Here is a 72,089-nt window from a genome sequence, read left to right on the forward strand (position 1 = left end):
TTTATTGGTTTGCGCAAAAGTTGTCACATCTACAAACTAAGGTACGTTTTCTGGAATTTACGCAGCTTTTAGTTTACGACTGTCTATCTCATTTCTTGAGGTGCTAAAATGACAGGGCAGTACAAAACCCCCCCAAATGACCCCATTTTGGAAAGTAGACCCCCTAAGGAAATTGATAAGAGGCATGTTGAGCCCATTGAATATTTTATTTTTTTGCCTCAAGCGATTGAATAATGACAAAAAAAAAATTTTTTTTTTTTTTTTACACAAAGTTGTCACTAAATGATATATTGCTCACACATGCTATGGGCGTATGTGAAATGACACCCCAAAATAAATTCTGCTGCTTCTCCTGAGTACGGGGATACCACATATGTGGGACTTTTTGGGAGCCTAGCCGCGTACAGGGCCCCGAAAACCAAGCACCGCCTTCAGGCTTTCTAAGGGCGTAAATTTTTGATTTCACGCCTCACTACCTATTACAGTTTTGAAGGCCATAAAATGCCAAGATGGCACAAAACCCCCACAAATGACCCCATTTTAGAAAGTAGACACCCCAAGCTATTTGCTGAGAGGCATGTTGAGTCCATGGAATATTTTATATTTTGCCACAAGTTGCGGGAAAATTACAAACTTTTTTTTTTTTTTTTTTTTTTTCACAAAGTTGTCACTAAATGATATATTGCTCATGCATGCCATGGGCATATGTGAAATGACACCCCAAAATAAATTCTGCTGCTTCTCCTGAGTACGGGGATACCACATATGTGGGACTTTTTGGGAGCCTAGCCGCGTACGGGGCCCCGAAAACCAAGCACCGCCTTCAGGCTTTCTAAGGGCGTAATTTTTTGAGTTCACTTCTCACTACCTATTACAGTTTTGAAGGCCATAAAATGCCAAGATGGCACAAAACCCCCACAAATGACCCCATTTTAGAAAGTAGACACCCCAAGCTATTTGCTGAGAGGCATGTTGAGTCCATGGAATATTTTATATTTTGCCACAAGTTGCGGGAAAATTACAAACTTTTTTTTTTTTTCACAAAGTTGTCACTAAATGATATATTGCTCACGCATGCCATGGGCATATGTGAAATGACACCCCAAAATAAATTCTGCTGCTTCTCCTGAGTACGGGGATACCACATATGTGGGACTTTTTGGGAGCCTAGCCGCGTACGGGGCCCCAAAAACCAAGCACCGCCTTCAGGCTTTCTAAGGGCGTTACAGTTTTGAAGGCCATAAAATGCCAAGATGGCACAAACCCCCCCCCCCCAAATGACCCCATTTTAGAAAGTAGACACCCCTAAATTTAGGGGTACACTAGTGAGACTAGGTAATAAATGGCGGGTGCCCTGAAACTATAAAAAAATAACTAACCAACCAGCGTCACCTGTAACAGTTATATGGTGATCACTGGTGAAAGGGTTAACTAGGGGGCAATCAGGGGGCTTTATGCGGTAGTATATGGGGGTCCCTGGCGCTATAAAAAGCTGCGGCGAACCTAAATACCTACCTGCCTAACTAGCGTCACCTGTGACACTAATACAGCGATCAGAAAAACGATCGCTTATTAGGCTGGGTTCACACTGGAGCGATGCGGGAACGCCACGAATGCGCGGCGGGTTCCCGCATCGCATGCCTCCCGGCGGCAGTTCACACTGCCCTATGCGAACTGCTGGGAGTGTCAGTGAAATGTTAATGACACCCCCAGATCAGTTCGCATATCGCAGTGCGATCTGCAAACTTGGATCGCATGGTGTGAACACCCATGCGATCCGATTCTGCTGCGGACCAAAAAAAGGGTCCCGTGCGAGTTTGCGGCGGGTGCGGCGGGTGCGACACGAATTCAGCCATACTATCTGTATAGCTGAACTCGAATCGCACAGAGATCGGATGTGATTTGCACTGCAGTGCGGTGCGAATCACATCCGTTCTCATAAACCGCTGCAATGTGAACCCAGCCTTAGTGACACTGGCGACGGGGGGTGATCACGGGGTTAAACCTTTATTGGGGGGGTTAGGGGGGTACCTTAGAACTAAAGGGGGCTAACCCTAACTGCCCTAACAGTTATTAGTCACAAATGACACCTGCCGGGTGATCAGGGGGTTAAACCTTTATTAGGTAATAAATGGCGGGTGCCCTGAAACTATAAAAAAATAACTAACCAACCAGCGTCACCTGTAACAGTTATATGGTGATCACTGGTGAAAGGGTTAACTAGGGGGCAATCAGGGGGCTTTATGCGGTAGTATATGGGGGTCCCTAGCGCTATAAAAAGCTGCGGCGAACCTAAATACCTACCTGCCTAACTAGCGTCACCTGTGACACTAATACGGCGATCAGAAAAATGATCGCTTATTAGGCTGGGTTCACACTGGAGCGATGCGGAAACGCCGCGAATCCGCGGCGGGTTCCCGCATCGCATGCCTCCCGGCGGCAGTTCACACTGCCCTATGCGAACTGCTGGGAGTGTCAGTGAAATGTTACTGACACCCCCAGATCAGTTCGCATATCGCAGTGCGATCTGCAAACTCGGATCGCATGGTGTGAACACCCATGCGATCCGATTCTGCTACGGGCCAAAAAAAGGGTCCCGTGCGAATTTGCGGCGGGTGCGGCGGGTGTGGCGGGTGCGGCGGGTGCGGCGAATGGCTGAACTCGAATCGCACAGAGATCGGATGTGATTTGCACTGCAGTGCGGTGCGAATCACATTCGTTCTCATAAACCGCTGCAATGTGAACCCAGCCTTAGTGACACTGGCGACGGGGGGTGATCACGGGGTTAAACCTTTATTGGGGGGGTTAGGGGGGTACATTAGAACTAAAGGGGGCTAACCCTAACTGCCCTAACAGTTATTACAGTCACAAATGACACCAATGCAAAAAAAAAAAAAAAAAAATGACATTGGTGTCACTGTGACTGGGGGGCAGGGGTAATTGGGGGGGTGATCGGGGGGTAAAGGGGGGGTGTGAGTGTGCCTGGCATGTTCTACTGTGTGTGGGATGTGTTGGTGCAACTCACTGATCCGCTCTCCTCCGTGTCGGAACGAAAAATACCGACACGGAGGAGAGAATACATCACTTCCTCTCCTGTGTTTACATTACAGGAGAGGAAGTGATGTCACCGGGGATTTCCATTCGTCGGGAGCGATCGCGAGGGGGTGGCCATGAATGAATGGCCGTCCCCTCGTCCGGGATCGCTCCCGAACGAAAACCGACCGCCGCAGGCACCGGGCGGGGGCCCGATCGGGCCCCCGACCCGCGGGAGGCAAAGCACGTACATGTACGTGCTTATGCCTGCCCGTGCCATTCTGATGACGTACATCGGCGTGAGGCGGTCGGCAAGTGGTTAAAAAGAACCTGTTATTACTTTTCAGAAGAGCAACTTCACTTTCACTTGTTTGGATACTTTGTGTTACACCTATGCTATATTACCGTATTCACTGGAATTTTAGATTTCATCATAAATTTATGCAGATCACTTCCCACTTTTAATTTTGACTGTCCTCTCATCCTGGACCACAAACCTTCCTCACTGTGCGCACCTGCTATTGCTGTTAAAGTGACTGACGTACAGCTACAGCAATGTGCTCAGCCGTGCCAACCTGCCGCAGTATAATGACGACGACTGGTTGGCAAGCAGTTAATGATGGATATAAATGCGGTTGCATTGTTTTCAATGGAGCCGTTCACACAGGTGTGTAAGTAGGAACTGCGTTCAGACGTAGAATCCAAAAATCTGCATCTTAGGCCTCATTCACATGGCCGTAAAATATTACTGATGTTATTACCTGTGTTTTCTAGGAGAAAAGTTCCTATGTTATAATCAGTAAAATACTTGTGTATAGATGCGTGTAAAGTGAAAAAAAGCATATGTGCGCATAGCTTATTTTTATTATTACAAAGGATTTATATAGCGCCAACAGTTTGTGCAGCTCTTTACAACATGAGGGCAAACAGTACAGTTGCAATACAATTCAATACAGGATAAGGTGTCCAGATTTTTAAAATGAAATCCGGGGACATTAAAAAAAAAAAAAAATTATTGGCAAATGGTAAACTATTTTATACGCATATTTTCCTCAAATTACCGGTATATATGCAGTCAGAAGTGTAGCGTGGCTTGTCAGCGCCCGGAACAAGACAAGAAATGTGCACCCCTGGCAGACTTTTAGCACTCCCTGAGTCCCTTCCACTAGTACAGTAGTACTGACCAACTTGATTCCTACACTGACCTACCTGCCCACTAAACTAACCTACCTGGTTTCCTACCTTGACCACTACACTGACCTACCTTATCCCTACATTGACCTACCTGATTCCTACACTGACCACTACACTAACCTACCTGATTCCTACACTATCCTCTACACTAACCTACCTGATTCCTAGACTGACCTACTCAATTCCTATACTGACTACTACACTGACCTACCTGAGTTTTATACTGACCACTACACTGATCTACCTGATTCCTGCACTACTCACACCCCCACCCTACATGAACAGCATATATTGGTTGATTTTGCTCACCTCTCCATGGCTTCCATGATGATCTATCAGAGCAGGGCTCTCCCTAGCACCAGGTACTGTTCCCAACACCCAGCTGCTCCTCAGTAAGGATGAGCTCAGGCGTGTTCGCATGGAACACGTGCAGAGCCCGCCAGGAAAGTGGTGCAGCGCTGCGCTAATCACAGGCAGTGAGACATTGCCCGATCTCTGCAGCAATGTCTCACTGCCTGTGATTAGCGCAGCGCTGCACCGAATTCCTGGTGGGCTCTGCACGTGGGGTGTGCGAACACGCCTGAGCTCATCCCTACTCCTCAGTATCCCCTTCCAAGAGCTTCTCCAGTAGCCACTGTATGCTCTGCACTGCCGCTCCCCTCCTCTGTTCTCACACACACACGGGCCGTCCTCACCAGAGGGATCATGGGGGACAGGCCATACTACAGGAGTCCCTGGGCAGGGGGGGCAACACAGCACACTTGGGGGGGCACAGTAATGATTGTGCTCCCTGCCAAATGTTTCACCCAGGGCAAGAGTAACAGATGCCCCTCCCTCCATACCACTGCAATCCGGGGACAAATCTGGGGAGAGATTGGCTCCGGGGGCAGTGTCCTCAATCCGGGGACTGTCCCTGGAAACTGGGGATGTCTGGTCACCCTAATACATGAGGAATCAGAGGGCCCTACTCGTTAGAGTTTACAATCTAAATTTGTATAATTATTTATTCCTCCCCTTTGTTTAGACAAACACGTATACATGTGTTTATCCATGTAAACACGTAAAGCACATGTTCTTAGATGCAGATTTTTGGATTCTGAAAGCAGCTCACCTGTGTGAATGGCTTCATTGAAAACAATGCAGCTGGGTTCAGATCTGTAATTAAAAAATGCTTGGCTGTGTGAATGAAGTCTCAGCCCAGGTTCATACTGTAGCGAACACAGAAATTGCATGTGATTCGCACCTGCACTGCTGTGCCGATCACATGCCATATCTGTGCAATGCAAGTTCAGCCATACAGTTTGTACGGCTGAACTTGTATTGGATTCACAATAAGGTGCAGGGACTTTTTTTCCCGCACTGGAATCGGATCACATGGGTGTTCTCACCTATGCGATCTGATTACTGTCCGAATCCACAGTTCGCACTATGATTTGTGAAGCAATCGGGGGTGTCATTAACATATTGACACCCGCAGAGGGCAGTGTGAGCTGCCTGCGGGAGAGATGTGATGCGGAAACTGTCGCTGGAACGGCACTGGTTACCGCATCGATACAGTGTGAACCTAGCCTAAAGGCTCATGCACACGATATCAGAAGTACAATTTTGTCCATCGAACAATCTGTCATTAAACAGAACGTTAGTATGGTGCTTTTGACAGCCGATTACGAGTTTTTGGATGACAACTGTATGCGCAGGCTATAACATTTTTTAGCATGCGTGAACACGACAAATACATACAAAACTATTCAACACATGACATCACTTCTGAAGTTGAATTCTGTCATACGAGAATTTTCGTATGGTGAGTAACCTGTTTTGACATGAGACAAAAAAACGGATGAAAATTCGTCCAATAATCTGATCGTGTAATAAGGCTGCCCATACATTATACAATTTTCTTGTATAATTTTCTTTCTGATTTACCCAAACCATATAATATGAGGTCAAACCTAAACACTTTCAATTTGGATGCAATCAGGCAGACCCTTGCACTACATGGCTGAAGGTAAATCTAAGATCCGTTTCACCTTGAGGCAGTTTTCAGGTGTTTTAGCGCTAGAAATAGCCTCTATATAATGCCTGGAAACCACAACCCATTCATTTCAGTGTGCCTTTTCACACTGGGGCGGTGCGCTTGTGGGAAGTTAGGAAAAGTCCTTCAAGCAGCATCATTGGGGCACCCTGCCCCACTGAAATGAATGGGTAGCGGTTCCAAAGTGTTGCAACATGGGCTTTTTAACCCCTTCTTCGGCCGCTAGGGGTGTTAAATACCCCCCTAACGGCCGAAAAGCGCCACTAAAACTAGCGACGGTTTAGCGCTAACGTGGCTCAGTGTGAAGGGTATGGCCGGCTTAAACGCTTCCGGACCGCTTCACACAGATATACTGCGGCAGAAGGCTAGGCAGAATCACGTACCTCTATGTTGCCCTTTAACCACTTAAGGACCAGGCCTCTTTTTCAGACTCAGTGTTTACAAGTTTAAAACAGTTTTTTTTGCTAGAAAATTACTTAGAACTCCCAAACATTATATATTGTTTTTTTCCTAACACACTAGAAAATAAAATGGCAGTCATTGCAATACTTTTTTTCACACCGTATTTGTGCAGAGGTCTTAAAAGCACACTTTTTTGGGGAAAAAATCACTTTTTTGAATAAAAAATAAGACATAGTAAAATTAGCCCAATTTTTTTTTACATTGTGAAAGATAATGTTACGCCGAGTAAATTGATACCCAACATGTCACACTTCAAAATTGCGCCCGCTCGTGGAATGGCGTCAAACTTTTACCCTCAAAAATCTCCATAAGTGACATTTAAAATAATTCTACAGGTTGCATGTTTTCATATGCGGGAGTTACTCACGTATGCGTTCGCTTCTGCGTGTGAGTTTGCCCGGGCGAGGTGTTTTAAAAAAACATTTTTTTTTTTACTTGATTTTATTTATTTTTACACTGTTATAAAAAAAAAATGTGTCACTTTTATTCCTATTACAAGGAATGTAAACATCCCTTGTAATAGAAAAAAGCATGACGGGTCCTCTTAAATATGAGATCTGGGGTCAAAAAGTCCTCAGATCTCATATTTGGACTAAAATGCAATAAAAAATAAAAATAAAAATGTTGTTTGAAAAAATGACATTGAAAAAATGTTCCTTTAAGAGGTATGGGTGGAAGTGACGTTTTGACGTCGCTTCTGCCCTCCTATGGTATAAAGACGAGTGGGGGCCATCTTAGCCTCTCTCGTCTCTATACCCAGCAGTGTGAAGGACCTGATCGCCTCCGCCGCTAACCGATGGCTCGGGAGAGCGACGGGAAGGGGGTGGCGCCTCTCCCGCCGATAACGGTGATCTTGCGGCGAACCCGCCGCGGAGAACACCATTATCGTAAACACGACCGCCTCCTGTAAAGTTGGATATCTCGGTTGTGGCATTACTAGTAAAAAAAAATATTATATTAGTAAAAATGCCATAAATCTATCCCCTATTTTGAAGACGCTATAACTTTTGCGCAAACCAATAAATAAGCGCTTATTGCGATTTTTATTGATTTTTTTACCAAAAATATGTAGAAGAATATGTATCGGCCTAAACTGAGGAAAATTTTTTTTTTTTTTCCGCTCCCAATTACAGAGAGCTGATCAGTGTTGGGAGATATTTATTATAGCAAAAAGTAAAAAAAAAAAAAGTATTTTTTTTTCAAAATTGGCGCTATTTTTTGGTTTATAGTGCAAAAAATAAAAACCACAGAGGTGATAAAATACCACCAAAAGAAAGCTCTATTTGTGGGGAAAAAAAAGGACGTCAATTTTGTTTGGGAGCCACGTCACGCGACCACGGAATTGTCAGTTAAAGTGACGCAGTTCTGAATAGCAAAAAAGTGCTGTGGTCTTTGGCCAGCCAAATGGACCGGGGCTTAAGTGGTTCAGGATGGGTTCACACTTGTGTGGTCACACAAATCACATATGATTCACACCGCATTGCTGTGCAGATCACATGCAATGTCTGTGTGTAGGGATGAGCTCCAGCGTGTTCACACACTCCACGTGCAGAGCCTGCCAGGAAGTCAGCGTGGCGCTGCGCTAATCACAGGCAGTGCGACATTTCCCAATCTCTGCAGCCACACATCGGGAAAATGTCTCGCTGCCTATGATTAGTGAAGTGCTGCGCCGACTTCCTGGTGGGCTCTGCATGTGGAGTGTGCGAACACACCTGAGCTCATCCTTATCTGTGTGATGTGAATTTAGCCATACAAACTGCATGGTCGAAATCGCATCACATTCGCACCAAAATGGTGAAGGACCCTTTTTTTTGGGTGTGCACTGGAATCGGAGCGCATGGATGTTCACACCCATGCGCTCCGATTCCTGCACCATTTTACAGGTCGCCCCGCGAACCGATCTGCGGGGTGTCATTAACTTTATATTGACACCTGCAGTGGATCGCAGATGTCGGTGTGAACTGCCGGCGATGGGGGAACCCGCCTAAAGCTGGGTTCACACTTATGCGAATTGGATTTGGGGTTTTTCCGCATCCAATTCGCATGACAGGAGCCTGTGACCAGCTTTCAAAGGAAGCCGGTTCACACGTCTCCGGGGAAGCCAAGGTCCGACATGGAAAAGGGTCCTGTGCGCCTTTGGCTCCGCTTCAGGGGCAAAAACGCATGCATATGAATTTGAAAGCACATAAATTAAGTCCAGACGAATAAACGATCATTATTTCCATATATATTTTCCGTATATGCATCTGTAAAGCCTTACGCAGGAACTTTTCTCCTAGAAAACGTGTACGATTTTTACAGCGGTGTGAACGAGGCCTAGAAAAGTGTACGCGGGTCTTGCGCAGAGCCTGCTTTGATGTTGGCACAGATGGCATGTGCACAGATCGTTATGGAACCATGCGGTCAACGTTCATGTGGCGATTATTCTTTGCGAGGAAGGGAAGTGTATTTGCTGATCTGGTTAAAGCCTGGAAGATTGCTCAGGAAACAAATGTGTCAGAGGTGGACAAGCCTGGCTTTGCAGCATTATCAAAGTACTGCATTCTATTCATATGCAAAAAGGGCAGAGTTCAATCCACAAGCTTCTCCCCCCCCCCCCGGCGCTGAAAGAGTTAGCAAACATGAAGGAAGTATCTGTGGCAGCATTTCCGAATGGGGAGGGGCTGTGCTCCTCCATGCTGAGGGCTCTTGTTTAGCACAGCATTCCCCACATGCCCGCATCATGGAGTGGGGGAAGCCACAAGGCTCGGCTCCCTCTAGCGGTGACAGCGGGGAAGCTCGGCTGGAAGGAGCCAGACTGGATACACTGCATCCGGCTGCTTCTATTAACACTTGGCGGTGGGGAGGCGGGGGGAGGGGAGCAGATTAAACTTCACCCCATTTCCGGTGTGTTGTGTCCTTTGTTTTCGCTGTGTGCTGCTGAGGAGCTGACTGAAATACACACAGCCCTGCCAGCACTGTTCACCACATTGGTGTCTATCAGAGATCAGTCACTGCTCACTAAAAGTTACACATGTGAAGAAACCAACAACTCTTATGAACAGAGAGATATGCAATGATAGAAATAATAAATGGCGGGGATTTAACCCCTTTTTTGATCCCTTTCACACTGGGGCTAAAGCGCTGCTCGTTATAGCGGCGCTTTTTGGTCGCTAGCGGGGTGCTTTTAACCCCAAAGAAGGGGTTAAAAGCGCACGTGTTGTGCTTCTGAAGCGCTTTTCAGAGGCTTTGGAAGCGCTGCCCATTTATTTCAATGGGCACAGTGTTTTGCGAGCACTAAATACAGCGCTCCCAAACCGCCCCAAAGATGCTGCTTGCGGGACTTTTCCAAGCTCGCCGCCCCAGTGTGAAAAGTCACACTGAAATGAATTGGAGGCAGTTTTCAGTCGCTTTACAGACGCTAAAATGCCTGAAAAGTGCCTCAGTGTGAAAGGGGTCTTAGGTTACATTCAGGCTGGCCCAGGCGCACGGTAAAACACAGCTGTCAGCGTGAACTGTGTTTTCAGCACATCGCACTGCTTGTGCTTTTCTGTTTTTTCTTTGAACTTTATATGAAGTGCCACAAAATACCACTTCATTCGCAGCAATAAGGATGAGCTGAGGCGTGTTGGAAAACCGCACGTGCAGAGCCCACCAGGAAGTCGGCACTGCACAGCGATAATCGCAGGTAGTGACATGTTTCCCGATCTCTGGAGGATCGGGGACAATGTCTCACTGCTTGTGATTAGCGCACCACAATGCCAACTTCCTGGCAGGCTCTGCACGTGGGGCTTGCCAGCACGCATCAGCTCATTTTTACTCAGCAGCGCACTGCATTGTGCTGCAGCGCGGCAACATGTGGTGCCAACTGGTGCGCTGACAGGCTGCGTTTTTTTCATGCATTTTGTGCTGCAAACGGCACAGTGAAAAACAATTGAACTGTGTTTATCCAGCGCAGAAAGACGCAGGTCACCGCACATAGTGTGAAGAAGCCTTCCAGAAAGATATTCTGAAATGGACTGTCATGATTGGTTTATATATTTTTTTAATGTTTTTTTTTACTTTTTCCCTAAGACCCCTTTTACACTGAGGCAGTTTTCAGGCGTTTTAGTGCTAGAATTTGCTCCTGTAAAGCGCATTCTTTTCACACCCGGGCGGTGCACTTGCGGGACGTTAGGAAAAGTCCTGCAATATCTTTGGGGCGGGTTGGGAGTGCTGTATACACTGTCCTCAAAACGACCTGTCCATTGAAATGAATGGGTAGCACTTCCAAAGTGCCTAAAAAGTGATTTGGAAGTGCCATAACACAGGCGTTTTTAACCCCTTATTTGGGGTTAAAAGCACCCCGCTAACAGCCGAAGATTTCAGATTGGAGTGCGACTTTTGGTTTGACTTGGATCTGACTCTCCAGTCAAGGGATCTAAGTTGCATCAAAAGTCGCACCAAAGTAGTGAATGCACCTTTTCTAATCTCTGCAGCTTTAAGTTGCACCGATCTGAACGCGTGCCATTATTGAAAAGAATGGCTGTGACTTGTCATGTCCAAAGTCGCATGTGAATCCATTCATTCGTCCATTCAATCCATTCTAATAGCATGAAATCAGATAGACCCTTAAGCTGGCCATACATGGGTTGGTTTTTTCATTCAGCCAGCAGGTCTGAAGGAAAAAAAACAGAAGTGATTCCCTCATCCACACAATGGAGGTGGATGGAGGAATCCATCCAATGAGGAGCCTCCTCTGCTGTCAGAATACACAGATCAGCAGTGCAGTCGCTGATCAAGCAACTTTTATCTGACAGGCCGGATGAACAGAAGAGGATCAGTAGATTGACTTTGTTCAAATCCAGTGGCCACATGCTGATTGAACCCTGCTGAAGCGGCCACATTTCCATCCATCCCCAGCTTACCATAGATGGATCAGATCTCATCTGCTTTAGCATGGACTGGCTGAGATTCAATCCATCTATGGGCAGGCCGAATGTTCCCAAGTTGATACAACCAGCATGTTTGATTTTTTATTTCCAGCAGCTATAGCCGCTAGCAGTAATCGCTGTATTCTCCCTGATCCCCCACAACAGCTCCGTGGGTGGGATTCTTGGGGAAATCGCATAATCTTTGGCCTGTTTATGGCCCCCTTTACTCTACATAGCTGGTAGATCCACAATCGGATTGTATAGTGTATGGTAAACCTTAGGAGCATTCTGGTACAATCTTGCATAATGCATTTAGCAATTACACAGTAAATAGAAAACAAATCCAATGTATCCGTTATTAGAAGATCTGACAGTACAGCTTCCCAAAGATGTCACAATGGGAATTGCTGTGAAATCAGGCCACGTTTTGTTTTCCTTTCGGTGTCTGCATTCATAAACTGGAAGTACATGGAATAAATAAATAAACAACAAGCTGTCAGCCTGCATCCCTCTCGGCTTCCTCGGCTGAGTCTCATTCTGGGATCACCTGTAGCAGAATAACTAAAAGAAAACATGTCGCCATGTGCGATTCTTTTCATTAGTCCATACTTCAGCCTGACAAACACTTTGTTTCCTGTGTATTCCTCTGAATAGGAGGCCACAAATAAAGTCATCTGCTGATGAACGAAATAGAATGTATTCAGGAATGTGTTTTCCTCTTAGGGTTGCCCCTTTTTCTTCAAGCCAAACCTGAACACTTTAGCGACGCACAGTCATTTTTGTTTTGTTTTAGTATACACTATAGCAGTGGTCTGCAAACTGCGGCTCGGGGGCCACATGTGGCCATTTGCTTGCTTATATCCGGCCCTTGCGACACTATTCCTTCAACTGACATCATGAGGCACCATTCCTCCCACTGATACCATCAATGGCGCACTATTCCTCCCACTGAAACCATCTATGGGGCACGGTTCCTCCTATTATGACCAAAGATGGGACCTCATTCCTCCCACTGACACCATCTATGCGGCGCAGTTCCTCTTACTATGACCAAAGATTGGGCCTCATTCCTCCCACTGACACCATCTATGGGGCTCGGTTCCTCCTACTATGACCAAAGATGGGGCCTCATTCCTTCCACTGACACCATCTATGGCGCACGGTTCCTCCTACTATGACCAAAGATGGGGCCTCATTCCTCCCACTGAAACCATCTATGGGGCTCGGTTCCTCCTACTATGACCAAAGATGGGGCCTCATTCCTCCCACTGACACCATCTATGGGGCTCGGTTCCTCCTACTATGACCAAATAGGGGGCATCATTCCTCCCACTGAAACCATCTATGGGGCTCGGTTCCTCCTACTATGACCAAAGATGGGGCCTCATTCCTCCCACTGAAACCATCTATGGGGCTCGGTTCCTCCTACTATGACCAAAGATGGGGCCTCATTCCTCCCACTGACACCATCTATGGGGCTCGGTTCCTCCTACTATGACCAAAGAGGGGGCCTCATTCCTCCCACTGAAACCATCTATGGGGCTCGGTTCCTCCTACTATGACCAAAGATGGGGCCTCATTCCTCCCACTGAAACCATCTATGGGGCTCGGTTCCTCCTACTATGACCAAAGATGGGGCCTCATTCCTCCCACTGAAACCATCTATGGGGCTCGGTTCCTCCTACTATGACCAAAGATGGGGCCTCATTCCTTCCACTGACACCATCTATGGCGCACTATTCCTCCTGGTAAAACCAATAACGGGACAGTGTTTACTCCCACTGATGCCAGGACATTTTCTACTCACACTGGCCACAGCCCGACCCCCCTGAAGCCTGAAGGACAGTAAACTGGTCCTTTGTTTAAAACGTTTGGAGACCTCTGCACTATAGGATTGTAACAGCCCTTTGGCAGCTTTGGGCACTCCAAGAAGAATAGTAATGTGGCGCACATAGTGCCCCCTCACCCTCCAGTCAAGCCTTGTTCTGAGCCACATTCCTGTCTGAATAATGTGTCCGGGTTTAAGGTGGACTGAAACCCAGACACATGATTCAAAATCTGAACTGTGTGGGGGAATCTCGGACAGGTGGCAACCCTACTTCCTTTGGAAGCAAATACAACAGAAAAATCGAATTTCACCTTTTGGTGGTGAGAAAGGTAGGCTTCAGCCAGCGAATGCACATATGTGTCCACGGTGGCATGAGGCTTGTGTGCTGAGAGTGCGCTTCCAGACAGGCTCCCGATCATGTGATCACTGTGAGAGCCAATCAGTGTGGTCACATGATACGGAAGCCACGCTGCCTCCTGGTGGCCCTTTCAGTGTTCTTTAATGCATGGGCCAGCCATGCATGAATGGAAATGTATCTGGTTCTACAGGGACTGGTGGAATTTGGATCCATGTATGGGCACCCTGTACAGAAGTCGATCTATCGACTGACTACTGCACAACCACCTTGTCAGATAAATGCCACTCCATCAGCGCACATACCTCCCAACATTTTGAGATATGAATGAGGGACACCTACTTGCAAATGTATGTAGGCATAGGACACACACCCTTAAAGGAGAATTACCCCCCCAAAAAAGGTTCATTAAATCCACAAGGGCTTTTTTTTGCCACTCCTATTTTTTTATACTGGTTTTTAACATTTACAAATGCAGCCATTTACAATTTAGGTTTAGCACTGGGAAACACTTTTTGAAAGAAAAAAAGTGCATTTTATATACAATTATATGGATCAGACCAAAATGAGGGACAAATAAGGGGGGAAGAGGGACAGAGGGACATATCAGGGACAGTCCCTCAAAATCAGGGACAGTTGGGAGCTATGAGCACAGCCGTCTATAGCCTGCAGTGCTGATCAGTGTGTTCTCATGGGAGGGAAGTCTCCCCATTGTCAGAACACAATAGCTCAGCAGGGGTGAATCCCCCATCATGAATGACGCATTGCTTAATCTTCTTAATCTCTTGATTGGACATTAAACCTATCCATAATATGATTGCACATAAAATCGTTACATGTATTGCCAAATGCATCGCACAATCTTTTTTGATCTTCTTAACGATAAAATGATTGTATATAAATTCATTCTGTGTATGGCCACCATGTCTGACGCATCAAAGGATTTTTTTTTTTTTTTTATCTATCATCTCCTCATAGGTTTAATGACCAATCGATAATTATATATATAAAATCGTTATATGTATTACCACCATGTATGATGCATTGACTAATCATTTTGATCTTCCTATCGATAAAATTATTGTATATAAATTCATTATGGTATGGTCACCATGTGTGACACATCAAAAGATTATTTTTTACATTTCCTAATTAGATAGTAATCCTATTGATACTATGATTGTATATAAAATAATTACATGTATGGCCACTATGTATGACGCATCAATCTTTTTGCTCTTCTGATGGGATATCAAATGATAAAACGATAGTATATTCTGCGTATGGCCACCATGAAACAATTATTTTTGATCTCCTGATTGTACATTAAAGCTATCGATCATACGATTGCATATACATGGTTGTATGTATGGCCACCATGAAAGGATTATTTTTGATCCCCTGATTGGACAATAAACCAATCAATAATATGATAAATGATATATAAAATTGTTACATGTATGACCACCATGTATGACACATCTTTTTGATCTTCCAATTGATAAAATGATTATATTATTGATGATTGGATAATTGTTTTTAAAATCATTCTGTATATGACCACCGAGTATCGAACAATCTTTTTGATCTTTTGATGGGATATTAAATGATAAAATGATCGTATATAAAATCATTCTGTGTATGACCACCATTAAACAATTATTATTGATCTCCTAAATGGACATTCAACCTATCAATAATATTATATAATATTGTATATAAAATAATTACATGTATGACACATTTTTTTAATCTTCTGGTGGGATAATAAATGATAAAAATGATCATATATAAAATTATTCTGTTAGATTGCAAGCTCTTCTGAGCAGGGCCCTCTTAATCCTCTTGTATTTTATTGTATTACTGTATTGTCTCCCTTTTATATTGTAAAGCGCTGCTTAATCTGTTTGTGCTATATAAATCCTGTATAATAATAATAATATGACTACTATGTATGACGCATCGAAAAATCATTTTTGATCTTTTGATGAGATATTAAAATGATCATATACATAATTCTTTATATGAGCACTATTTATGACACATCAAACTATCTTTTTGATCTTCTGATGGGATACTAAATGATAAAATGATCATATATATATATATATATATATTCTGTGTATGACCACCATTAAAACATTTTTATTGATCTCCTGATTGGACATTTAAACCTATCGATAATTTGTATATAAAATAATTACACGTATGGCTCATCTTTTTGATCGTCTGATGGGATATAAAATGATCATATATAATTATTCTGTATATGAGCACTGTTTATGACACATTGAACATTCTTTTTGATCTTCTGATGGGATATGAAATAATAAAAATGATAGTATATAAAATGATTCCATTGGATTGCAAGCTCTTCTGAGCAGGGCCCTCTTAATCCGCTTGTATTTTATTGCATTACTGTATTGTCTTTCTTTTATATTGTAAAGCGCTGCTTAATCTGTTTGCTCTATATAAATCCTGTATTATAATAATAATATGACTACCATGTATGACGCATCGAAAAATCTTTTTTGACCTTTTGATGGGATATTAAATGATAAAATGATCGTGTATATATAATCATTGTGTATATGAGCACTATTTATGACACATCGAATAATCTTTTTGATCTTCTAATGGGATTCTAAATGATAAAATGATTTATTTATATATATATATATATATATATATATATATATATATATATATATATATCTGTGTGTATTTTTTTAAATTATTATACAGGATTTATATAGCGCTGACAGTTTACGTAGTGCTTTACAACATTAGGATGTGTGTGTGTATGTGTATATATATATATATATATATATATATATAAATATTCTGTATATGACCAGTATGACACATCGAACAATCTTTTTGATCTTCTGATGGGATACTAAATGATAAAATGATCGTATATATAATCATTCTGTATATGAGCACTATTTATGACACATTGAATAATCTTTTTGATATTCTGATGGGATTCTAAATGATAAAATAAATAAATAAATAAATATATATATATATATATATATATATATATATATATATATATATATATATATATATATATATATATATATTTATTTATATGTATATATTATACAGGATTTATATAGCGCCCACAGTTTACGCAGCGCTTTACATTAGGATGTATATATATATATATATATATATATATATATATATATATATATATATATATATATATATATATTCTGTATATGACCAGTAGACACATTGTACAGTCTTTTTGATCTTTTGATGGGATACTAAATGATAAAATGATCATATATATATATATATATATATATATATATATAAAATCATTCTGTATATGAGCACTATTTATGACACATCGAACAATCTTTTTGATTTTCTGATGAGATAATAAATGATAAAATAATAATATATAAAAACCATTCTGTGTATGACCACCATTAAAACATTTTTATTGATTTCCTGATTGGACATTTAAACCTATCGATAATTTGTATATAAAATAATTACATGTATGGCACATCTTTTTGATCTTCTGATGGGATATAAAATGATAAAATATATAATCATTGTGTATATGAGCACTGTTTATGACACATTGAACAATCTTTTCTATCTTCTGGTGGGATACTAAATGATAAAATGATTTTATTTATATATATATATCTATATATATATATATATATATATATATATATATATATATAATCATTGTGTATATGAGCACTATTTCAGACACAACACTCTTTTTGCTCTTCTGTATATGAAATGATTGGAGATGGATGATAGGACTGTAGTTGTGTGTGTGATGAGTTTTGTGAATGAATGTTGAGTTGTGATGACATATGTCATGTTAGGGGGGTGGTGTCCCCCTGGATAGGACAATGATGTGAGTACCCAGTGATGTCTCTCCTCCCTCTCCCTCTCTGTGTGTCTCTCCTCCCCACCCACTGATCGTGCAGTACAGGCAGAGTACTCGCAGTGATCAGAGGCCATTGCCCTGTGAGATCCCTCCTGTGGCTCAGAGCTGGGAGTGAAGTGAATGTAGTCCCGCAGAGCCAATGAGCACGGACCGGATGCGATATATCCTCTGGGACAACAACTGCTCTGTTCCTCCTCACTTCCACATGACGCCATTTACTGCCGTACAGCCCCGATCATCACACTGCAACCCGCAGCCCTGTCACCCCGGCCTCGCTCCGCTCATACTACTACCACTCCCAGCCTCCTACTACTCCTCCTAACTTTCCATCGCATTTGGATGTACGATTCCATCGCCGGATCTGGACCGGACTGGACCAGGACGGAGCCTGCAAACTTTCCGGAGACACGAGTCCTTACGGTGAGTGCGGAGCAGGAGGCCCTCCATCGGGGGCATGTATGTGCACACACGGGGGATCCTCCTGAGAGCCGGATCGGACACCATGGGACCTACCTCAATATCACAGCCCTATTCAATTGTTAGCGAGTCCACATCATGTGCAAAATCCGGGACTGCACACACCATGGGACTTTGTAGGGACCTACCTCATCACATTGCACCCCCTGATTAAAGCCCACATCATGTGCAAAACACAAGATTCCAAACACTGCCACTTTAGAAGGACTTCTGGGACTTTATAACATTGCATTCCCACAAGAAGCTTCTTAACTTTGTGTAAAGCCCACATCATGTGCAAAACACAAACTTGCAAATGCTGGGACTTTAGAGGGACTTTTAGGACCTTCTAGGGACCTACTGCATTCGATTGTGCCCATTACAACCCTATAAGAGTTGTATTCTTTTTATAGAAAGCTCAGATCATGTGCAAAACACAAGATTGCACACACAGTGGGACTTTAGAGGGACTTCTAGGACCTTTTAGGAACCTACTTGATTAGATTGCGCCTATTACAACCCTATAAGAGTCGTATTCTTTTTATAGAAAGCCCAGATCATGTGCAAAACACACGATTGCACACACCATGGGACTTTAGAGGGACTTCTAGGGACCTACTTCATTAGATTGTGCCTATTGCACCCCTACAAGAGTTGTATTTTTTTTATAGAAAGTCCAGATCATGTGCACAATAGGTTTACAGACACTCTGGGACTTTATAGGTACTTCTAGGACTTTATAGGCACCTACTTCTTCAGATTATGTACACCCCTATAAGAGTTCTAGTCTAGTTCTGTGCAAAATAGAAGATTGCAAACACTGTGGGACTTTATAGGTTCTTCTGGGACCTACTTCATTCGATTGTGGCTATTACACCCCTATACAAGTTGCATTTGTTTTATAGAAAGCCCAGATCATGTGCAGAATAGGTTTACAAGTGCAATAGGTCTTTATAGGTACTTCTGGGACCTTCTAGAGACCTACTTCATTAAGATTGTGCCCATTACACCCTTATAAGAGTTGCCTTATTTAATAGAAAGCCCCGATCATGTGCAGAACAGGACATGGCAAACACTATGGGACTTTATAAGTACTTTATAAGGACCTACTTGGTCTAATTTTAGAATATTCTACCTCTTATAATAAGTTTCCTAATTTTGTTTATAGTCCAAATCATGTACAAAATAGAAGAATGCAAACACTATATGACTTTTTAGGTATTTGTGGGACTTTATAGGGACCTACTTGATCTCATTTAGCAACTTCTGTCACTTTAATGAGTTTCCTAACTTTGTTTATAGCCCAGATCATGTACAAAATAGAAGATTACAGACACTGCGGGACTTTTTAGGGACTTTCAGGACATTAGGGACCTGCTTGATCTCATTTAGCATATTAAGCCCCTAAGTTTCCTAACTTTGTTTATAGCCCAGATCATGTACAAAATAGAATATAGCAAACTCTATGGGAGTGTATTGATACACTCAAGTACAAGTACTTGATAAAATATTACACCCATGTAATAGTTGTATTCATTTTCAGTAAAGCCCAGAACATGTACAGAGTAGAAGATAGCAAGCTCTATGGGACTTTTTTTTTTTGGTTTGTTAGCATATTCCACCCATATAATAAGTTTCCTAATTTTCTATAAAGCCCTGATCATGTGCAAAGTAGAAGATGGCAAGCTCTATAGACATAACTTGGTAAATTTAGCACACACATATATATTTCTTATTTCTCTATAAAGTCCAGATTATGTACAAAGTAGAAGATATCAAGCTCTGAAACTTTTTTTGTTGTTGTTGTTGTACTTGCATGATACAATTTTGCATATTCCACCCATATAATAAGTTTCCCAATTTTCTATAAAGCCCAGATCATGTACAAAGTAGAAGATGGCAAGCTCTATGGGACATAATGACACCTAGGATATTCTGCCCATATAATAAGTTTCCTAATTTTCTATAAAGCCCAGATCTTGTACAAAGTAGAAGAGGGCAGGTTCTATGGGGCATTATTTAATGACACCTAGCATATTCCACCCATATAGTAAGTTTCCTAATTTTCTATAAAGCCCAGATCATGTATAAAATAGAAGATGGCAAGCTATATGGGACATTACTTATGAAACACCTAGCTTATTCCACCCATATAATAAGTTTCTTAATCCAGATCATGTACAAACTAGAAGACCAACCCTATGGAACGTTTTAGATACTTGATACTATGTAACATATTGCACCCACATAATATGTCTTCCTTTTATATAAAGCCAAGATCACGTGCAAAAAAGAATGTAGCAAACTCTATGGGACATTTTAGCTGCCTAATAACAACATTTAGTATATTGCACCTACATAATAGTGTTATTAGTTGTGGATAAAGTCTGGATCATGGCCATGTAGGTGACCCCAAGTGGTGGTGGAGACCCTTTTTACACTATGGTGATCCAGGGACAAGTCGCCCCCCCCCCCCCCCCCTGCAGATCCCCGCATTCTGTTATTATGTAGCCTCCGCCAGGAGCGGAAACGTGGCTTGTTTTGGAAAAGCGTATAACAAGTTGATGTGGTCTACTTGTAAGGAACATAACTTGTGGAGGGCTCATCAGCAAAGTTCTTCCCTACTACCTGGACTTGTAGGGGTCGCTTTGGATGGCTCTAGGGGGTGTACAGCGACTTGTTTTAGTTTATTTTTCTGTTGTTTTTAGTGTGTTGATCAGCCTCCTGCTATCTTTACTCAAAGTTTCCACTCTGTGGTTTGCATTGAGTTCTATTTTGACTTTCGAAGAGGATATATCTTGTGGCGTTGAGCAGCTTCGGAAATGTTGTGGTCTAGTTTAAAGAGCTATTTCTGTCTTTTCACCCTGTCCCCACAGTAAACTCCTTGCTCCCCCCCCCCTCCCCTTCCCCTCTCTAATCCTCAGTCTGATCACACACTCTGCTCCTAATGGGCTTTTCAGAGGAGGGGATTGAAAGGAGGGGGGGGGGGGGGGGGTTGGCAGAGGAAACCTAGAGACAGCTCTACAATTCACATAGCCCATCCAGCATCAGGAAAACAAAATAGTGTTTGTTTGCTGATCTTTTTTTTTTTTTTCCTTTATCACATCAGCTTTGCCTTTTAGTGTTTATTTATTTGACTGCAAATGCAAAATAAAAATAAAAATGTTAAGACTTGCAAAGAATACAATGTTAAAAAGTGGCAAATCTTTTGCAATAATGCTAAAAGTTTAATCAGTGCAGAAAACATTTTTTTTTTTCCATAACTGGGTAAGCCTTTTTTGGGGGGCGGGTTAGATGGATCTCCCCCTTTTTTTTTCTGCTATGAAAAGTTTTTTTATTACTGGAAAAAGTGACAAGGATCAGCGCCGTTGTACTTTTTTATTATTACTTCTCGCTAAGCTGTTTATCTTGTTGACCTCGATTGACATTTTCAGAACTCATAAGAGTATTGTTGATGTTGTCTTAGTTGTGATCACCCTGGATGGCTGCTGTTTGGTGATTTACATTGCAGGCCTGTGTGTATATGTGGGGAAGACCTGCAGGAAAACATGACATATCCTCTCCTCTATATAGATTACTTCCTGCCATTAATGAACAAATACCTTTTATGTGAAGATAACCTGCTGAAAGCATGATGAATGGCTTCCTGCTATCCAGAAAGATTTGCATTATATGCTTGTGTACATATGGACCCTATTTTTATTATGATTATTTTTAGGCGAGTTTTAATACATAATAAATATATATATATATATATATATATATATATATATATATATATATATATTATAAAAAATATATAAAATTATTTTAAATCAGCAAAATTAACATTTCATAAACTCAATTACATACATACACATATATATATATATATATATATATATATATATATATATAGTAATTGAGTTTATGAAATGTTAATTTTGCTGATTCTAAATAACGATAATACAATTTTATTTATTTTATATATATATATATATATATATATATATATATATATATATATATATATATATATATATATATATATATATATATATATATATATATATATATATATATATAAAATTGTATTATCATTTAAAATCAGCAAAATTAACATTTCATAAACTTAATTACATTTCAAAATGTAGCTTTAAAAACAACATTTTATATATATATATATATATATATATATATATATATATATATATATATATATATATATATATATATATATATATATATATATATATATATATATATATATATTTTTTTTTATTTTTTTATTTTTTTTTTTTTTTTTTTTTGTAAAAAGTCATCAGCATATTCATAGACTGAATTCCAGTGTAAAAGAGAGCAGACATCTAACAGAAACTTTATGCAACTTTGTTTTTTTTTTTTTTTTTTTTTTTTTTTTTAATATGTTGAGGGATATCAACTTACTTTTCAGTTCCACGCTTTGACTAAAGATTCGCTTGAGTAGGCTAGACTTGGAAAGAAGAGAAGTTCTATAGCATATTGAGGAATTGTTACTTTTGGTTCCTTTCACTTCCTTCTAATTGTATTTTCAGGATGTGTATCTGAGCAGTGTTTTTTTTTTTTTTTTTTTGGAGAACCATTTTGTAATGTAAATCAGACGTCACTTGTCAGGTTTTGGAGTTGCGCTTCTTTTTTTTTTTTTTTTTAATGTTCTACATTGCTTACGCAACTGTATACTGGTGAGGGTTTAACAGAAGGAAGGAAAAAGTTTTCAAACGGCGCATTCTCAACTTCATTTTTATTTAGCACGTACAGCGCATTGCACGTTTGTTGTTGGTGTATTTGTAGTTTTCCATATTAAATGCCTGAGCAATGTTTACATAGAAAGTAGAGGGACATCTTCAGTTTACAAATTCTATGTACTTTGGTTACACAACTTGGGTGTGAAAATAATACTGGCTTCAGGCAAGTCAGATCGCTCCTGTTATAGTAATGGAAACATCCATAAGTTTGTTTGCTGCATACACGTCTAGTAAAAAGTGTCGTGTACATGGAAGTGGATTAACAAAGCATTAGAAAAGGAGTGTTGTGTAACCAATGAAATTCACAAGGACAAAAAAGTCAATTTGCGTTGAATACACATGCATGTGTATACGTATGCAAAAGTGTATGTGTTAACATATACAGTGTTTAGCTGAATGCATGCACCGCAGGGAGAATTGAGATATATTGGGTTTGATTTACTAAAACTGGAGAGTGCAAACTCTGGTGCAGCTGCACATGGTGGCCAATACGCTTCTAACTTTGGCTTGTTTTAAAAAAATAAAAATAAAACTGGAAGCTGGTTGGGTTTCTATGCAGAGCTACACCAGATTTTGCACGCTCCAGTTTTAGTAAATCAACAACATAGTCTCCTTCAGATGAATTGTATGCAGAAATATGCCAGGCAAAGTAAGTGCTATACCTATAAATGAGGGCCTCTTTTAGACTTTTATGTTTTCAGTTTAAGAAAGTTGCCCTATTTAAAATGGGCAGATGGCTGCTAGAGCTAACTATCCGGTCAATAATTATATATATTAACCTGTCTAATCAATATAATTCTATATAATCTGTTTAATCAATATAATTCTATATAATAACTGGTCTAATCGATGTGCTTTATTTCTTAAGTAAGTTGAAGTGTGGATTAAAATAATCCAAATACTAGCAGATAAGCAATGTGCCTAAATCCAGATATACCTATAGCGCATTTGCGCACGACATAATGCATTGAACTAATAGGCAATGCACATTCACCTTTCGCTTCACATAGGCCCTGGATAGTGTTTGCACAGCAATGATCACAATCCCTTCATTGTCAACTAACTTAACAGAGAATGTTCTGTGTGCAGAATGGCTGCCCAGTGAAACAGGCCCGGATCTATAGATCTCAGCAATTAAAAGGGCTCTTCACCCAGAAAAAAAAACGTTGTAAGGGTAATAGCATCCTGTTTGCGCGACATGTAGTAAATTCCATGAATAATGTGCATTATTCAACCCATTCTCATCCGTTTTAGTGAACAGGTCCTTTGGCCTTGTGTATCAAAGCCATGAAACCGTAAAGGACTTGTGTTGTAAAATGCAGGTAGTGTTTGATATGCGAATAGTCAAGTGTTCTGGCTATTGTCATTCACATCGCAGTGACCTGAGTGAAAGAGGGGAGAGAGAGTCGGATTATGGCAGCTGGTTTCCTGTTACTTGAATATAATTGAAGAGGAACCTGGTTTCCATACACCTGTTGAGACATGTTCACATACGAGAGGAAGGCATAAGCTTCCTTTGTCGTGGTTGATGCAATTTGTGTAGTGTTTAGAGGCCATATTCACCTCGTTTTATTGTTGCTCTCCTGTTACTTGGCTGTGACCTGGCTGGTCATATGTGGTAATATTTGTTAGCTGTCTAATTGGTGATTGTTTTGCGATGCAGAAAGACTTTTAGTTCTTGCAAATCTGAGATTTTCCTGCATGCTTGTAGAAGTTTGCTATCTTGTGTTTTATAACACAAAGTTCAATAAGTCAAAAGGGAGGGCACTTGGGGAAACTACTTCTGTTTTGTTATATTGTTTGGCCTACAGTTGCCTTTTAACATAAGCCTGTCATTGGTGGCCAGATCTTGGTTTTGTCAAGAGCTGCCATGTTTACTGGTGCAAAGCAGAGTCCAGACCAGGGATCTCCAGTGTGAGTAGAAAATGTCCTAGGAGTAAGCAGTGCCCCACCATTGGTATTGGTGAGATAAATGGTGCCCCATTGTGTCATTGGGGAGAATAGTGCCTTGTATCAGTGTCAGGAATAGTGGCAAGCAAAGGATAGCATTTGGCTCCAGGGCCATAGTTTAGAGACCACTGGTCTAGACAACGCAACAGTTGAAGAGTGGCACTGAAATTTTCCCGGAAGTCTTTTCCTTGAAGAAACAGTGACAACATAGTCATCCACTCCATAACTACTCCTGGTAGTGCTCTGTTTGCGACATGAATACAAATTGACTTGTCTTAGTGAAGGCTTATCAGTGGATATATAGTTATCTCCGTTATGTACATTACATAAATTGTATTGATAATTTCACATTTTATCTACTACCTAGAAACATTCCCATTGTATACAGTATAGCGTTCTGTAGCATAACTTGCACAGAGACAGTTGTAGTATGTTATTTCTCTTTGGGCTTTATGATGTGTAAGGAATTCTCACGTGATCCCCTCCCCCATCCCCTACAAACTCTTAAAGGATTCTTTTTATTGCTGCTTACAGGAAATATTTGAGAACAGGATGTATTAGTTTTAATGCTGATGACTTAAAGCAAATCCCAGTTGAATAGATCACCTAATAATTTATGGCCCTGCCCAGGTTATAAAGGGGCTTTAAATACTAAAGGCTGAGTTCACTCTCAGACTTCTAAATGACAAGTTGACACCTAGATTTCAAAGCTCATTGTATACATAGCCTCAATTTTGTATGCTAGAAATAGGTCACTTTGTGTAGCAGAAGTATTAGAATATCTATTTATACTTTCAAACGTAACAGGTCATCTTGCATTGATTTCTGATTATGATAAATTCATATTTTTACAATTGTACAGCTTTTCCTGGATTAAGTTTCTGCTAAGCCTGTAACTATAGAAAAATGAGCTGGATCAGTATTTTTCAAAAATCTCAAGGGCAAATCTGAAATCCAATGTATGTAATAGCGTGCTCACCAGTACCTAAACTGCAGGTTATTTTGCAAAGACGTGTAGCATTTTTCAACAAATTCTGAGATACTTAAAGGGCTTTTCCATGTTCATAAAATAGAAAACAGCTTCACTTGTGCTCCAGTTGGGATTAGTGAAGGTAGCTCAGGTGCCTACAGATATTCTCTCTCCTATAGAGACTCCGGGGCTGGTGGAGTACAGGGAGCGCAAAGCAGTCCTGGACTTGTAAACACATTGCTATAAGGGATCTTGTAGACACAGTTGAATGTGCTTTCCAGGTTATCAGTAAAGTAAATTCATTGGGGGTTTTGACCCCAGGTTTTGTATACATAGCCACTTTAGGCTACCTCAAGACTTGGGTATATGTTGTAGCAGTCTTCAAATTTGAATACCAAAAAAATGACCTGTTCCACCTTGTAGTACTTCAAAAAAGTTTTTTTTTTGTTAGCATTTTTTCTTATTTGTGACTAAAACCTTAATATATATTTTGCATGGATCATTAGCAAAATAAATGACTTGTTTGTTTCTCTCAACAGAATTTCAGATGTGTTCTCGGTCTACTGGAGTGAAAACTCTTCAGAGTACTGATGGAGACAAGAGTACAAAATGGCAGCGGTACCCAGCCTTTACTCCAGACTCGGCGTGACAATGGGAGACCCCGTGTTGACATTGACTCTAGGGAAATACTAACACAGCAAGTTCATGTGTTATCATTGGAACAGATAAGAGCCATACGAAATACTAATGAGTATACAGAAGGACCTACAGTGGCTCCCCGGCCTTGGATTAAGCCTACTCCTCATCAAACTACCCAGCACAAAAATGAAAGAGTACACACGGTAACAGACCAGAGGCAATTTTGCAGGAGTCCTCTTGCTCCAATGCATTCCTCATCTCCGGCATCTTTTTCACGATCCACCAGTACTGCGAGTACGGGATCTCGGAGTAGTACAAGGACAAGCACAAGTAGCAATTCATCAGAGCAGAGACTTTTAGGTCCATCCCACACATCATCTGGGCTGGGTGCTGACCGAATCATTCGGGTGCAACCCAAGGTTGAGCTGAAACCAGAGGAGTTAAAACCCTCCAGCAAAGAAGACTTGGGCTTACATGCATACAGGTGTGAGAGCTGTGGGAAATGTAAGTGCCAAGAATGCACTTATCCAAGGACTCTTCCCTCTTGTTGGGTTTGTGACAAGCGGTGCCTTTGCTCAGCACAGGAGGTTGTGGACTATGGAACTTGTGTTTGCTGTGTTAAGTGCCTGTTCTATCATTGCTCAAATGATGATGAGGACAATTGTGCTGACAACCCCTGCTCCTGCAGTCAGGCACATTGCTGTACTCGTTGGTCTGTCATTGGTGTCATGTCTATGTTCTTGCCTTGTTTGTGGTGTTACCTTCCAGCCAAGGGTTGCCTTAAATTGTGCCAGGGCTGTTATGACCGAGCAAAAAGACCTGGATGCCGATGCAAAAGGTCAAATACAGTATGTTGTAAAGTGCCACAGTTACAGCCCAGGAACTCGGGGAAGCCAACATAGCAGATGGAGTTAGAGCGTAAAAGTAATGGACTTTTAACACACATATGCAATCATAAAAATGGTCATCTTGGCACAATTGGTAGATAGCTGTGTTTCCTGTTTGCAGTGAAATGCTTTTTTTTATGTGCTATCTTAACTGATAGGCTTGTTAGAGATCCTTTAATCAAGCTCTGCCTAGGGCACAGTGTTCTGTGACACACTTTGTATAAGCTAAAGCAACACAGACACTCCTACATAAAACTGTGCATTGTTTGTGAATAATACTTGCAACATTTTTGTAATTTAGCAAATTACTTTTTTTTTTTTCTGCCAGAGATAATGTGCTATATTTTTGTATATATTATTTACAACTGTGAAATATAGTGCCACACGATTTGGCACAATCACAAAAATGTACTAATATACATTCAGTGGAATGTGAATCTATCCGTATGGTTAGATTGTGCTTCACCTTATTGAACCTTAATATTTCTACTCTTTGGACTTTCTGTATATTGTACAGTTACGTTAAGAGTCAGCCTTTATTTTCTAATTTTTTCAACATATTGTTTAGTGTAAAGTATATTTATTTGAAGTTTTATTATTTTATAAAAGAGAAATATTTATTTTAAGAGGCATTTTACACAATGTTCCCCCTTTTTTTATGATGTCAGTTTCTGCGATTAGGGGTGACCGATGCATATGTTCACAACAAAATAGAAAATATATTAACGTTTGAAAATTAAACTTTGCAAGTGTTTTATTTTATTTTCTAATGAATATACCATATGCTGCTATGAATTGAGTGGATGCCATTGTATATGAATGTGTATGCCTGCTGTTTCCCAACATATGTCATTTTTTTTTTGTGTTTTGGGAGCAACACATTGATTCATGCCCCTCCCAGCAGCAAATACTGTCCATTGCTTTGCTACTGAATTTGGTTGCAAGGAGCAATTATCTGATATTTCTGGGTATGGAGGAATATATGGCTTGTTGCCTTCATCTCGTGACGATGCTGACATTTGGGGATTGGCCTAGTGCTCTAATGTGGCAATGGGGTCTTCAGCCCCATGTAGGCTCTTAAGAGGTTTGACATGAAAAAGCCTCATCCTTGCCAAATTCTTTTTTTTTTTTCTTTTTTTCTTTGATGAACTTTAACAATATGAAACATGTGACACTAGGGTTTATTTACTAAAGCCAGAGATTGCAAAACCATTCTCACTTCTGCATAAAAACCAAGTTTCTAGCCTCAGCTTGTTGAAATAAGCTTTGGCAATAAAACCTGGAAGCTGATTGGTTTCTATGCAGAAGTGAGCCTGATTTTACCCTCTCCAGCTTTAGTAACTAAACCCCACTGTCTTGCCAGTGCCTGTTCTTCCTCCATGTTTCACACCAGTTGGTGCTTAGTCCTCCAATAAGCCCCTTCTAAGAAGCAGGTTGGTGGAGAATGAGCAGGGTCTGATGCACAGGTTACATGTAATGCATTGTTCACTATAGATCAGTGATTCTCAACCAGTGTTCCGTTGAACCCTAGGGTTCCTCCAGAGGTTGCTAGGGGTTCCTTCAGCATTGTGCCATTTCTGCCTCTCGGATAAGTTCCCACTGACACCATTGATCTTTTTTGCTATCTGTAAGGAGGTAATTCTTCCCAATGATCACAAGTATAAGGACCATTCTTCCTACTGACCATCACACTAATGTATCATGAGTTGTAGATTTATCATTTTTAGCAGGGGTTCCAGAGACCGGAGAACTATTTCCATTTGTTCCTCTGTGTTGAAAAGGTTGAGAAAGGCTTCTATAGATTAAAGTTTATTGAAGAGTAAATGGATTTGGTGGTGATGAAATTACTGACTTGTGTCTTTGGGGTTAGGATGGGCCCCTCTGAGCCAAGGCACCTGGGGGCTAGTGGTGAAGCCAAAAGTATGCCTGCATGCTACTAGTTTGACTTGGATCTTACACAAGACTTTTTTTCTTACTCACAATTCCTTCACCCCCCCATTCTCTTTAGATGCGGAGAGTGCGTGCTGCTAAGGAAAAGGGTAGGAAGCAAAGCTGTTGCATTATTGCCCAGCATGGGTCAAGCACAGGTTGATTTAACTGACTCTCAAGAAAATACATGATGGGCGCTTAACAACACAGAATAGCATTTATGAAAGTTGACTCCAACTGTTTTCAAGAGTTTTTTCTTTATTAAAGGGGTAAAAATACCACTGATATTCAATGACGTAACCATTGAAAAGGTATTCTTTAGACGAGTACAGCAATCTTTGGTTCAAACTCTGGTTTCTAGTTTTGCTACAATTTTTTTATGTGCACTGCTTTTCTGAATAAACCTCAGGAAGAAATATGCAAGCTGGCATTTCTTGTTTTTTAAAGGTGCAAGTTATTGGGCAATAAAGGCACTAGCCTGCAACATGCACCTGCATGTTTGGGGTCAAGACACCTGATATGAATATCCTTGTTCTTTGTCACCAAATAGTCAAGGAAGGGTGACCGCCCTAGATCATACACCTTCAAAAACCAAGTAAGGAGTGGCTGCTGCCATATATAATATGAGAGAAATATCCATCTCTAGATATATATATATATATATCTAGATATATAGTGCAAATTAATGATGCGCTATGTCAAAGAAAACAGTATCTTTCCATGTTCTAAATGGTGTTATCAAGGTGAACAAAAGCAGTTTTATGTGGTTCAACAGCATTGCTCTTTACTTTATTAAATAAAGAATTTACTGTGATCCTGTGCAGTGTTGATTAAAGAGAAACACTTTCGCTCCAATCCCTTTCCTTTTTATACTGATAAATTTTGTTTTCTTCTTTTGAACAGAAATTCACAGTTCAGTAAAATGGATTAATTCTAATGTATGCTAAGTTCTATGGCTTCATCCTCTTGAGTGCCAAAAGTATTTTGCAAGAGCTATTGTCGTATTTGTTGCTGCTCTGTGCACAAGGGTTGACAGCTTGGTGGCATCCAATGCTCCAGTGTACAGGCCCTTGTTTGTGTTCCCTGGTTCCCCCAAAAGGCTCTTAGACTGGAGAGTAGATATGTTCAGCATGCCTACTGGGAAAGCCTGAGTGCCAGTCCTCTAGGCGAAAATCTGAAACTGCTTCAAGTCTTCTAGGCCAGGTGTCTTTTAGTATTACTTTGCACTAATTATAATTGCTTGAGCCTTGATATTCCCAAGCTGCCTATCCAAAAAATGGCCAGCTATTACAAATAGGTTAACAATTGTATTGGGAACCTTCTTTTAGAGGATCTCAGTGCTATATAGTGCATTGAACATTTGACCCCGGTTTTTGCTTTTTATCAATACTAATTAAAAAAAAAAAAAAAATATATATCTATATATATATGTGTATTATGTACCTCGACTGGTAGCTTAGTGCACTTTAGTTTGATATCCATAGGCTATGAAAGGGGCCAGTGTCTCTTCCCTGGTAGCCGGTACTCCAGGAGCTGGAAATGATAAATCACAAATTATACAACGCTTAATGCGCTGTCAACTTGTTGAAGCTCTGGCAAGCAAAATATGTAATCCTGTGACCAGTGCAGCACACATCCAAGCTAAAACGTTCCCGATTTGTGATCATGTACAGTATGCAATGTCACTGGCACATGCGGGAATGCTGTGCAAGTATTCAGACTGGTTCCTAGCTGCTCCTCTGATATAAGACATCAGTTGTAAGTTAAAAAGAAACTGCAGTCTGCTCACATAAATTGTAATAAAAACATCTTTGCCCTTCTGAAGTTTCCCTCCAACCGCTTTGCGTATTATTTTATATATACTGTGATTCTGTATTTGCCAAATATGCTGCCAAAATCTCCCTCCACTGAGTCTAGCTGCATCCATTTTAACTGTGGGCTGCTGACTGTTCACTTCCTGGATTTACACAGACACAAAGGGGCACACCTCCAGGTCTGCAGCTCTCTTTGGCTCTTTTAGGACTCGCCCCCCCTTCCTGACGAACTCTCACAAGAGTGGGAGGGAGAGCTGTGCATGATGTCATAAACCTAGGCTTTTTACCAGAAGATTTAATAGATGGAAAGTTGAAAAAAAAAATTACTGACATTCCACTTTATTATTAAAGCCTAACTCTCTTGCCTGTAAAAACCATTCTTGTTTGCCTTTTTCATGTTCTTGCTTGCAAGAATTAAAGGGATTTTGGTTACTATCTGTAAAAAAAAAAAAAAAAAAAATTCTTCTAAGCACTGCCATAAATGTGATTCAATTTTGGGTACCAAACAGTTTTATTTTAGTGACATGATATTGGGGGACTGTATGTGAGTTTGGCCACCAATAATTTTTGGGAGTGTGAGTGAACGGAGCTGGGTTGATTTACTAACAGGGCTGAGAATCACACTCACTTCATTCATCTTAATTATCCAGTTATGTGCACATGGAAAAAAGTAAATAATAATTGGATAATATGACTATTCAGTTTGTGTGAATATTTTTAACTTTTAGTAAACCAGCCTTACGATTAGGTTAATGTAATTATGTCGATAGGGAAATAGCCCTTAAAATTGCTGTCTGCTAGGTTATTCTGATTATACATACTGTACTTGTTTTGAGGTTAGTGACTTATATAAGCCAAAAGCAAAAATATACTGTATATATGAGCTTATCAGTCCTTAGATGAGATGACACATTTGTTATCCTTTTCTTTTACCTGATAATCCAGCTAATAACACGCTTCCTCTCCCTTTTGATCTTGTCACTTCCTGTGAGATGGACAAAGCAAAAAACAGGTTTTTCTTGGGTAAACTATGAATACTTTCCTTCTCCATGTAAGAGTTAAAGAAAGTGGGATCCATTTGGAGTCCAGCCTAGGTGACAACCCTGGCTCCCTCCACAAATACAGTGGAGAAGTGAGTGTAGCCACCCAGGCTTGTCATGTGTGTTTTTTTTTCATTACATTAAGGATGAATGGATTGGTAGTTTTACAATAAAGATAACAGAGGGGTTAATTTACTAAAACTGGAGAGTTCCAAATCTGGTGCAGTTGTGCATGGTAACCAATCAGCTTGTTTAATTAAGCTTCGACAAAAAAAGAGAAAAAAATGGAAGCTCATTGGTTTCTATGCAGAGCTGCACCAGATTATTCACTCGCAAGCTTTAGTAAATCAACCCCATTGTTTTGCAGTATGTTCTTGGCCTGGAAAATTAAAACTAGGACATCCAACACATCTAAAAATTGGTATGCAGCTACATATTTTAAGTATTTAAATTGTGCAATTAGCATTTCCTGAAGAAGTCCGCATAAGCAACCTGAGCCTGATGGGTTTATTTTGAACAAGCACGATTTGGGTAATTTGAGTTAAAGGAAATTGACAGAGAAAATCCTTTAACTGTTTAGAGGTGTTTTGCCCCTCCTACAGGGCTTAATTATGGAGATTCTTGATGGTTAAACCCTGTAGGTGGGCAAAACATGTCAGAGGAGCATAACCAGAAGCAGGGGTGTCCTGTCCATTAAGGGCGCATGGGCACCGCCTCCCCTATCCATGTGTCTGGCCCTTTTTAGGACGCTGGGCAAATGAATTAGTGGCAGGTTTTTTTTTTTTTGAAGCACCGATTAGAGCCTGGGGCTCTAATAAGGTTCAAAATAGGGTGGGCTCCAGGCGCAGAGCATTGATCCACAGTCGCTGGCTGAGTAGAGTAATGTGGAAATGAGTCCACCCAGGTGTGTTAAAATAGTGAATAAATATTCACTATTCTCACACTGAATCGCCTCTCTGCCAATCAGGAAGCGTGGGTCTGAGACACATTTTCCAATTGGCCAAAAGGAGAAGCATTCCAATTGGTCTAGTAGGAGGGAGGAGACGCACAGCGGAAGTCACTGTGATACAGAGAAGGAGAACAGCGGAAGGGCAAGATGCCGCAAGTCAGGAAGCGTTGCCCACCATAGAGGGGAAGGAGAAGCCACAGTGATGCCAAAGAGGGGGGAAGGGGAAGCCGTTGCCTGTCGGGAAGTGCTGCTCACCATAGATGGGGTAAGTGCCGAGCTCATAACTGACCAGACCGGGGGAAGGAGAGGGGGTTATCTGATCGACTGCCCCCCCCCCAAACTAAGCCGCCGCTGACCAGAAGTTTAAGCTGAAGCCATATCTTAACCCTTCCTATATAGTGGCTGGGTTCCGGGGTGTGACATTTTCACCTTCTGTCTTCCGATATGTTTCAACTAGCTTGGATGAGCTAGTTTGCCAGCACCCAAACTGTGCTTCGGGCTGCAAGAGGAAGTTTAGCCCGGCTTTGAGCGGCACTCTTTTTGTATACGGGTCACAATAGCTGCTCAGAAGGTTAATCTAATATGCTGTATGCAAATAAAATGCTGCCCTAGTTGTGTAGTTCTTGCAGTGTATTTTTCTGTCAAAAAAAGAAATGGAATAGGAAGTAGGAAAAATGTGTAATTGCTTCGGTAAAGATTTTCCAAAATCTTTCATCAAGCTTTCAAAGTGCCCTTTACCTTGAGAATGTTGGACATAGATCCAAGATAGTGGGCATGTAGGTTGAAGTTTTTTAAAAGAAGCTTTTAGCAAGCTTCAACATGACTTTCATCAATCTGCTTTAGGGTCATGCACTGGAGCTGAAGGATTAACTCTCCTTTTCATTATTTTCTGAGAAGGTAAACAAACAGCCTTCCCACCCTCCTAGTCCCCACTGTATTTATCTTCTATGGTTGGTGTGTGCAGCTGGTGTAGCAGTCTGGGGATTTAAACTCTCCACTCGTCTCCCTCTTCATTCTGCAGCTCCTCCAGGACAGTTCAGAGCACTTATGATTGGTCAGTCCCTGGCTAGAATACCTGATAAGTGTTCTAGTCCCTCTGCAAAAAAAATGTTTATCCTTCAGTTGTACTTTAAAGGCTCATACACACTATAAGAAAATCGGGAGAACATTTTCATCCAAAGAATTTTTGTGCGATTTTCGTATAGTGTGTACACAAGTTTCGACAGCCGATTCCGAAATTTTGTACGAAAATTCCTGGCAGGACAAACTCCAAAATTTTTCTCGTATTGGGAACAGAACGAACGATTTTTGTTTAATGTGTACCGTTTTCGTATGATGTTCGTACAAGAAAAATCAGAAAAGAAAGACACCGCATGATCAGAAACCATAAACAACAAACAAAAAAAAAAAAAAGCCCTTGTCGTATGAGAATTTTTGCACAAATTTTTGTTCTTTGGTTCCGATTGGCTGTGAAACAACGGGGAAAATCGGGGAATCGTTCACCAAATTTTCTTACAGTGTGTACTCCGCTTAACCTTCCTCCTTTTAAAAAATGTTTTTGTTCACATCACTTGAGAAATTTTCCTTCACTTCCTCTCCTGGCAGGAACTGAGGGCAGTTCCCCCCCAATTAAATTACAGACAGCAATAAAAATACCGCAAAGGCTCCAACTCTTTCCTTTTATTCTCAAAACAAAAACAAGGCGACGGAAGTTAGGCTTTAAAAAAAAGCTGCTTGGAGCCTGTTAATTGCTATGTAAATACATTTTGAATCTTATGCTTTTCAAGCTGGTTTTACAAGCCAAGCTTAAACAATGCCTGTGTATTTGTTGCACTATATTATTCCCTCAAATACATTCTGTCATTTTAAGAAAACCAAATGCTGTTGACAGGTATGTACTTGCTGGAGCTCTTAGTACCCTCCTGTCATACTAAAATACCATAGACAAAAATGGCCAGTGCACCAAAAAGAGAATCTCAAATGTTGCTGAGATCTCAATATCAACATTTTTTTTTCAACACATTTGACATTCTTTTTGTGCTGCCCATTTTTGCCAAAAGCCCCATACGCGCACACGTCAGATTTCCTGCTGCGTTTTTCCTTCAGATTTACCAAAGCCATATAATATGAGGTCAAACCTTAGGAGTTTCAATTTGTATGCAATCAGGCAGGGCCTTGTGCTACATGGTTTTGGTAAGCCTGAAGGAAAAACTCAGCAAAAAATCTAATAGTGTGTATGGGGCTTAAGTGTAAACAGAAAAGTCAATGTTACTACCAATACACCACATGGATAGCAGAGCTCCCAAGTGCTTTATCCACAGTCGCTGGCTGAGTAATGTGGAAAAAAATGATCCGCAAATGATTGTTCTTAAAATTAAGTTTTCATTTTATTGAATAGCCACAGCGAACAAATGCAGATTAAGTCAGTTGACGCGTTTCAGCCTATAAGGCCTTAGTCATAACCACCTTTTTTGCCTATGGATTTGTGCCCTGTCTCTGTTAGCCATGCACCCTGGAACTAGTGATAGAGGTGAAGGTATAGCATGCATGATATACAGCATTACTATACTAGGCTGTTTTGACCAGCAATCGCTCAACATTTCCTGAGGGTATTAAAGCTTGTCTGACCCTTCTAGCCTTGTGCACACTCCAGTTGATGGTAAAGAAGATCATCATGGTGATGACCCATTTGGAATATATGGGGGTGAATGTAGCCTTGCAAGCTCTGACACTACCAGGAAGTGTCGGAGCTTTGTCTGTCAGAGGGCCTTGGCATTAGGGAGAAGCAGGATGTATTGAAAGCTGCTACTTACCAGGAGGAATAGGCTGGCTGTCATCACTGATCTCTCCAAATGAAACGGCTAGTTTCCTACTTGTCAATGCTGATTCGGTAGCTTCCGTATTTAAAGCAGAGCTCCACCCAAAAGGGAAAGTTCCACTTTAAGACATCCTTCCACAGTCCTCTGCCTAACACTGCATGTAATTTCGAAGGGGGGGGGGGGAGGGGGGTAGCGGGTTTTGACAGGTACCTGCTCCCACATCTGCCTGGTTCACCTAGTATCCAAACAGAAGTTCTCCTTCCCCCCTTCCTCCCTGCAGTCTTCTGGGACACATCATATGTCCCAGAAGACTGCAGGACCAGTCACAAAGCACAGCGCTGCTTGCACATGCACAGTTAGGATGCGGTGTTGGTAATCCAGAGGCTAGTGAAGAACTAGCCTGGGTGAGGACGGTACTGGATGCTTTGACAGGTAAGTATCTTTTTATTAAAAGTCAGCAGCTAGCAGGGGTGTCAAAATGCCGGCCCTCCAGCTGTTGTGGAACTACAAGTCTCATCATGCCTCTGCCTGTGGGAGTCATGCTTGTAACTGCCAGCCTTGCAATGCCTCATGGGACTTGTAGTTCCGCAACAGCTGGAGGGCCACCAGTTTGACACCTGTGGGCTATAAGATTTTTTAGCTGTTGACTTTTATATATATTTTTTTATATAACAGACTGAAAGTCCTCTTTAAGCATCGGGAGTGCTGACTTTATCTGCATACTTGTTCTAGGTCCTTCGAGCAAACAAAACACTGACTTACAAGTAGGTCAGCAATGACTGCCTTTAGCTCAATGAATAGCTTATAAGCATACAAATAATACGTACATGATGTATATTTGAATAATTAGCAATTTATATTCTTAAATTTCATGTTATGAATAAGGTCTGTCTGACTGAGACAAATGATTCTCCAATGAAGTGAAATGGCAACAATACAGAGTGTAAACAAAGGTATTATGGACTTTGCCTATCCTTGCAAACGTCATATTTTACATTTAACCACTTGTCAACTGGGACAATTCTGACACTTCTCTCATATATGTAAAAATTAATGTTTTTTTTTGCTAGCAAATTACTTAGAACCCCAAATATTATATATATATATATATATATATATATATATATATAGCAGAGACCCTAGAGCAGTGATTGTCAACTAGGGTTCCTCCAGAGGTTGCTAGGGGTTCCTTCAGCATTGGGCAATTTCTGCCTCTCAGATAAGTTCCCACTCACATCATTGATCTTTTTAGCTATCTGTAAGGGGGTAATTCTTCCCAATGACCACAAGTGTAAGGACCATTCATCCCATTGACCATCACACTAATGTATCATGAGTTGTAGATTTCTAATTTTTAGCAGGGGTTCCCCGACACCAGAGAACTATTTCAAGGGTTCCTCTGTGTTGAAATGGTTGAGAAAGGCTGTCCTATAAAATGGCAATCGTTGAAATTTTTTATGTCACACGGTATTTGCGCAGCGGTTTCTCAAACGCAATTGTTTTGGAAAAAAATACACTTCAGTGAAGTAAAACAAAGTACAATATATAACCCAATTTTTTAGTAAAATATGAAAGATGATTTTTATTAATTTTTTTACTCAAAATACCACCATGATTGTAAATGCTAATGTTTTCAACTGAATTATGTATCCTGTGATTTTTCTTTTAATGACAGGTCCACTTTTCACAACTAATGGATGCTTTAAATAACGCTTTAGGGAAAGGGTTATAAATGGCATTTTTCAGTAATATAACTTTCCAGATTTTCTACTTTTGCAGTTCTTCTTGCTCTTATTGGAAGCCTTTAAACTACTCGAGCTGTTAGCAAAAAGAATAGCAGACCTCTGCGAATGACACACAGGAATGCGGTAAAGCCAAAGTGTTGATGTGCCTCACTTGAAACAAATAGTCTGCTTTCAGGATATGTCTGTTCTGGAAGGTTACCTTCCACTGAGGTCAAAATCTTGCCACTGCCAAGTTTCCCACTGAAAGTCTAGGAAATGATTTACCTGGCTTATTAACAAACCATCGTTTCCTGTTCTGAACATTTGTCTCAAGTCTTAAAGCAGACATACGAAAAAAAGAAAAGGTCGGGAAGTTTACTTGCACACTCCTAAATCTCTGAACAAACCGTGGGCCATGTATTACACCTTTCCAGGATTCCGGCCAGCAAAAACAAAATAAGATCAATAAATTAAAAATCTTCGGCAAGAAGTTCATTTTTAGGCTTCCAAAGGATCAAGCCTTGCAAATGTTTAAATGGAGCTGTGCAGTGTTGAAATTCTTCTCATGTGAGCTTTGACTTCTTTAAAAGAGTAAAGAAAAATGTGAAGTATGTCATTGTAACCAGATCAGATTTCCTCTTTCACTAGTTCCAAAGCAGAAAAATAAGATATAGTTGCTATGGTTTATCACATCTCATACGCTATCAGTGCTTCTTGTGCTGCTTTAAAGCAGAACTTCGGGATTTAAAAAAAAAACATTATTACACCCCCACACACACACCACACACACAAAACACTAAACAGTTATTACATTTGTGACATTTCTTACCATTTAAGGGATATGACTGATTTATTTTTCAAGAAGTCAGCTTTGTAATTCAAAAAATGCATCATCTTTTCTGGCAGGGAGGAGCTCTTAGAACAGTGATTGCATCATATCCTCTTCTCTCTCTGTAATCAGCCTACATTTCCTATAAACAGGGCCACCATCAGGGGGTGCAGCTATCATAACTGTAAGGGGCCCAAGGGGCTCGTCCGGGCCAGAAGACGGCAGGACAGGTGAAGTCGAGCCGTGCTATGCAGTACAGAAATTATTTCACAGCTTCTGCTGTTCTTGTGTCACTGAGGTCAGACATTGAACTCTTTACTGCCACCTCTGGCTACTATCTGTATGTGCACCCCTCGTGTGATTTGTACCGTGCTTCTCAGCAACTTGTCAGCTTTGTAAAAATGAGCTGGGACTAGGTAGGAAGACCTTCTGTAAAAGTAGGGGCTGTGAAGGAAAGGGAGGGGACTGTTTGTGTGCAGGGAGGGGCCAGAGCTTTGTGTGTTTACAGGTTTGTGTATGTGAGGGGCTGCCATATATACAGGTGTGTGTGAGGGAGGCTGGCATATATACAGATGTGTGTGTGGGGGGGAGGACATAGATACAGGTGTGTGTGGGGAGCTGACATAGATACAGGTGTGTGTGTGGGGGGTGACATAGATACAGGTGTGTGTGTGGGGGGGAGGACATAGATACAGGTGTGTGTGGGGAGCTGACATAGATACAGGTGTGTGTGTGTGTGGGGGGTGACATAGATACAGGTGTGTGTGTGTGTGGGGGGTGACATAGATACAGGTGTGTGTGTGGGGGGTGACATAGATACAGGTGTGTGTGTGGGGGGTGACATAGATACAGGTGTGTGTGGGGAGCTGACATAGATACAGGTGTGTGTGTGGGGGGTGACATAGATACAGGTGTGTGTGGGGGGATGGCATATATACAGGTGTGTGTGTGGGGGGGGGGCTTACATAGATACAGGTGTGTGTTTGGGGCTGACATAGATACAGGTGTGTGTGGGGGGCTGACATAGATACAGGTGTGTGTGGGGGGGATGGCATATATACAGGTGTGTGTGTGGGGGGGCTGACATAGATACAGGTGTGTGTGGGGGGCTGACATAGATAAAGGTGTGTGTGGGGGGCTGACATATATACAGGTGTGTGTGGGGGGCTGACATATATACAGTTGTGTGTGGGGGGCTGACATATATACAGGTGTGTGGGGGGCTGACATATATACAGGTGTGTGTGGGGGGCTGACATATATACAGGTGTGTGGGGGGGGCTGACATATATACAGGTGTGTGTGGGGGGCTGACATATATACAGGTGTGTGGGGGGGCTGACATATATACAGGTGTGTGTGGGGGGCGGACATATATACAGGTGTGTGGAGGGGATTGACATATATACAGGTGTGTAGGGGGGATTGACATATATACAGGTGTGTGTGAGGGGGCTGACATATATACAGGTGTGTGGGGGGGATTGACATATATACAGGTGTATGTGGGGGGGTGACATATATACAGGTGTGTGGGGGGATTGACATATATACAGGTGTGTGTGAGGGGGCTGACATATATACAGGTGTGTAGGGGGACTGACATATATACAGGTGTGTGGGGGGCTGACATATATACAGGTGTGTGTGGGGGGCTGACATATATACAGGTGTGTGGGGGGGCTGACATATATACAGGTGTGTGGGGGGGGCTGACATATATACAGGTGTGTGTGGGGGGCTGACATATATACAGGTGTGTGGGGGGCTGACATATATACAGGTGTGTGTGGGGGGCTGACATATATACAGGTGTGTGGGGGGGCTGACATATATACAGGTGTGTGTGGGGGGCTGACATATATACAGGTGTGTGGGGGGGCTGACATATATACAGGTGTGTGTGGGGGGCGGACATATATACAGGTGTGTGGAGGGGATTGACATATATACAGGTGTGTAGGGGGGATTGACATATATACAGGTGTGTGTGAGGGGGCTGACATATATACAGGTGTGTGGGGGGGATTGACATATATACAGGTGTATGTGGGGGGGGGTGACATATATACAGGTGTGTGGGGGGATTGACATATATACAGGTGTGTGTGAGGGGGCTGACATATATACAGGTGTGTGGGGGGGATTGACATATATACAGGTGTATGTGGGGGGTGACATATATACAGGTGTGTGGGGGGATTGACATATATACAGGTGTGTGTGAGGGGGCTGACATATATACAGGTGTGTGGGGGGATTGACATATATACAGGTGTGTGTGAGGGGGCTGACATATATACAGGTGTGTAGGGGGACTGACATATATACAGGTGTGTGGGGGGCTGACATATATACAGGTGTGTGTGGGGGGCTGACATATATACAGGTGTGTGGGGGGGCTGACATATATACAGGTGTGTGTGGGGGGCTGACATATATACAGGTGTGTGTGGGGGGCTGACATATATACAGGTGTGTGGGGGGCTGACATATATACAGGTGTGTGTGGGGGGCTGACATATATACAGGTGTGTGGGGGGGCTGACATATATACAGGTGTGTGTGGGGGGCTGACATATATACAGGTGTGTGGGGGGGCTGACATATATACAGGTGTGTGTGAGGGGGCTGACATATATACAGGTGTGTGGGGGGGATTGACATATATACAGGTGTATGTGGGGGGGGGGGGGGGGTGACATATATACAGGTGTGTGGGGGGATTGACATATATACAGGTGTGTGTGAGGGGGCTGACATATATACAGGTGTGTGGGGGGATTGACATATATACAGGTGTGTGTGAGGGGGCTGACATATATACAGGTGTGTAGGGGGACTGACATATATACAAGTGTGTGTGGGGGGGGGTGACATTTATACAGGTGTGTGTTGGGGGCTGACATATGCACAGGTGTGTGGGGGGGCTGACATATATACAGGTGTGTGTGGGGGGGCTGACATAGATACAGATGTGTGACAGGTGTGTGACAGGTGTGTGGGGGGGCTGACATATATACAGGTGTGTAGGGGGCTGACATAGATACAGGTGTGTGTGGGGGGGGGGGGGCTGACATATATACAGGTGTGTGGGGGGCTGACATAGATACAGGTGTGTGTGGGGGTCTGACATAGATACAGGTGTGTGTGGGAGGGCTGACATAGATACAGGTGTGTGTGGGGGGCTGACATAGTTACAGGTGTGTGTGTGGGGGGCTGACATAGATACAGGTGTGTGTGGGAGGGCTGACATATACACGGGTGTGTGGGGGGGGGGGCTGACATATATACAGGTGTGTGTGGGGGGCTGACATAGATACAGGTGTGTGTGGGGGTCTGACATAGATACAGGTGTGTGTGGGGGGCTGACATATACACAGGTGTGTGGGAGGGCTGACATATATACAGGTGTGTGTGGGGGGCTGACATATATACAGGTGTGTGGGGGGGCTGACATATATACAGGTGTGTGTGAGGGGGCTGACATATATACAGGTGTGTGGGGGGGATTGACATATATACAGGTGTATGTGGGGGGGGGGGGTGACATATATACAGGTGTGTGGGGGGATTGACATATATACAGGTGTGTGTGAGGGGGCTGACATATATACAGGTGTGTGGGGGGATTGACATATATACAGGTGTGTGTGAGGGGGCTGACATATATACAGGTGTGTAGGGGGACTGACATATATACAAGTGTGTGTGGGGGGGGGTGACATTTATACAGGTGTGTGTTGGGGGCTGACATATGCACAGGTGTGTGGGGGGCTGACATATATACAGGTGTGTGTGGGGGGGCTGACATAGATACAGATGTGTGACAGGTGTGTGACAGGTGTGTGGGGGGGCTGACATATATACAGGTGTGTGTGAGGGGGCTGACATATATACAGGTGTGTAGGGGGACTGACATATATACAAGTGTGTGTGGGGGGGGGGGGGGGGTGACATTTATACAGGTGTGTGTTGGGGGCTGACATATGCACAGGTGTGTGGGGGGCTGACATATATACAGGTGTGTGTGGGGGGGCTGACATAGATACAGATGTGTGACAGGTGTGTGACAGGTGTGTGGGGGGGCTGACATATATACAGGTGTGTAGGGGGCTGACATAGATACAGGTGTGTGTGTGGGGGGGGGGGGGGCTGACATATATACAGGTGTGTGGGGGTCTGACATAGATACAGGTGTGTGTGGGGGTCTGACATAGATACAGGTGTGTGTGGGGGGCTGACATAGTTACAGGTGTGTGTGTGGGGGGCTGACATAGATACAGGTGTGTGTGGGAGGGCTGACATATACACGGGTGTGTGGGGGGGGCTGACATATATACAGGTGTGTGTGGGGGGCTGACATAGATACAGGTGTGTGTGGGGGTCTGACATAGATACAGATGTGTGTGTGTGTGGGGGGGGGGGGGGGTGCTGAGGAATGTTGGTCAATTTTTTTTTACATGTGTTACTCCACACCTTGGAAGACCTATTAGTGCTGGAAATGACTGTGTTTTTGTATAGCACACAGTATGATAGGTTACAGCCTTATAAATGCAAAGCAGTGCAACCTGTCAGGAACCACCAGAGCCAAATGTCAGGGACCACCAGAGCCAAATTCAGGGGGACCACTAGAGCCGAATGTCAGGGACCACCATCAGAGCCGAATATCAGGGACCATCAGAGCCGAATGTCAGGGACCATCAACAGAGTCAAATGTCAGGGACCACCAGTGCCAAATGTCAGGGACCACCGGACCTGAATGTCAGGGACCATCAGAGCCAAATGTCAGGGACCACCACCAGTGCTGAATGTCAGGGACCCCCAGTGCAGCATGTCTGTCCAATCAGTGCAGCTTGTCAGGGACCACCAGTGCAGAGCAGGGATTATTATTAGAAATCAGTTGTATGACACAGCTGGGATCTCCTGCAGTGTCAGGTATTGTATATGAGAACACTGTATGCTAATGTCAGTGTTCTGATATATTATACCTGACTAAGTGGGACATCCCCGTTGTGTCATACAAGTGATTTCTAATAATAACCTCCGCGCTGCACAGAGATAGCGATATCGGGCAGACATCGGTGGGGACAGTGGAGGGGCGGTGACTGGCAGGAGGAGGACGAGGGAGAAGGAGGACACCTCCTCCATGGGTGGCACAGACTGGGGGCTGTGAGACCGCCTCCACCCACAACATGCTTCCTCCCTGCTCATTTTCAGAGGACTACAAGGGGCATGCCAGACCGCTGGCTGAGGTTACGGGACGACTAGCAGCCAGCGGTCTTACAAACAGGATGTCAGCAGGCAATAGCGGTTTTTCAGCAAGATCAGCCGCCTATTGCAGAGGAACTACAGAGCTCAGAAGAGCATGGATGGCAAAGTTGGTGAAGGTAGGAGATCAGCAACAAGGATATGGTAAAAACATTTTGGCCGGAGTTCGGCTTTAATAATAAATATTGAATGCAAAGGTTTATGATCTATTAAAGTGATTGTAAAGGCAGAATGTTTTTTATCTTAATGCATTCTATGCATTAAGATAAAAAAAACCTTATTTATGTAGCAGCCGCCCTCAGCCACCTTAATACTTACCTGAGCTCTCATCTATATCCAGCAATGTCCACAAGTGCCTCAGCCGTCTGGGACTCTCTCTCCCTCCTGACTGAGACACAGCAGGAGCGCCATTGGCTCCCCCTGCTGTCAATCAAAGTCAGTTAGCTAATCAGAAGAGAGAGGGGCGGGGCCAAACCACAACTCCATGTCTGAATGGACAGACGGAACTTTGCCTTGGCTCAGGTGCCCCCATAGCAAGCTGCTTGCTGTGGGGGCACTCAACAGGATGGAGGGGTCAGGAGCACTGAAGAGGGACTCGAGGAGAGGAGGAACTGGGCTACTGTGTGCAAAATCACTGCACAGAGAAGGGAAGTATAACATGTTTGTTATTTCTAAAGTAATAAAAAAAAGCGTTTAGTATCAATTTAAATTAAAGTAAAAAGGAAAGAAGCTTGTATTCCTGGATAAGTCTACATGCAATATACTGTCAAGTGTTTTGCTTGCTTACTTATTACCAGGGCTTTTTTTTCCTCAGAACATAGGTACAGGAACTCCCCGTTCTAAACCACCCCTTGTCAATCTAAACACTGTTCCTGGGCTCCGACCCCTACCTACCTCCCAGTAGCGCTTCTTTTAGAGAATACAGATCCAAGTATGATTTTGTGGTACTAAGTTATTTGTATGGAGTTTGTTAATAACAGGAAAAGTAGTAAAATAGATCCCCAGCAACAATAGATTCACCCAGAAACAATAGAACCCCCAGCAACAATGTACACCCACAACAAAATACCACATCAGCAGCAACAATAGATCTCCCAGCAGCCAGCATTGATAGACTTTCCAGCAAGCAGCAACAATAGACCCCCTCCCTCAACAGTAGATCTCTTCCAGAAACAATTGACCCCCACAGCAACAATAGATCCCCTGCCAATAACAATAGACAGTCACACAATAATAGATCCCCTCCAGCAACAATAGATCCCCCTGTAGCCAGCATTAATAGAACCTCCAATACACCCTAGCACTCCTTGTCATTACATACATTCAGTGTTGGAGGTGCCAAAACTGCATTCCTCCTCGTTCCCGCTTATTACTCAGATATGATTATTTTACTCCAAAACATAATTCTAAAAGCATACTGATTTAAAGGGCCAGCCCATCTGAAACTGATCTTTTAGCCAAAGGCCAAGCCTAGTGAGCTAAGTCAGTATTTCTCAACTCCAGTCCTCAAGGTGTCCCAACATGTCATGTTTTCAGGATTTCCCTCAGATGAAAGGGTTGTGGTAATTATTAAGGCAGTGAAACTGATCAAATCATTTGTGCAAAATAATGGAGAGCCTGAAAACATGACCTGTTGGTGCGCCTTGAGGGCTGGAGTTGAGAAACACTGGGCTAAGTAAACCACTGGCTTTTTGCTTTCATTTGATGGATGCTTCCAACAGTGGGATCCCCCTGCCATGCTCCTGTCAACATGGGAGTTTTAAGTGTGCCACCCTTGCATATTCCAATGCCTCTTTTGTAAGTCTTGAAAAAAGTGTCAAGCACAGAGAGTGGGAATTGCTCATAATGACCGAGCCAGGTTTGCTGACCGGGGAACACAACTAACAATATCACACAAGTTCACCTGAGATTTACAAATTTGTCAGTTTAAAGAGGAGCTTCACTCTCCTGTTATGTTTTTCACTGGATTATGCACGGAAAACATACTCTAGTGATGCAGGTTACCCATGAGGCTGTGGGCAATGAATATGTCATTCTCACCTAGTGAAAATTCAGGACGTGCGAAGGCTTCCCGAAAAAGGTATTTAATACAAAAAATCCAATTGTTGGAGAGGGAGAGGGGTAGGAGTGGAATGACAGAAAGTGGGTGCGAAGGGTAAATGTCGGTTCACACTGAGGCAGCATGATTTGAAGCGCGACTGCCTCAGGCGACCTGGACACGACCGCTGCGGCGACTTGCAAAACAACTTCTCTATAGAAGTCAATGCAAGTCGCCTCAAGTCACCCCCAAAGTCATACAGGAACCTTGTTGGAGTGACCTTTGTCGCTCCTATAGGAACGGTTCCATTGTACAGAACGGGACGCGACTTGTCAGGCAGCTAAGTCACCTGACAAGTCGTTCCAGTGTGGTCCACTTTAACTCCCCGGCATCTACCAACAACTGAAATATTGGTTTTGAGTAGACTGTTGTTTTAATAAAGAACAGTTCAGCTTTAAAACAAGTTGAGCTATTATTTTTCTTCTTGGAATTTTCAAGGCAGAGACAAGCAGGGCTGTTCTGTAAATATGTCACCTCAAAAAGTTACAAAAAGCTTTCATTTCCAAATCTCAACTGAAACCATTACAGCTGAAAAAAGAATGTTTGCTGTGTGCAGCTTTAGTTTTCTTTCTTCCAAAACCATAGAATAGCCCTAAAACACAGTCATTTAGTATAAGTTGTTTCATACAGACCTGATTCACTAAAGCAATGGAAGAAAAGCAGAGATAAATGTAATCTTGCATCACAAGGCCATACAAAAAAAAACTGTGTGTGATCCCTGAACTTATCTAGCTGATTGTACACTGATATCCAAGTGTAATTTGCTGTACTAGCTTGACATTCACATTGAACACTCAAAAAATAATAATTTTGTGCCTGCTGTTCTGCTAAAATTCACCAAGGAATGTATTTGTCAACATGTGCCAACCAAAGCATCAGGTCCTTTCCGACTGACATAGAAAAACATAAATATATATATATATATATATATATATATATATATATATATATATATAAATACCAGTAAAGCATGTACAAGCTGATGGGAGAAACCATAGTGTGCAGTTGAGGAGCATGTTTTTGACACTCCAGGAAGTGTCAGATACCTGCAGCAACTGAAGATATTAAAGACGTGAGCTGCAGCTTCTTTTTTTTTACAAGGTGACCCTGTAGAGACAATCTTTTTAAGCCTACCCAAACATATATTTAATTTTGAATCATATGCTTAGTGAACTTTCATCTGAAAGATTTTCCAATGGGAATGTGGACATAATGTGGGTATAAGATTTTTTTACTTAAATGTAATGTTGATTTACTCTTCTTTATGATTTTTTTTTTTTTTTTTAATAAAATGATTACTTAAAAATAATATTTATATTATTTTTGATAGCAAGATCACAGCACTGGATTAGACCTTTTAAACGGTCTCCATCTAATTTAAAATCTTGGTAGGCTAAAACAGAGCTGGGAGGAGTGAGATATGGATAAGTAATTCTTCTAAATCATTCAGCTTTGCATTCAACCTGAGCTTTAGCTATTCTCCTCTAATCAATGAGCAACAACATCAACAAAGCAGTTAGCATGGTAAACAGATAAAAAAGGCCTAAAGCACATTTCATTTACAGAACATGCCCACAACATGTTGGTTAGAAATAGTAAATTTGTGTTTTTAAAAAAAGTAATAATTGACTAAAGAAAAATATATATATTTTTTAATAAAAAAAGTTATATATATATATATATATATATATATATATATATATATATATATATATATATATATATATATGTAGCACTAACTCCCCAAAGAAGCTGCTGGTTTTATCTGGCTTACCATTACCTTCTTGTCCGCTTCTCCATCTAGGGATTCCCGTGGTAGGTGGCCCAAAAAAAATTGGAAACTGACACTGAATGTTCTTTTGGGTTATTTATTTGAAACAGAAACAGAGTCTTTCAATGAAGGGTAGAGGGTTAGTACTAAGTTCAGGTACTTTAGACTGCAAAAATTGAAAGTCTCTTATAGGAAAATCCAGAGAATAGCAACCGTTTCACAACTGGATTTTACAACCCCCGGATTGACCTCCTCTCACTAGGCCTAGCAGCTGGTAGGGTGTTCGGTAAAGTCTCTGCCACAGACTCGTGATGTACACTTGAGCGTAGGATGTTTGACAAAGTCTCTGCCACAGACTTGAGCATTACTGAGGGACGTAGACAAATTTAAAGAGCTATCATACGTTATCAGTATCTCTCAGCCGATCCGGCGATACCGTATTAGTGTTGATCCAGGTTGTGTCCTTCAACTAAGCCTCCAGGCTCCTTCAGAGAAGCCAGCCTTGCGCACGTCCTTCTCCTGAAGAGTCCTCCCCTGGGGTTCTTCAGTTGCTGGGCCTCTCCCTTCAGATGAGAGGGCACCGGACCACCCTTGGATCAAAATGCACTCAGGCCTGTCCCTGCAGTTACGTTGTCTCGGGCCAGCCAGCCCCGAGACTCACCCCAGGCCAGGAGTGCCATGGGGCTGGGCCAGGAGGACCACCAGAACTGAACAGACAGAAAATAATCTCCAGAACCCTGAAGCACGTGATGTTGGTAGCTTAAATACCACCTCCCAGAATGCACAGCAGGAGAACAGTCCCACTGGGCTGGTTCCGAGAGAACAGTGGCATTCAATACACCAAGCTAAACTGCGTTCTTACTCTTGCCAGTGGTGATAATGACACCTGCGGTCAAGGAGAACCCAGTGCAACCCAGCTGGACTGGTACTGAAACCAGAAATGTAGAAAATTAGCCCCAAAATCCAACTGTGGTTTCAGGAAAATTAACTTTGAAAAAAAACATAGCACCTGCTCGTCAGGAGCCAGCGCTACATATATATATATTACTGTGCAAAAGTCTTAGGCAGGCGTGAATAAATGCTGTAAATGAAGAATGCTTTCAGAGATAAAAGTGTTAATAGTTTTTTGTTATCAATTAACAAGATGTAAGTAAATGAACAGAGGAGAAATCCAAATCAAATCAATATTTGGTGTGACCACCCTTTGCCTTCAAAAACAGAATCAATTCTTCTAGGTACACTTGCACACAGTTTTTGAAGGAACTCAGGGGGTAGGTTGTTCCAAACATCTTGCAGAACTAACCACAGATCTTCTATTGATGTAAGCTGCCTCAGATCCTTCTAGCTCTTCATGTACTCCCAGACAGACTCGATAATGTTGAGATCAGACATCTGTGGGAGCCAAACCATCACTTCCAGGACTCCATTTTGTTTTTTACAATAAGGATAATTCTTAATGATCTTAGATTTTAAGCTCTAATAAGCAGGGCCCTCTGATTCCTCCTGTATTAAATTGTATTGTGTCTGTTTTGTCTGCCCTCATGTTGTAAAGTGCTGCACAAACTGTTGGTGCTATAAAAATCCTGTATAATAATAATAATAATAATTTTTTTGTCTGTATGTTTGGGGTCATTGTCCTGCTGCAGAATACATTTGGGGCCAATCACATGCCTCCATGATGGTATGGCATGATAGATAAGTATCTGCCTGTTTTTATCAGCATTGTGGACACCATTGATCCTGCCCAAATATCCAACTCCATTTGTAGAAATTCAGCACCAAATTTGCATAGAACTTCCACCATGATTCACTGTTGCCTGCAGATACTCATTAGTGTACCATTCTCCAGCCCTTTGCTAACAAACTGCCTTTTGCTATAGCCAAATATTTCAAATTTTGACTCAGCAGTCCAGAGCACCTGCTGCCATTTTTCTGCACCCCAGTTCCAATGTTTTTGTGCATAGTTGAGTCACTTAACCTAGTTTCCATGTCCTTTGCACAAAAACTGGGGTGCAGAAAAATGGCAGAAGGTGCTCTGGACTGATGATATTTTTTTGTATGTACTTGAGACAGAGAATTTTGACAATGAAACAGTTTGTTGCAAAAATAAATATTGTTCACAGTCCTCTATAGCTAAAGCTGCAGTTTATGCACAGTATTGAATCAGTCATTACAGTGCCTCCTCCACTAAATCTGAAGCTTCAGTCAGACAAAGCCAACACCCAGTCAGGCTGCTATTGCTGTGTTGTCTATATAGATAATTTATAGTGGCTGATTTAGAAAAACGTGTTCACTTTGCAAGGCACTTTTCACTTACCTTAGTGTGTAGAAAATTCACTTTGCAAAGAGTGCATAATTATGTGTACGGCCGGAATTTCTGATGGAAACAGTCCAATGGGAGATTTTCATCGGATTTTCTGACCATGTGTATGCCCATCGGTCTTTTTCTGCCTTTAGATTGAGAGCCTGTTCTTAATTTTTCCTGACGGAAAAACTTTCTATCGGATTTTTCGATCGTGTGTATGCAATTCCGAAACGCAAAATTCCGACACATGCTCGGAAACAATTTGACGCATGCCTGGAAACATTAAAGTTCCCTTTTATAGTGCCGTTGAACACGTTATATGTTGCGGTGTTATTGACCAACGAAATTTGGTGTGACCATGTGTAGGCAAGACATTGAGCGTAATTCCATAAGGCCTCATTCCTACGAGGCGGATCTGCTCAGCTCTGTCAGCCAGCTGAGCTGGAGATCTCTCCATTGATCTCCGCTGAGCCAGCGGATGACAGGTCCGTCTCTGCTCACTGAGTGGGGAGGGGCCTGTCAGAGCACCGCCGATTGGATCCCTTTGGAGGGATCAGACGAAAACGAACAGAAAGTCAGTTTTCATCAAATCTCATCTGATCCGATCCACCAGGACGGATGCCAACGTATCGCTATACGTCTGATTTTAGAGGATCGGATGTCAGCGGACATGGTAACCGCTGACATCCCTCACTCCATAGACCTGCATGGAGCATCCATTCAGGTCCGCCTAAAAAACTGACAGGCAGACCTGAATGGTCCGTTCGTGTGAAAGGGGCCAACGGAGAGTGAAAACATGATTTTTGCCTACACATGATTGGATGATAGAAGTCAAAACAACCTAACTTAATTCACTAAGCTACATACAAATTCCCCTGCAAAGGAAATTTGCTTTACTTCTTTAGTAAATAAACCACGTAGTGTTCTGGGAATCCTTACTCATGTATTATACAAAGATTTGTATTATTAATACAGCAGTATTTACATATATGAAAAAGACATATAAAAATTCATTTAAATTATGTATAAACTTAAAAAAGTTATAAAATTGTAAATGTGGCCCGCTACTTTGGAATACAAATATACACTGTATACAATGTAAGCATGTGCTCATAAAAATATTCCTTAAACATGACATATTCACTGGATATAAGAAAAATATTTACAGTGGCCCAACTTACAAATGTTATGAAGAGAGTACATTAGATGTAAAGGGTGAATGTCACACTGGCCAAAAAAATCTGCATTTGGTAATCTGCAAAGTTTTACAATCCAACATTAGTGTCTCTCTATTTGAATCACAATTATCTCAATGTAGACATCATACCTTTGGGTGGGGCTCAAGCCTGGTACACACTAAAAGTTTTTTTTTAATTTAAACTGGCTGTTTGAACAAAAAAAAACTCACAGCTCTGGTTGGAGCTACTGTACTAACTGACTGATGTTAGTACATCAATCTCCCCACTGAGCTCGACGGCCATTGACTGAGAGCGCTGATCCGGAGCCGGTTGCTGGTTTTTCAGCATTCTTGTCCGACAGAAGTCAGTGACCAGCTGACATGCGCCCGTGCCGAATGTCGGACGTTTTTTATTGAACCGGAAGATGTCTCCCGACATTCGGCCCATGTGTACTAGGCATAAAGCTGATCTCGCGCGACAAAAATTTTAATTTAAATATATTCCATAATAGCCACAACAAATATAAATCCACTTGTGTGCACCAAATCCATATGTTACCTTGTAAAAGTAGTAGTGACCTCATCACTGCGCTGCACATAGCCTAAACAGAGAGAATAAGTTACTTGTTATTTGCAGTTTCTAACAAATGTTACCTCTCATGAGATGCACAGGGTTTGGGGTTTAAAATATGCTCTAGCGTAAAATCCTAGCAATTTTCCCTGGGAATCTTAGGTGTTGCCTACATAAGGTCATAGAAGCAAATGGCTATACAGCCATACTCAGATATAAACTGATGCTCTAGTGCACAGGTGTCAAACTGGCGGCCCTCCAGCTGTTGCAAAACTACAAATCCTATGAGGCATTTCAAAGCTGACAGTTACAAGCATGACTCTCTCAGGCAGAGGCATGATGGGATTTTTAGTTACTCAACAGCTGGAGGGCCGCCAGTTTGACACCCCTGCTAATAGTGCATCAACGTAAACATACGCATGCATGTATGACCTATTCCAGTGGGGACTGGTGCTTGATAATTCAGGGGGAGGCGCCAACCGCCAAAAGCCACTCCCGGTGGGAGCTGAGTCCGTCCACCCCCCCTTTCCCTGGGGAAATTAATGCGGGGAATGTCCCCCCCCACCACACACAAGACAAACGGCCTCCTTACTGCCTCACTCCGATCTCCCCTAACTCCCCTATCCAAGCCAGGGAGTGCTGATGTGGGTGAGCCAATTCAGTGGTGGCTGGTAGGTCAGCGGGTCTTCTCCTTCGGCCGTGCTCTTTGCACTCTGCTCTCCTCTCTCCTCCTCCTTCTAGGCATCCAATAGGATCACCTGGTGTTTTGGCCAATTGGGAAATGGTTCTCATAATCCAATTCCTTATTGGCTGGGAGGAGGATTATTCATGTGCTGTTGTCACACAACTGGGTGGTCTCGGAGAGCTGTACTCTGCACCCTGAGCCCACGCTTTTTCAAAGCCTATTAGAGCCTCTGGCTCTAATCATGTGCTTAACCCATTAGAATCCACGGTCCAGCATCCCTCTATGGAAAAGCCGACCTATTTCCAAAATGCATATGCGCAGAATAAGGCAGGCCATACACGGTTTAAATCTTGGCTGGTTCCTGCTTAACCAGCCGAGATTTGAACCATGCATGGGCAGGCTGAATATTCCAAGTTGATTGATTGGGTACAATCATCATGACAGTAATAATCACTGTCTTCGGATGGCAGGGACGCCCCCTCCCTGGGAGCAGACAATTGCTCGGCAGGAGGGATTCCCAAATCAACACTGTGTTGATGGGGGAACCGAGCAAACCCGTGGTTGCAGGAAAGAAATTCGCTCTGTGTATGGCCAGCCTAAGTAAGCTGTTTCTTCCCAGAACCCAGTGCTCAAATTCGGTTAAATCAACGGAAAATATGGTATTATACATATAGTATTGCTTATAAACATATGTGTTACTGTTCACATAAAAAGAGTAAAAAAGAAAGACTTACTAATCTGTACTTTAGAGTAAAGAAAGGACAGACTTTTACATCAAGGTTACAGATCCTAGCATCTGCTCTATTTTCCTGTAAATTGTGAGCGCTCTGAAACTGCAATTCACACACAAGCCATTGAAGCTCCATATAAATGAACCCTTACGGACAAGCTCACGCACTAGTTGACAAATTTATATCTTGATTAAAATTTTATGCGAACTATAGGGAGATCATAAGCAAGAGACACGGAGTGAAACTTGATTGATATTTCTACCTTCCTCCTGCCAGATACAGTACACATGACCTTTCAGCTCCACATGTTATTTTTACTGAAGTGGTGTTTGCCCTATCAGAATTCTGACAGATCTGTAGTTCAAGGAGAAATATGTCCAGATGTTAGAGGAAGTGCACAACTATATAATTAGAAGGATCAGCTAGAGGGAGAGCAAAAATCAAGATGTTTTTTAACATCAAACGCTGCGTCCAGAACTTCCCCTGACTTCAATCATCATTTTCAGAAGCTTGCATGAAGAAACGGTGTAGAAAAAACACCTTGCCAAACAGTAGGATTATAAAACAGGAGTCGAGGGAATGTCCTCACAGAGCTTTAATTACAGAATGACATAATACTGGCAATTTAAAGGCAAACCTTGAATTGCACACAAGGAGAACAGCCTACCTGTCTAGTATTTCAGGTTTCCATTTAGACATTGCTATAGCGCGCTAATCTATCCCAGCCCTTTTTTGTTGGTAATCTGGTGATTTGAGAACCCCTGCTTGTGATGCAAGAAAGCTATTCCCAATCATGCCAGCTGCGGGATCCTCGCTGTCAGTCGCACAAACATGTCAGTACGTGGACGTTTCTCACAGCCGCCATTTACGTATACAATTTAAATGGGAAGTTTTAATGTGATTGGTGATGCAAGAGGAAGATAAACAGAAGGCATTACAGCAGTCATTCTCAGCTAGGGTAGGTTGCTATGGATTTGTGGCTGATTGACCTCCCATTAACCAGGAAAAGTACTACTTGGCAAAGCCAAACACATGACGCTGATGATTGTTTTAGTTTTCTGTAAGCCCTTGTACACACGGTCGGACATTCCGACAACAAAATCCGTCGGATTTTGTTCCGACGGATTTTGTCAGAAACTGGTGATGCATACACACGGTTCGGACAAAGTTGTCGGGAAATTCCGATCATTTGGAACGTGATGACGTTATTTCGTTACGACGGGACTACGTTCAGGCTAGTAGCCAATAGCTTTGGTCTCGTAATTTGATCTGAGCACGCGTGGCACTTTGTCCGATCAGAATTCTCTACAAACCATCGGACAAAGTCCGATCGGATCATGTTGTCGGAATTTTTTTTAGCCCAGCTCTAAAACTTTGTCGGTCAGATATTCCAACGGAAACAGTCCAATGGAGCCCACACACGGTCGGATTATCCGACAACATGGTCCGATCGGACATCTTCTGTCGGAATGTCTGACCGTGTGTACAAGGGCTAAGGGTGGCATGACTTTTGACTTTCCCACAACAAAATCATGGATTTGTGTTCGAAGGATGTTGGCTCCAACATGTCTTGTGTAGACACAGTCACACAAATGTTGGCCAACAATTACGAACATGGGAACGTGGTGACGCACGACGAGCTGAGAAAAAGGAAGTTCAGTAGCCAGTGCGGCTCCTTCTGCTTGATTCCAAGCATGCATGAACTTTTGTGCGTCGGACTTGTGTGTACACAAGATCGGAAATTCCGACAACAACGTTTTGTTGGCGGAAAATTTGAGAACCTGCTATCAAACATTTGTTGGAGGAAAGTCTGACAGCAAATGTTCGATGGAGCGTACACATGGTCGGACTTTCAGCCAACAAGCTCACACCCAACATTTGTTGTCGGAAAATCGGATCATGTGTATGGGGTATAAGTTTTATTCTTATTTATTTTTACTGTTTACCAATGAATGGGGCATTTTCCCATTACCAACAGAAGAATTAATTTTGGCAAGGGTTCCTTGAATGAATGAATGACTTGTATAGCGCTACAAATGCAAACTGAATCGCCTCAAGGAACTTGATCCATCCTATGTCGTCCGGCTTCTTAAGCCTCATACACACGATCGGACTTTGTACAAACTTTCCTGCGGAATTTTGTACAAAGGGCGTCGGTCGTGAACTTGTATTGCATAAACACGGCAGGACTTTTTCAGCCAACTTTCACCAAATCACATGGTTTTTCTGCTTTTTACCGCCACCCTTTGGTCAACTTCTGTATTGTTGTCTGATCTTTGGATTGGTTCTGAGCATGTGTGTTTGTACTTTGTACAAAAGTCCTATGGTTTTCTGTACACACGATCGGACTTTGCCCCATCAGACTTTTGTTGCCGGAAAGTTTGTCCGTTCGCACAGCCAACAAAAGTCTGATGAAAACCGAAAAAGTTTGTCTGATGGAGCGTACACACGGTCGGATGTTGCCTTAAAACAGCTAATTTGCATGTTTGTTGTCAAAAAGTCTGATCATGTGTATGGGCCTTAAGAAGAGGCGGGTGTTGAGTTTTTTTCTGAAGGCCCGATGATTTTCTTCCATGCGGATGTTAGTGGGTAGAATGTTCCATAGTCATGGTCCTTGGACTGCAAATCTTCGTTCTCCCTTTGATTTGTAGTGGGACTTGGCGATGAGGAGGAGGTTTTGGTTAGTTGATCGGAGACTGCGATTGGGTGCGTAGTGTTTTATTTTCTCGCATAGGTATTGAGGAGTGTTTCCTCGTGTGCATTTGAGACCTGAAAATTATTTTAGGGGTTCCTTTGGGATAAAAAGGTTGAGAAAAGCTGCATCACAGAATACAGACTTCAGGAAGTATACTACCAGTGACCCTGTGATGCACTCTTTGTATTTTAGCAAGAGTGGATAAGAGCTGGAACAACCTGGACAGGAGCTTAGCCTATATTCACACCTGCGCAGAGCAGTGTTGCCAACCGTCAGTATTTTTATAGGCAGCTAGTAAAAAAAAAAAGGGGGGGGGCACTTTTCTCCTGCCAGTAAATGCAAGTGACAGGAAAAGGTTTCCAGTAAAAAAATATGTCTGTGACAGTCAGCTCAGCATGCACAGTTCCGGTCCGGAGCCAGCCGAGACCAACCGAGTGCCTGCTACAGTGTGTTTGGGAGGTGCCAGTGGAGGTGGGTCTGCTGGAAGGACATGTCATGTGATTCCATGATGTAAGGGAGCCAAGCAGAGTGGCTGGAGCCTCATGTGAACAAGGCAAGCCGGGAGCAGGACTGTTAGTGCTGTTTGGCCTGGAGTGGACTGAAGGGACCACCTGGCATGGAAAGAGACTGTCACTGTGACTCAGGAGGGGACATGTTGTGCCAGTGAGGTCTCATCATCATCATCATCTGTGGTGCTGCACACTGCTGTCAGTGTCACTGTGAGAGTCAATTTAATTTATGTTTGCCTGTCCATTCTAATTTCCTGTCCCTGAACTACTTACTTGTTATATTGAAAATAAAATACTTAAAGGGGTTGTAAAGGTAAATGTTTTTTCACCTTAATGCATTCTATGCATTAAGGTGAAAAAACATCTGACAGTGCCGGCCCCCCCAGCCCCCCCGTTTTACTTACCTCACCCCTCGAAAGTCCCGCGCTTGTCCCCCGACGTCCTTTCCACCATTCAGCCTGGCCACTGATTGGCTGGAGTGGATGGATGGAAAGCAGCTGCTGTCAATCACATCCACTGACGCAGAGCGCCAGGGGGCGGGGCCGTGTGATACAGCGAGCGGCTATAGCCGCCGGCTGTATCACGGGAGCGCGCCCGCAGATGCTTCTCACCATGCGAGGGAGCTCGCATGAACGTGAGAAGCACCTGTGGGAGGAAGCCGAGACAACCGCAGAGGGACCCCAGAAGAGCAGGTTTGGGGCCACTCTGTGCAAAACGAGATGCACAGTGGAGGTAAGTATAACATGTTTGTTATTTTAAAAAAAAATTCACTTTACAATCACTTTAATATGTACTGTAAATCCCATTGCTAATTGCATATTGTACTTTTTTGTAGCCTAAATACTGACTTTAAACTGTACTTAAAACTGTAATTCTGTAACTTTGGAAATGGCAGTAAAAACTTGGCTGTGCCAGTAAATGTTGGGTGTCGTGTTAGTATATTTCAATGTGGTTGGTTGGCAGCACTGCATAAGCAGAGCATATTCCTGGAGATTTTGAAGCATTTTTTCAGGCATTTTACAGGCATATTACAAGCATTTCCTGGGCTGGGCAAGGGGGAGAGCAGTTCTATAGGGGGACATTTATTCAGATCTAAAAACTCACATAAAATGCACACATTGCACGTTTACAGACGCGCCTATTGAATTCTATGGGACTAAAAATGTCTAAGTATGCTAAAAAAGAATCAGGTAAATGAACAGGAGACAGGGCAGAGTCAAGGAGCAAGCCAAGGTTCAGGTAGTGTTCAAGCAGGGTCAGGATAAGCCAGGTCAATCACAGAAGTAAACTCAGGAACACAGGCAACAGCTATAGATCAGACAGCACTGGCTAATAGAACTACTGTAGTTTAAGTAGTTCCATTAGCACTAAGATTAGCAGCAGGTGCTCACCCAGCACATGCACACATGCGCACTCATATGCGCATGGCTTTGCACAGTAAAATGAGCAGCCACACATCAGCACCTCTGCACCTGTGTACATCTTGAGGCTTCATCTGCCTTCATACAAAGGCTAGTGCCTTACTGACACCCTGCTCTGTGTAATGGTTTTGCTCAGAGCAGTCCCGATACTCTTCTTTTTGAGTCCCCCACTGGTGGTCCTGACTCTTCTCCCCTTCCAAGTGCCCCCAATAGCAAGCCTCAGAGAAACCCGAGAGAGATGCAAAATGTTCCGTCAGCCGCATCTGTGAATAGCAGGTGTGTCACAAGAGACAGACCAGATAGCTAAAACAACAGATGGCAGCATAACCAGCAGACCCCGGACTGTGCAGATAGCAAGTGACAGTTGCTTGACAGGCAGCTGGCAGGTTGCAGGTGCAGGAGAACTGGAAGTGCTTCAGCAGGTGTAGGACCAGCAGGAAACAGGTAGCGAGCAGGGCTGGTGTCAGACCCACGTACCTGACAGGTGAGCCCGAAATAGCAGGGGAAGGTCTCCCTTATGGGTCTGGTTCATGGCCCCTGATAGGATGGACAGGAGGCACGGGAGCGCAGACGGGTATGAGAGCCTGGCGGGTTAGTTGCTGAAGGAGGGATCCGACAGCAGGGTTCAGACAGGTAGACAGTCTCTCACGGCTAGATGCAGGAGCAGATGAAAGCAGAAGGTGGGAGCAGGTCCAGCCACAGGCACAGATGACAGCAGGCAGGTAGTGCAGAAAAGAGATAAGCAAGTTCGAGTCCGGGTCACAAGCAGGGTTGGCAACAGGCGGGCAGCGTGGTACAAAGGAGCAGGCAGATGCAAGGTCAGAGACAGGCCGAGGTCAAAGGCAGGCAGCAGACAGGAAAATCCAAGGGACGAGCCGGGTAAACAGGAGTTCAGGAACACAAGCGAAGTCACAGGTCACAGGGCACAGGAAGCTGCAGATCGGACAGCACCGAGCACACCACGGGGGAACACTTAAGTAGGCCGATTGGCGCCAACGCACACCGACACGCACGCACGCGCACTCGAACGCGCACGCGAATGCGCACCCGCGCATGACATGAAATGCATTAAGGTAAAAAAAAACTTGGGCCTTTAGAACCACTTTATGAAAGAATGGGATAAAATAAAATAGAATTAGATGGCCTAGTCCAGTGTAGCTAGGCATAGGGATATAGGCATAGGGAAAACAATTAAAATATATATTTGTGTGATAGGAGGGCTTAAGGACCCAATGGACATTTAGGGGTCCCAGTTACAACCTTTCTTCTCCTTCTATAACCAGAGGATAGCACAGTTTTTAAAATCTGCAAACCTGCCATGATAAGATAGAAAGCACATGTATTTATTTATTTATATTATTATTATACAGGTTTTATATAGGTCCAACAGTCTGAGCAGTGCTTTAAAATATAAATGGAGACATTACAGTTATAATACAATTCAAAACAGATGGCTAGGAAAGCCCTACTCGGGAGCTTATAATTTAACAGGGAGGGTCAAGCGATACAACAGGTAATAACTGAGTGCGAATGAGTTGATGGAGAAAGTAAAAGTTAAGTTGTTAGTTAAAGGCGGGATAGGCTTCCCTGAAGAGATGAGTTTTTAGGGATTTTCTAAAGACAAAGTAGGAGATAGCCTTACAGAACGAGGTAGCTAGTTCTAAAGGATTAAAGGGGCTCTGCGGAAGTCCTGGAGGCAAGTATGGGAGGAGGTGATGAGAGAGCTTAGAAAGCAGGAGGCCTTTGGGAGGAGTAGGGTTGATGGTTTGGAAGGTATTTTAAGACAAGGCTGGTGATGTAGCTTGGGGCAGAGTTGTGCATAGCTTTGTATGTAGCTGTTAGGATTTTAACCACTTCGGGACCGCCGTATTGCCAATGTACGTCAACACAATGGCACAGGCAGGCAGAATCACGTAAATGTACGTGATTGCCTTCTAGCGGGTGGGGGGTCCGATCGGACCCCCTCCCGCTAGATACGGCGGTCCCTTTCGGTGCCGGAGCGATCGGCGATGAGGGGATGGCCGTTGGTTTCCGCCCATCCCCTCTCGATCGCTCCTGGCCAGTGACGAACTTCCTCCCCTGTGAAAATGTAAACACAGGAGGAGGAAGTGATGTCACACTCCTCGTGGCGGTCTTTTTGAACCGGACAGCGAGGAGTGAAGACGCAAGTAAGTGCACCAACAGTCCACTGACACATAGGTACACACAGGCACACATTTCACCCCAGTCACCCCCCGATCACCCCCCCGATCGGCCCCCCGCCCCCCCCCAGTCACAGTGTCACTAATGCAGTGTTCATTTATTTATTGATCACTACATTTAGTGTCAGTTGTGACTGTAAAAAGTGTCAGGGCAGCTAGTGTTAGGCCCCTTTAGGTCCAGGGTAGCCCCCTACCCCCCCCTAATAAAGGTTTAACCCTTTGATTGCCCTCCCAGTTAACCCTTTCACCCTCTTTTACCAGTGTCACTAAGCGATCGTTTTTCTGATCGCTGCAATAGTGTCACTGGTCCCGCTAGGAAGCTAGTTTTTTTTTAGGTTCAACGCCAGGTTTTTATACCGTTAGGTACCCCGATATATAACCTAATAAAGGTTTTAACCCTTTGATTGCCCCTAGAGTTAACCCTTTCACCAGCGATCGCTGCATAAGTGTCACTGGTGACGCTGGTTAGCCAGTTAGTTATTTAGTTATTTAGGTTCCCCGTCAGCTTTTTATAAAGCTTCAGGTACCCCCATATAAATACCCAATAAAGGTTTTAACCCCTGATTGCCCTTAGTTAACCCTTTCACCAGTGATCACCGTATAAGTGTTACGGGTGACGCTGGTTTGGTAGTTCGCTTTTTATAGCATCAGGGCACCCGCCATTTATTACCTAATAAAGGTTTAACCCCCTGATCACCCGGCGGGTGATATAAATTTGGTTTTAGGGTCAGAAAGGGTCTGCGTCGCCCCAGGCAGTGCTAGGTTAGTGCCAGCACCGCTAACACCCACGCGCAAAGCATACACCTCCCTTAGTGGTATAGTATCCGAACAGATCAATATCTGATCTGATCAGATCTATACTAGCGTGCCCAGCAATTTAGGGTTCTAAAAAAACGCATTGTTAGCAGGATCAGCCCAGATACCTGCTAGCACCTGCGTTTTGCCCCTCTGCCCAGCCCAGCCCAGCCCAGCCCACCCAAGTGCAGTATCGATCGATCACTGTCACTTACAAAACACAACACACATAACTGCAGCGTTCGCAGAGTCAGGCCTGATCCCTGCGATCGCTAACAGTTTTTTTTGGTAGCGTTTTATACAGTCGCTGACAGGCTAGGTGCTTTTTTACCTGTGAGTCTCACTACTGTACCCCTAAATTTAGAGCCCAAAATGGCAAAGCGAAGGTACACTAGTGAAGAGGCCTACACGTTTCTGAGCATGACAGATAGTGAAGAGGAAGACACTGATCTGTCAGAATCAGGCTCAGAATACGAACCTGTAGAGGACAGCGCCTCCATGTCAGATAGCTCTGACGACGAAGAAGAGGTCCCTGCTATTGTCAGGCGTACCCGGCCCCGATTTTCTGATGTTGTTGAGGTGCAGGAACCGGAAGTCCCTCGTATGGAGTATAGAGCCAGTACTAGCGCCGCTCATCCTTTTGGTGAACTGGCAAGCACCAGCGGCCTAGTACACCCTGGGCGTACATCCAGCACTGCAGTATCACGTGGTGACGTGGCGAGTCCCATAAGTGCAGTTCAAGCTGGCGAGGTGGCAAGCACAAGTAGTGTCCCGCTGCCACCAAGAAGAAGAAGACAAAGACAGGCCCGTCGTACCCATAGTGCCCTTCCTGCAGAATTCGCCTATCCCAATTGGGTGCCCACCACTTCTGCAGAACCCGTACTTCCCCCATTCACTGCCCAACCCGGTATTCAGGTGGATACAGATGATTTTACGCCACTCGATTTTTATTCTCTGTATCTCACGGAAGATCTCTATAGATCTATTGTGGACCAAACCAATTTATATGCTGGTCAACGCATCGCCGCTAATCCCCAGTTGCCGTCTCTTGCCAGAGATTGGAAACCAGTTACGGTTTCCGAATTTAAGTCGTTTCTGGGCCTTTCCCTCAACATGGGCACACACAAATTTATGCGGATGCGGGCTTATTGGTCCACGCATCCGGCTGACCACATGCCCCTGTTCTCTAACTCCATGCCCAGGGCACGATACGAGCAGATCTTGCGGTTCTTGCACTTCAGTGACAATGAACTTTGTCGTCCACGTGGAGACCCTGAATACGATCGGCTCTACAAAATTCGGCCCCTCATAAACCACTTCAACCAACGTTTTGCAGACTTGTTTATTCCCCAAAAAGTTGTCTGCGTTGATGAGTCCCTGGTTAAGTTTACTGGTCGCTTGTCATTCAAACAGTACATTCCCAACAAGCGTACCAGGTACGGGGTCAAGCTCTATAAGTGCTGTGACAGGGCCACAGGCTATGCATGGAGCTTTATGGTTTATGAGGGTAAAGATAGTTACGTAGAGCCGGAGAACTGCCCTGATTACATAGGAAGCGCTGGCAAGATAGTGTGGAAATTGGTGTCACCCTTATTCGGAAAGGGGTACCACTTGTACGTGGACAACTATTACACCAGCGTGCCACTGTTTAGTCATTTATTTGATAATCAGATTGGAGCATGTGGCACCGTGCGACCTAATCGCCGGGGCTTTCCCCAGCGGCTTGTAGATTCCCGTCTTAGGCTGGGGGAGAGAGCCTGCTATCGGTGTAATAATTTGCTCGCTATGAAGTGGAGGCATAATAAGAATGTTTTCGTTCTTACCTCCCTTCATGCAGACACGACGGTCCAAATTTCTACGGCGACTGGTATTGTGGAGAAACCCCTCTGTGTCCACGAATATAACAAAAATATGGGAGGGGTGGACCTCAATGACCAGATGTTAGCGCCGTATCTAACTTCCCGTAAGACCAGACGCTGGTACAAAAAAGTGTCTGCTTACTTATTTCAATTGGCTTTGCTGAATGCTTTTGTGCTATACAAAGCTTCAGGCGGAACATTAACCTTTCTTTTCTTCCAAAGAGAGGTTGTCACAGAGCTTCTGTTTCCAGACGGTTCTGTACCTCACCATTCCCAACCAAATGCAGTAAGCCGGCTGTATGAGAGGCATTATTCTTATGTCCTCCCGAGTACCCCTACCCAACGAGCCCCCCAAAAAAGATGTCGTGTCTGTAGCAAGCGCGGATATAGGCGTGACACCCGTTCTTATTGTCCACGCTGTCCTGGCCAGCCTGGTCTTTGTCAGGGTGAGTGTTTTGAACGCTACCACACACTAGTGAAGTATTAGCGTAGGGTACAGCATTTCACAGGCTAGGCACACTAACACAGGGTCTCCCAAGATGCCATCGCATTTTGAGAGACCCGAACCGTTACAGTTACAGTTTACAGTTCAAAAAAAAGTGTATAAAAAAAAAAAAAAAAAAAAAAAAGTAAAATAAAAAAACCAAAAAAAATATAAAATATAAAAACCAAAAATAGTTGTCGTTTTATTGTTCTCTCTCTCTCTCGCTCTCTCTCTCTCTCTCTCTTCTCTCAAATTTTTTATACTTTACTGTTTACTGTGTTATTGTTAACCATTTTTCATGTTTTCAGGTACGCCATTCAGCTGCAGCGTGGATTTATTTATCTTGACAGCAACAGCGTTTGCTCCCACGATACATAAAGCCGCGACTCCAGTGCTGTAGGAGGTGATTTCACCACCACAGTTAAAAAAGAGCATATATGCCGAAGCATGGGGGCATAAGGGGTGGAGGAGCGATTTTGCTCCTAATGCCGCGTACATACGGTCAAAATTCCGACGGAGGGCTTGCCCGTGGAAAAGTTTGAACGTATGTACGCAGCATAACTTTTTTGCGGGAGGATGCCCCCATGCTTCGGCATATATATATTTTAGGCACAGGTTGTGTTAAAAAATGTTTTATTTTTTACTGTTTTTTTTGGCAATTGCTTTGCAGGTATGGTATGGTAAGGTTTTACTGGGATGTTACTTTGTTTTAACGTTAACCATAATTTGCTTAGCAGGTACGCCATTCAGCTGCAGCGCGGATTTATTTATCTTGACAGCAACAGCGTTTGCTCCCACGATACATAAAGCCGTGACTCCAGTGCTGTAGGCGGTGATTTCACCACCACAGTTAAAAAAGAGCATATATGCCGAAGCATGGGGGCATAAGGGGTGGAGGAGTGATTTTGCTCCTAATGCCGCGTACATACGGTCAAAATTCCGACAGGGGGCTTGCCCATGGAAAAGTTTGAACGTATGTACGCGGCATAACTTTTTTGCGGGAGGATGCCCCCATGCTTCGGCATATATATATTTTAGGCACAGGTTGTGTTAAAAAATGTTTTATTTTTTACTGTTTTTTTTGGCAATTGCTTTGCAGGTATGGTATGGTAAGGTTTTACTGGGATGTTACTTTGTTTTAACGTTAACCATAATTTGCTTAGCAGGTACGCCATTCAGCTGCAGCGCGGATTTATTTATCTTGACAGCAACAGCGTTTGCTCCCACGATACATAAAGCCGTGACTCCAGTGCTGTAGGCGGTGATTTCACCACCACAGTTAAAAAAGAGCATATATGCCGAAGCATGGGGGCATAAGGGGTGGAGGAGTGATTTTGCTCCTAATGCCGCGTACATACGGTCAAAATTCCGACAGGGGGCTTGCCCATGGAAAAGTTTGAACGTATGTACGCGGCATAACTTTTTTGCGGGAGGATGCCCCCATGCTTCGGCATATATAAATGGTGCATGTATGTCCATCATTAGAAGTGGGTGGATGAAGGGAGGTATCTAATGGTGGGCATACCCACCGATCAATCTCTTTTTTTTCGTTCAGACAACATGACTCTCAGTAAATAGCTTGGGGTGTCTACTTTCCAAAATGGGGTAATTTGGGGGGATTTTGTGCTATTTTGGCATTTTATGGCCTTTGCACCCTTAGAAATCCTGAAGGTGGTGATTGGTTTTCGGGGTGCCGTACGCGACTAGACTCCCAAAAAGTCCCACACATGTGGTATCCCCATACTCGGGAGAAGTAGCCGAATATATTTTGGGGTGCAATTCCACATATAACCATAGCATGTGTGAGCAATATATCATTTAGTGACTACTTTGTGCAAAAAAAAAAAAGTTTGTAATATTCCCGCAACTTGTGGCAAAATATAAAATATTCCATGGACTCAACATGCCTCTCAGTAAATAGCTTGGGGTGTCTACTTTCCAAAATGGGGTCATTTTGGGGGGTTTTGTGCTATTTTGGCTTTTTATGGCCTTCGAAACTGTGATAGGTAGTGAGGGGTAAAATCAAAAATTTGCACCCTTAGAAATCCTGAAGGTGGTGATTGGTTTTCGGGATGCCGTGCGCGACTATACTCCCAAAAAGTCCCACACATGTGGTATCCCCGTACTCGGGAGAAGTAGCGGAATATATTTTGGGGTGCAATTCCACATATAACCATGGCATGTGTGAGCAATATATCATTTAGTGACAACTTTTTGTACATTTTTTTTTTTTTTTTAGTCATTATTCAATCCCTTAGGACAAAAAAAATAAATATTCAATGGGCTCAACATACCCATCAGCAGTTTCCTTGGGGTGTCTACTTTCCAAAATGGGGTCATTTGGGGGGGTTTTGTGCCATCTTGGCATTTTATGGCCGTCAAAACTGTGATAGGTAGTGAGGAGTAAAATAAAAAAATTATGCCCTTAGAAATCCTGAAGGCGGTGCTTGGATTTCGGGGTCCCGTACGCGGCTAGGCTCCCAAAAAGTCCCACACATGTGGTATCCCTGTACTCAGGAGAAGCAGCAGAATGTATTTTGGGGTGTCATTTCACATATGCCCATAGCATGTGTGAGCAATATATCATTTAGTGACAACTTTGTGCAAAAAAAAAAAAGTTTGTAATATTCCCGCAACTTGTGGCAAAATATAAAATATTCCATGGACTCAACATGCCTCTCAGTAAATAGCTTGGGGTGTCTACTTTCCAAAATGGGGTCATTTTGGGGGGTTTTGTGCTATTTTGGCTTTTTATGGCCTTCGAAACTGTGATAGGTAGTGAGGGGTAAAATCAAAAATTTGCACCCTTAGAAATCCTGAAGGTGGTGATTGGTTTTCGGAATGCCGTGCGCGACTATACTCCCAAAAAGTCCCACACATGTGGTATCCCCGTACTCGGGAGAAGTAGCGGAATATATTTTGGGGTGCAATTCCACATATAACCATGGCATGTGTGAGCAATATATCATTTAGTGACAACTTTTTGTACATTTTTTTTTTTTTTTTTTTTTTAGTCATTATTCAATCCCTTAGGACAAAAAAAATAAATATTCAATGGGCTCAACATACCCATCAGCAGTTTCCTTGGGGTGTCTACTTTCCAAAATGGGGTCATTTGGGGGGGTTTTGTGCCATCTTGGCATTTTATGGCCGTCAAAACTGTGATAGGTAGTGATAGGTAGTGAGGAGTAAAATAAAAAAATTATGCCCTTAGAAATCCTGAAGGCGGTGCTTGGATTTCGGGGTCCCGTACGCGGCTAGGCTCCCAAAAAGTCCCACACATGTGGTATCCCTGTACTCAGGAGAAGCAGCAGAATGTATTTTGGGGTGTCATTTCACATATGCCCATAGCATGTGTGAGCAATATATCATTTAGTGACAACTTTGTGCAAAAAAAAAAAAGTTTGTAATATTCCCGCAACTTGTGGCAAAATATAAAATATTCCATGGACTCAACATGCCTCTCAGTAAATAGCTTGGGGTGTCTACTTTCCAAAATGGGGTCATTTTGGGGGGTTTTGTGCTATTTTGGCTTTTTATGGCCTTCGAAACTGTGATAGGTAGTGAGGGGTAAAATCAAAAATTTGCACCCTTAGAAATCCTGAAGGTGGTGATTGGTTTTCGGGATGCCGTGCGCGACTATACTCCCAAAAAGTCCCACACATGTGGTATCCCCGTACTCGGGAGAAGTAGCGGAATATATTTTGGGGTGCAATTCCACATATAACCATGGCATGTGTGAGCAATATATCATTTAGTGACAACTTTTTGTACTTTTTTTTTTTTTTTTTTTGTCATTATTCAATCCCTTAGGACAAAAAAAATAAATATTCAATGGGCTCAACATACCCATCAGCAGTTTCCTTGGGGTGTCTACTTTCCAAAATGGGGTCATTTGGGGGGGTTTTGTGCCATCTTGGCATTTTATGGCCGTCAAAACTGTGATAGGTAGTGATAGGTAGTGAGGAGTAAAATAAAAAAATTATGCCCTTAGAAATCCTGAAGGCGGTGCTTGGATTTCGGGGTCCCGTACGCGGCTAGGCTCCCAAAAAGTCCCACACATGTGGTATCCCTGTACTCAGGAGAAGCAGCAGAATGTATTTTGGGGTGTCATTTCACATATGCCCATAGCATGTGTGAGCAATATATCATTTAGTGACAACTTTGTGCAAAAAAAAAAAAGTTTGTAATATTCCCGCAACTTGTGGCAAAATATAAAATATTCCATGGACTCAACATGCCTCTCAGTAAATAGCTTGGGGTGTCTACTTTCCAAAATGGGGTCATTTTGGGGGGTTTTGTGCTATTTTGGCTTTTTATGGCCTTCGAAACTGTGATAGGTAGTGAGGGGTAAAATCAAAAATTTGCACCCTTAGAAATCCTGAAGGTGGTGATTGGTTTTCGGGATGCCGTGCGCGACTATACTCCCAAAAAGTCCCACACATGTGGTATCCCCGTACTCGGGAGAAGTAGCGGAATATATTTTGGGGTGCAATTCCACATATAACCATGGCATGTGTGAGCAATATATCATTTAGTGACAACTTTTTGTACTTTTTTTTTTTTTTTTTTGTCATTATTCAATCCCTTAGGACAAAAAAAATAAATATTCAATGGGCTCAACATACCCATCAGCAGTTTCCTTGGGGTGTCTACTTTCCAAAATGGGGTCATTTGGGGGGGGTTTGTACTGCCCTGCCATTTTAGCACCTCAAGAAATGAGATAGGCAGTCATAAATTAAAAGCTGTGTAAATTCCAGAAAATGTACTCTAGTTTGTAGACGCTATAACTTTTGCGCAAACCAAAAAATATACGCTTATTGACATTTTTTTTACTAAAGACATGTGGCTGAATAAATTTTGCCCTCAATGTATGACTAAAATTTAGTTTATTCGATTTTTCTTATAACAAAAAGAAGAAAATATCATTTTTTTTCAAAATTTTCGCTCTTTTTCCATTTATATCGCAAAAAATAAAAATCGCAGAGGCAATCAAATACCATCAAAAGAAAGCTCTATTTGTGGGAAGAAAAGGACGCAAATTTCGTTTGGGTGCAATATTGCATGACCGCGCAATTACCAGTTAAAGCAGCGCAGTGCGAAATTGCAAAAACACCTCTGGTCCTTAAGGTATTTATTGGTCCGAGGCTGAAGTGGTTAAATTCCATTTGTTGGTGTTTTATGGGGCCATGCCAGTACATACAATGCAAGTGGGGAAGCTTGTCTGTGCCTATTACAATCCTTATCAATATTGATCAGAGGTATAATAGGGTTGGCCAAAGCTGATACCTTGCCTAGAGCCTCATTCTGTCTTAATCCACCTCTGGAGTGGATTAGAGAAAAGTCTATGAAATTTCTCACTTTAGTACAATGTTTGCTAAATAGACCACTGATTGGTTTCCTGCAAGGGATTAGTGTTTATTAGAAAACAATTTTTTCTATATAGATTGTCCAAATGTCTAAATTCATTAGATTTCTTGTTAGTAAATGACAATGACATTGGAATTGTGTTATCATTTTTGGACATGTAGACAAAAGCATTTTAGGCAGACTATTGAATTGAATAAGCTGCCAATGCGCCCTAACATCCTGAATATCAGACATGACCTATTTTTTTTATAATGCATCACACTGCCATGCATTGCTGTGTGAGGCAACATAGATGCATTGCTTTTATGCATTGAGGTGCCATTCATGATGAATGGCAATGTAACGCATATGTGGTAGCATGCGCATTATTGTAAGGTGGAAGTGAAAATGTGCCCTTAGCATTAGATTTGGTGATGCTACTAATATGCTGCTTCTTGTTCTTCTTGCTCGAGGCTCTGACATGAAGGAAGCAAATGACTGCTTCCATTAGGCTGTCTGCTTTCACATAGAGGTGCAGTGCAGATCACGCGGTTGGTTGGCCATCCAGCCCTGCACCTACCCCATCTAGGTTCTGGGCGGGCAGCACTTCTACAGGCAACGGGCGGGCATCTCCTCCTCCTCTGCATCACAGAGGCTTCCGCCGTGCATCTTCTTCCTCCTCCTCCTAGGCGTCCAAAATGATCGCCTGTCCTTTCAGCCAATCGAGTGATGGGTCTCAGGACCCACTTTCTGATTGGCCGGGAGGAGGTTCAGTGTGAGAATAGCCAATATTCATTCGCTATTCTCACACAACTGGGTGGGCTTGGATCGCAGTGCTCTTCACCCCAAGCCCACCCATTTTTGAAGCCTGCTAGAGCCTCTGACTCTAATCACATGCCTCAAAATCCCCCCCCATTGTAATCCATGTGCCCTTTATGTAGATTAGAGGGGCGCACGCATGGATAGGGGGTGTGCCGCCTGTGTGCTCTGCGTCAGTGCACTTTATACATCATCACTACTCTTTGTAAAGCCTTTTTTGAATACAATCAGTTACAATTACAATAGTACTGAATCAAATAAGGGCACTTTCACGCTGAGCACTACCGAGCATCGGCAGTAAAATGCTACTATTTTTAGCTGCACTATATCGTCGTTTTTACAGCACTTTTCAGCCGCTAATGGGGAGCTTTTAACCCCTACTAACAGCCAAAAAAGGGTTAAAAACGCCTGCAAAGTGGCGCTGTCCATTGATTTCAATGGACAGGGGTGCTGTAGGAGCGGTGTATACACTGCTCCTACAGCGTCTCAAAGATACTGCTAGCAGGACTTTTTTGAGCGTCCTGCTAAAGCAACGCTCCAGCGTGAAAGCCCTCGGGCTTTCACACTGGAGTGAGAGGAGAGGCGCTTTACATGCGCTATTTTTAGCACTATAGTGCCTGTAAAGCGCCTCAGTGTGAAAGGGGTCTAAATCCTGCACATGGCAGGCTTCCCTGCTATATTCACCTCTGGTTAGTTGGTTTTATTTTGTATTAATGGCCCACCATGTTTCTAAGAGATTCATTTATCAACCAGCAATTAGCCAGCAATCACAGGATGCATTTGTTCAAAGTGAGCATGCTTGTAACACGTAACCTAAGGTCATTCAAACTTGTATTACTTATTATCCTTTGTTGGCCCAATATGTACAAGATCAATAGCATTCTCTGTGCCCCTGTTACACATTTTCCCTTACTTCCGATTTGGTAAAACCTTTGTCAGCAAAACCAGAAATGAGGGTAAATCTCACTAATGATGCTCCAGTTAGAAGTAAAAACCTAACAGAGGTACCAGTCCTTCCTCAGTCACTATCTTTTGGGGCTGTGTCAATACCATCCCCATTATGGACTTGAGCTCCCCCATGCTCCTTTGTATACACAGAACTGAAGAATGTATTAAATAAATTTGCCCTTTCTTTGTCCCCAGTCACCACTCTAGATTATTTTGTAAAGGACCCACATGCTCAGACCTGACCTTTTTACTATTAATATATTTGAAGAAGAATGTTCAATACAGTTTCCCCATTACTGTTATTCCAAAAGAGCAAAAGGGCCCCACGCAATGTTCATTGGCTATCGGTCGGTTTCTTTGATAAGTATAGACCTGAAGATTTAAGCCAAGGCCCTAGCCACACTGATAGTGTTAGATCAAGTGGGCTTTGTGCCTAAGAGAGAGGGAGGGTTTATACAGTATATAAGATAATGGCTTTGTACTCTGCCCCCATGGTTAGAATTAGGGTTAATGGTCACCTATCCGATTCAGTGACCATATTGAATGGGACTTGATAGGGGTGCCCTCTGTCACTTCTCCTGTACATTCTAGCCATACAGAATCTGGTGGTCAAACTCAGGTCTAATACCTCTATCAAGGGTGTAATAGTGAAGTGCTCCCCTCACAAGTTAACAGATGATCTTTTGATATATGTTTCCAACCCTACAGGAGTTGGAACACTTTGGCCTCCTAAGTCGTTTTAAAATGAATGCGACAAAGTTGCAGTGTATAAATGTTACCCCCCTCAGAGTGAGAAAGCATTAGAGAGGAAGTAAACCATGTGGGGAAAATTTTTTTCCCCTGCAAAGCGCAAGATTTGCTTATATGCATCGCATACTAACACATTATGTGACAGTTAACTGCAAATGAAGCCTGTGCAGTTCCCGCTGCAGGCCGCATCCACGTTTGCCTCTTTTTTATCTCTACCAAACTCTTCCCATTACCCTACCAAGATCCTTTTTTCAGTCCCTGTGTAAAGCCCTACTGTGCTACCTCTGGTCAATTTTGTTATCCCGTATATGATACAAAACACTGGTAAAGCAAAATATGGATGGGGGTGCGGTTCTAACACACATGGAATGATACCATGTGGCAGCAATTTTGACATGGGACATCTCTTCATTATCAGGCCAACTCACGCCAATACTGGGCAACCTGGATTTCCCTGCAGAGCTCCACTCTTTAATTTTTTTACAATGGTAGGCAGATTTGTCTTTTTACCAGGTGCATTACACAGAAGGACTCTTAATAACTGGTTCTGCTACTTCCAACTCAAATATTTTTATACCACCTTACTAAACAGGGTCTAATATTTTGAGATTTGACCCCTATAGAGACTCTATGTCTTCAAAAAAGAAGGCAGCATCTATTATGCATCATGCATTTCCTCATCATCCGTTCTTTATCGGAGACTGGGAGAGGGAGTTGGGCCATTCCCTCATGACAGAGGATTAAGAATCAAGCCTATCCATTCAGGTACAGGAGAGGAACTACAAAATACTGGCTATGTGCTACCGGTGCTCTAATAGACTCCATGTGATACTACCTGCCTACCCATCTCATTCATGGCAGTGTGTTAGGGAACCTGGCACCATGCTGTACTTATGCTTTACTCTTGTCCACAGTTGGTGATGTTCTGGGAAGCTATTTTTCAACTTACTGCACACATCATAGGTACCAGTTCATCATTACAACCAGAACTGGCACTACTTTACATGTTCCCAGGCACCCCGCATGTAGCTAAAAAAGGACTAATATGTTTCCTTTTTGCTCTGACCAAGGCCAACATACATTGACACGGAATTCCACTGTTATATCTAGCATTTGGGAATGGGTAGCCAAACTCAATCATGTCATGTCATGCG

The 72,089-nt window shown here is 42.7% G+C and overlaps 1 protein-coding gene across 1 annotated transcript; it reads left to right on the forward strand.

Annotated features, from left to right (window-relative positions):
- The first annotated feature begins 17,760 nt into the window (after window positions 1-17,760).
- Window positions 17,761-28,133, forward strand: SPRY2 (sprouty RTK signaling antagonist 2). The gene is made up of 2 exons (XM_077483056.1): window positions 17,761-18,147; window positions 26,406-28,133. Exon 2 carries the CDS (start codon window positions 26,457-26,459, stop codon window positions 27,405-27,407), a length of 951 nt encoding a protein of 316 aa, XP_077339182.1. The 5' UTR covers window positions 17,761-18,147; window positions 26,406-26,456; the 3' UTR covers window positions 27,408-28,133.
- The last annotated feature ends 43,956 nt before the right edge of the window (window positions 28,134-72,089 follow it).

The sequence above is a fragment of the Lithobates pipiens genome, unplaced genomic scaffold, assembly GCF_037356315.1.
Source record: "Lithobates pipiens isolate NorthernLeopardFrog02 unplaced genomic scaffold, aLitPip1_a1.2 Scaffold_16, whole genome shotgun sequence".
NCBI classification, from domain to species: Eukaryota; Metazoa; Chordata; class Amphibia; order Anura; family Ranidae; genus Lithobates; species Lithobates pipiens.

Coding starts and splice junctions, on each gene's coding strand:
- SPRY2 (XM_077483056.1), top strand. CDS start 26,457: ATGGAGACAAGAGTACAAAATGGCAGCGGTACCCAGCCTTTACTCCAG.